This window comes from Cornus florida, unplaced genomic scaffold, assembly GCF_030987335.1.
Source record: "Cornus florida cultivar Cherokee Brave unplaced genomic scaffold, ASM3098733v1 CherokeeBrave_3.0.0_Hap2_Chr07, whole genome shotgun sequence".
NCBI lineage: Eukaryota > Viridiplantae > Streptophyta > Magnoliopsida > Cornales > Cornaceae > Cornus > Cornus florida.
Genome location: NW_026775577.1, coordinates 4,549,630 through 4,612,453, shown reverse-complemented (window position 1 = coordinate 4,612,453; position 62,824 = coordinate 4,549,630). Strand labels below are relative to the sequence as shown.

The following is a 62,824-nucleotide window of genomic DNA, read 5'->3' as shown; positions in this document are numbered from 1 at the left end:
AATACGTATTTGATATTGTCACAGCAACTCTAGATAATTATATTTTGCTTTTGTTTTGACCTGAAACAGAATATCGAAACAATGTTTATGTTTTAGAAGCAAAAAAAATAAAAATAACACATTGCAAATTTAAAAAATAAAATGATTAGTTAAACATATCAAAGCAATATTTTTTTTTTGTACTTTTCATTGTTATAATGTTTTTGGCGACAATTTGAAAGTAATCATAAACATTAATTCGTTGCTTTTGATTTTAGTTTTTTTTTAAAAAATATTTTGATAATAATTTAAATAGTAACAAACTTTATCAAATATAAAAGTTGCAAGAAAAAAACACAAAATCAAAGTAGATGTAAAATAGGCGTTTACAGTAATAGAGTTTTTTTTATTATTTTTTTATTTTTTATTTATTTATTTTTGATAACCCAGAACCCTCCGAGACATGACCCTTACGGACCCCACCCTGAAACACCAAACTAGGGATACGGCAGCCTGCCCCACAGCTGCAATATCGAGTAAGTAGACGAAACTAGAAGCTTGGTAGAACAAGAAACTTCACCTTTTATTGCATTGTTTTTGAGAGGTACCTTTCTTCTAAAGTTTGATTTTCAGTTATAATATTCCGACTTCTTACAATCATTCGTAAGTTCTTGGCGTTTAGTTTAACATTTGTTACATTAATAAAAATTAAAAAAAAAATTACTGTATTAATTGCTTCAAAAACATAACATGAAAGGAAGAATTTAAGAACTTGAAAATAATTTTATTTTATTTGTTTGAGCGTAAAAAAAAAATATTAAAATTTAACAAAAATAATTTATTCATTAATTTTTTATAAACTATTTTACGTGATCCAATGGATTCGACATTAACCTCAACTTAGACCTTTCTAAATACCTAAAAATAAAAATTAAAAAAAATATTCTACCTAAAAAAGAAAAAAAAAATTTGAAAAATATATTTTATATTGAAATAAACAGAGAGTAGAAAAAATAATTGGAAAGAGTAAGTGATTTTTCAACTCGGCAGTTGGGCTCACTTATTTAAATGCTTCTCTTTTGGGACCTACTAATTTTGATTATGACTTTTTAAGTAAGATCATTAAGAATAAATAAATATAAAAATGTAGGTCACGAGAGTCATAAAAGTTTGATAATAAGTAGCTGTCAATGATGAAACTGAACTTCACACCAGCATGCTTCATTTCTTTATTTTTGAGCCTTAATTGTCTGCACTAGAGTTCACCATAAACTCAACTCTGCTTATTCATTTATATTAAATATATATATATGAAAATTATGATTTACAATTTGTATTTATAAATTATAATCTGTCATGTTCCGTTGACATACGAGTATTATGTTAAATAGGTCAATCCAAATATGATCCTGTTTAATAATTATGTCAATTTTTTTTTAAATGAACATTACTTATTTATTAAATGAATTACCTACCTAACACGTTTTATTTGAATTATTCATGTTGCCCATTTATTAATTAAAACATAAAAAATAAAAATACAATGAAAATTTTGAAATAATAGAAAACAAAATTCATAAAAATGAGTATAATTTTAGACAATACAATTAGAAAAAAGTCCAAATACAATAGTTATATTGAATTTATATGAAAATAATAAAAATGTCCATATTAACTGAATTAAAACAAGTTACGGGTTAATCAAATTAACCTAATACAATTATAACATAATTATTTAAATGAATTTAATCAAGTAAAACGAGTTGACCGGCAAAAACATGAACACGCCACAAAACGGGTTAAACGAGTTAACACAATTTTAAACACATAAACTTCATGTTATTTTCAAATTATGTTGGCTAATCATATCACATTTTAGTATCCTAAAAAGAATGAATGCATTTATTATCTCGTTTTTGTTATATTACATTTTTCAAATCACAGGCTCATAAAACTTAATATTTCAACTAGTGTGTTCATAAACATATTTATTATATTTTATTACTCTCAATATTAATAAATAGGTATATATATTTTAAAATGAAAAAACATTATTGATATAGTTTACCATCACTCTTTAAAAATGACCATTTGTTTAATGAATGGTTCCAAGATTGTGCAAAATTTAATAAATGAATAAATCAAGCTTTAATGATCCTAATACATTCACATTTGTGCATTGCATTAATCATGCCATTAAATCACTCTATGCATTAATCATACCATTAAATCCACTCTACTTAAAAGCCATATATATATATATATAGGGTACACATGTATCAATAATGTTTTCCGTTTGAATATATATATTTATATATTATTGATACATGTGTACCCAACCTATCATTCTTTGGACATGACTATTTGTTTAATGAATGGTTCAAAGATTGTCCAAATTTGAATAAATAGATAAACTAAGCCTTTCCCGAAAAACAAAAATACTTAATATGAACCTAACACACATGAGCATGTATTGAATCACTCTACTTAAATAATAATTATTTATTTATTTCATTAGTCAAGAGCTCGGTTTTTGAACACAATCCCGTCAGACACGTACACTTGATCCAAAGGCCAACATGAAAACACCATTTTCACCGAACTGCACCACCTGTGTTTTGTAGAGAGAGAGAGAGAGAAAGCCCAAACTCACCCACCATTTGAACAAATTTTCTTCAGTCTCCCTCTCATTTTCTCTTCTCCTCACAGACCCAGATCAGTTCTCTCTCACTCAACTCGAAGCTCACACTTATTCGGTTAACTCTCTCTCTAGACATATATATATATATACACACATAACCTATATATATAGAGAGAGATTTTGATGCAATGAAAAGATTGAAGAACTACTACCTGCAACTAAGACCACCCCAAACAATGGAACGCAAATGGATCTTCCCACTAGCCATTGGCTCCATTGTCTCTCTCTTCCTCCTCTTCCTCTCAACCCTAACTTCGCCGGACGGCACACCTCTCCTCCCTCTCTACCGCTACGCCACCGGCTACACCGACTACTCCATCTTCGTCGAATCCAAGCTCAAGCCACTATCCATCTCCTACCTCCCTCCGCCGCCCCGCTTCGCCTACCTCATCTCCGGCTCCGCCGGCGACGGCAGAATGCTCAAGCGCACTCTCCTAGCCCTATATCACCCCAACAACCGCTACGTCGTCCATCTCGATGCCGAATCTTCTGCACAAGAGAGGTTAGATCTGCAAAACTTTGTCAACAATCATCCCACATTGAGCAAATTTGGGAATGTGGTGATGATCACAAAGGCGAATCTTGTTACCTACCGTGGGCCGACAATGGTGGCCAATACGCTGCACGCGGCGGCGATCTTGTTGAAGGACGGTGGGGATTGGGATTGGTTTATCAATCTTAGCGCCTCGGATTATCCTCTTGTCACTCAAGATGGTGGGTGGGTCCGAAATTGATTCCTCTGTTTTGGAATTTCAGATTTATGGGTTTGATTTGATTTGATTGTTTTATGCTTTATGGTTGATGAATTGATTGATTTGGTTATTGGGTTTTCGTTGATTAGATCTGCTTCACGCGTTCTCGTATTTGCCGCGCGATCTTAATTTCATTGACCATACCAGTGATATTGGGTGGAAAGAGTAAGTGATTTTTCTCATATTCAAACTTTCTTTATTCTATTTTTGGGTTGGAGAGTTATCTATATATATATATATATATATATATATTGATTGTATGCTTCTATTTATGTAGGTTTCAGAGGGCGAAACCAATTATAATCGATCCTGGGTTGTATATGACCAAGAAGTCTGATGTTTTCTGGATTACACAGCGAAGAAGTGTGCCAACTGCCTTCAAACTCTTTACAGGTTCAATTTGGCATTAAGTTACTTATTTATTTATTGCTTTGGGCTTTAAAGATGTCCCCTTTTCATTCAGGTGAAAAAAGAACAGAAAAAGAAAGATGTCATTTTCCACTCTGTAGGATTGATTTTAGGCATTGGGTTGTTTGTGCGAGCATGTCATTTATGGTATATGTGCTCTGCTCAAATGGCTTCTGTTATTAAGATATGATTTTATCATCCCATGATTTTTTTTTTTTTTAGATAATTCGGTTTAGTTGTCTTAAAAGGCAATTGGACATCTTTTTTTTTTTTTTTTTGTTTGGACTTGGCATGGTTAGTGGGGTTAGGGAGTTAGAGGTTAAAGGGGGAGGGGAAAGATGCTGGTGGGTTTCAAACACAGGCCAAAGGCCCCAAACAATACATGCCCTACCGCTGGACTAGCACCACACCTGCAAGGCAGTTGGACATCTCACGGAAGTGAAATTTACTTCCATGGTGTCTTGTAGCTTTGATAAGGACTTCAATATATTTCTCCATACCAACTTTGCCCCTACATGGACTTCAACCTTCCATTGGGAGGTGGAGGAGAAACCATTGGGCTACAACCTTTACTGATAAGTAATATTAAGTGAGGTGAGATGTGCTAGAAATAACAAGAAAGTCAAATTGGTGGGTCATCAATAAAGTTTCCTTTCGAATAGGGCACTGGAAAGCTCAAGTATAAAAAGGCACAGAAGCCAGAAAATGTCTATTTAACTTGGGCTTCCGTGTGTAGGACTAGTTCTTGTCTACTAGATTATTGAAGGGTGAAATAATAAATTTGTCATATTTATACCCTCTCTGTATTGGCACATCTCGAGCTATAGATAGCTCTAAATGAAATAAACAAAGAATCCAAATTATCTTTGGTTTTATTTGAAGAACCAAGTCCCTAAGTTGTAGTGGCAAATGAAACTATTGGTATTTGAACTCTATTGGTTGAGCCACCCAAAGCCAGATCCTGCTCAGAATTTTCAAACTCACATTACATGAATTTCACATGATATATAGATTATAGAAAATAGTTCTTGTTATGGGATTACTACAACTCAATCCTAAAAAGAACTGCCTTTACAATTAAAGAGCTTGAGGACAATTAGAAGTCAAGTAATTGAAGCCTTGTCCCCAGCTTTTTGGAGTTGGCTGTATAAATGTTATCCCGTTGATCTGCTTTACCCGGGGCCATCTTTTCCAAAATATCATTGAATAACATGTTCTTTTTCATTACATCAATTCCTTTCTCACTGATTAAATGTCTTGTCCTTACATCTACCGAAAATTTTTCAGTCATGACTGAATTATTCATCTTCACATTCACGTTTAAATAATTAAATTCCTGTTTTGTCATGTTCTCATAGTTGGTCCTGCCTTCAACTTCAACTTATAAGAAATGCATTTGTTGGGTATTTCACTATCCATCTCAGAATCGATTATCCTCCTATATTCCTTTTATGAACACTTTGTTTTAAAATTTCCAAACACTATCCCTTGAAGCATTTTCAGTCCTATAGTTGCATAACAATATAGAGACAGTTGTCAACTCTGGCTGATTCCATACTCAATTCGGATGGATATAACAATTTGCAGCTACCTTCTTGGGGAGGAAGAAACCGACCAGATCAGGGCTGATAAGACTCGCCTTACCAACCAATTCCTTTCCTATCGTAATCATATCTGTCAATCTTCGATACAAGGGGCAAGATAACTTGATGAATCCGTCATAGAGGGTCTAGGTTAAGGGACAGATTAAAGGATGGAACGGACTCTTCTAAAAGAGAATGTCATAATTTTTCTAATTTAAAACAATTTCTTGACGCATATGCTGATTAATTCCACCTTCCTTTGGATGAAAATGGTTCTTGTTGGCATCTCCTTATGTTACATTGATATTTAAAAATCACCCCATTTTGAGAGGAATGGCTGTAAGATGTGTTGGACATGTACTTAACAGGCCTGTTTGACAAACGGAAGATATGGAAGTTTTTGTTTGGGAGAATTTCCCTTCAATTCTTCTTCTTTCTTTTTAACCTTTTGTTGCATGCGTACGTAAGTTAAAATATGTTTAGCTTCTGGATGGGACATGACAAATTATACAAACACTTCACATCATCTCAGGATGTAGTAAAAGAAAATTGAATTTTGTTGATGTCTGACCCATATCCTAACAATAAGAGGTTACAAATTAGACACCGATGTATTTTTTGGCACCCAGCATATGTTACCAAATTCATCTAACACACCTCTTACAACTGATGCAAATCAGGGTTTGAAATTTGTTCTTTTAACAACAAGAAATTCTTTCTAGGTAAGAAATTAGAGTTTGTTGTTCATATCCAGCTAGTACTGTTAGCATTGTTACTATTTATTTGGTTTTGATGTTTTCACCGCTGATAATTGAAGTCTACTCAAAAGAAAATTCCTGAGATGAGGATGGATCTGAAGGCACTGAATGCTTTTACCTAATAAGAAAAGGGCATGATGCCATAGCTAGATTATATGCCATACATGTGAACTGCATTTTCGTCATGGCAACCATATATATTCCTGGAGTTGTTGGTTTCAGTTAGTTCTGTGATCGTACGAAGTGGTCTATACATGTGTGTGGTAACTGCATTATTGTCATGGCATGATATATATTATTAAAGGGAAGGGTCATTGGTTTCAATTACTCCTGTGTCGACTGTGTAAAGTGGTTTTTTTTTGTCATCATATGTTGGAATAGGTGGTCACAATATTTATCATCAGTGGCCAGAGATGAAATGAAAGCTTCTTGCAGACAGGATGTGCTTGCTGGAAGGAAGTATTGAGGGGATTTTATTCAATATATTAGTCAAATAAATGAGGAAGGGAGGAATGATTTCTCTCCTAAGTTATACATAGGACACTGACTCTGTAAAATATATTCTAAATCTACATGGGATAAAATATTGATTAGAAACAAATATGCAAAAGATAAATATATAAATGCAGGGGTATTGCTATGCTTTAATACTTTTGTTGCATGCCTTTGCGCCCAATTACACAATGATTGATCACTTGTCTTCAAGGTTGTATGGTAGAATAGCTGCAAATTTTTATCTCACTATTTTCTGTCATTAAGGTCATTTTGTTGCAGCTCTCTCTCTCTCTCTCCACCCTCTTTACCGTGCCTGATGCTTAAATTCTTAATTCAAATTCCTTTGATTTACACTCATCAAAAAAAAAAAAAAAAAAAAAAAAAAAATTCCTTTGATTTACATAATCAATCCAAACAGTGAAATGCTTGTTATGCAGACGTCAAGATTGCGCAATTGGAAAGTTGACTTAACCAAATGCAACCTAAATGATTCTAAGATTACAGTATACCTCTCATCCTCTGTACTGCTGTATTGATGATTCTGGTAAATTTGTCAATTCTATTGAAAGACCTTTTACGTAACCAATTAATAAACGTCCATCTGTTTTTAAGCAAGTGCTTTGCTTTGATGTTAGTGACTGCAACATGAACTAATTTCACCTTAAATAATTGTTTTTTTTTTTTTTTTAATCTTATTTTCATGTTGGAACAAGGAATTAAGGGTGGAATAAAAGAGGATTCACTTCCCCTCTCTGATAATTCTCTCTCTTGCTAGGTTAATTAAGGACTTATACAAGAGAAACTTTCTGGTATCATCACATAAATTTTTGTAATCATAGAGTACTTTGAGATAATTTCTGATTGACACTTCCCCTTGATTTTTTATGATTCATTGCTCAACTATTTTTTCATCTCACCTTTAAAAAAAAAACTATTTTTTCATCTCTCTGGGTGCTATGCATGAGTTTATTTATAATATTGTGTTTTATGTACAATGCCAATAATAGTTCTTGTGCTGAATGACATTTGAAAAGCTCGTGCAAACAATATGTATATATATATCATGTATTGGCTTGAGGGGTTAAATACCAAGCACTCTTGAAATGCATTGGGCATGATATTATAGATTATTGAAACCAAATTTCTGCCTTATTTTATAGGATCTGCTTGGATGGTTCTTTCTCGGCAGTTCATTGATTTCTGCATATGGGGATGGGACAACTTGCCACGAACGGTCCTCATGTACTATGCCAATTTCATCTCTTCACCAGAAGGCTATTTTCATACTGTCATGTGTAATTCTAGAGAGTTCAGTAATACCACTGTGAACAGCGATCTCCACTTCATATCTTGGGATAATCCTCCCAAGCAGCATCCCCACTACCTCACCATTGATGACATGTCAAAGATGGTTGACAGTAATGCCCCATTTGCGAGGAAGTTCCACCAAGATGATCCAGTTCTCGACCAGATTGATTCTGAACTCTTGTTTAGAGGTCAAGACATGGTTGTTCCCGGTGGGTGGTGCACAGGAAGCATGGAAAACGGGACCGACCCATGCGCTCTTGTGGGTGACATCACAGTCCTCCGGCCTACAGCTGGTGCAAAAAGGCTGGAAATTTTGATCGGCTCTCTCTTATCATTTTATAATTTCCGGCCAAGGCAGTGCAAATAGCAGAAATATGTTTCAGAAGGCAATTTCTCTTGCCAAAGTCGGGATTAGGTTAATTCTTTTTGTTAGGAAAAGAGCAATGAGGACTTGCATGATCTCCCATTTGCGGCAATGAGATGGATTTGGCAGAGATAGAAATGAAACACAGAACTGGGAGATTTGCTGCTGCAATAACATGTGATACGTGCTGCTGATTTAAGTTGTGTGCCTGTAGCCCTTGTTACACTTACCTTTTACTGTGTATCCGCCAGGACTCGCCATTCCTCATTTGGCGTCAAAGCTCGTCGTGGACAGGTGCTGATGAAAGAACACGCTGGTTGGGTGAAAGTTAGGGAAAGAGGAAAACCGGAGGAAATTTATACCTAATGTTTGGTGATAGTTTCATTTAATGTGGTATAAATGATTATGTTTATGTTTTCCAATATGCATATAACGCAGGTGTATATTATTCAAAGCACATCTGTACTGGTCTGGTCATTTTATCATATTGTATTTTCTGTGGGCAATCTAAATTAAATTTCCATACTTGCTGTGAGTGACATAACATCTGGCTAAGTTGCTGAATCGTATTTTCTTGGCAAAAGTGTAAAAAAATTCCTGAGATATTCACTTTGTTGCAAATTCCTTCCTAAACTACAAAAGGTTGCAAATAAACCCTTGAGATTCCTTCCTAAACTACAAAAGGTTGCAAATAAACCCTTGAGACTCACCGGATTAGTTTTCCGGCTTCTGTTGATTTGAAATGACAAAATAACATTACTTATTAAATTATATTAAAAAAAAAACTAATTGTGAAATACCAATTTTACCCTAACTAACTTAAGTTGTATTAAATTCAGAATTTGTTAATTAATCAGGGAGAGGCGGGGTTACAATAACCCAATGAACAATGATCGATCCACATGAATAATGAATAATCCATATCTATCACTTTCTCTTTCTAAAATCATCTCTGATTACACTGCTTTGTTCTGTAAATCAAATCGTCTCAAAAACGCTCTTCTGACAATTTCTCAACCAGTGCTCATGTTATAATAATTCAAAAACTAAAAACAGATGCGTGTATACATACCCTCAATTATACATATATCTGTTTGTGTATGCAAATATTGTTCATTCTATGAAAGGAATTAAAGCTTGAGGGAAAGACACATTCGTGTATATTTTCTTTTATGTATCAAATAAATTTCAGTTTGAGAGAGCAACAAACATCTAATATTTATATGATAAACAAGCATTCATTCAAATTAGGAAGATAAAAAGACGGATAAGTAATTATTCAAAATTCAAACCCTAGAACCCGCAGATGAAGCAAATACACAATACTAACATAATCACATGAATCAAATATACAAATATTTATGTAAATGCCACAATATTTATTTATATCTCCCCATTTTTTTTTGTTGTTAATCTCTCTCATAAATTTCGTACTCAACCTTTTCTCTCTACTACATATATTGATGAGCATGTTGGTGGAGAAGACGATGCAGAGGGGTTCCGTCTGGATCACGGCGTGCCGGAGGGTCCTGGAGTTGGGTTCGCCGCATTGTGGTCGGAGGAGTCGGTGACGACGTAGATCCGGCCACCCTTGCCGCCGAGCCCGCCCTTTCCGAACCCTATCGTGCTGATGAATCACCAGTTGACATGTAAGCAAATGTGTTCTAGTGTTTTGCATGCTCCTACTGATATATAAGTCTGCGAGATTACCTACCAATATGTGTGTGTGTGTTTAACAGATACAAAAATTCAGGCCGCACTTATAGCTAAGAATATGATCTTAAAAGCGCAAAGTAATTCGTATTAAGTGGAAGTTAAAAGACTTCATGCTAGCTCATTTTAAGGTCATAATTTTGTAAATGAAGTTGAGCTGGGGAAGACAAAGACATGTTTGAACATTATATGTGTGTGTATGTATTGTGCTGTAAGAATATACATTGAGAATGATTACTGGATGGACGGAACTGAATTTGGTAATTAGTTCATGCAAGATCACTAGAATTGTTAACTCTTCTCACTGATGTTAAATTCATCGGCTATTGAAGAGTTGTGAGGAATAGTTAGTAAGGAAGGATATGATGGTCCGTGGATGAACTAATGTAAACATAGGATTCATGGCGGGAATGGAAACACAGGATATATTCATATAGCCTATTTATAGTTGGAAAAAAGACTTATCGTTGTTGTTAGTAGGTAGTGCAACTTCAGTAGGCAACGAATAATTCTGTGATTCAGATTCTGTTATGTGATCGGAAGATAGAAGTAGAAGAGATGTGTCATATGCAAGTGTTCCAAATTTTTCCCCCTTTCTTGTAGAATCTATGACATTTACAGCCAATAAGACCATTCAATCAACCAAAGTAATTTATAGCAAAAAAATTGTGAGTTTGGAAGGACAAAATTAAGGCTAAGATGAAATGGTTTTTTAAATTATAAAGTAGGTGAAGTTAAGCCATCGAAAATTGGAAATGCTTACCTCTTCACGGTATTGGAGTCTGGATCCTCTAATATTGTAATGCATTCGATGGTTCACATCACTCACACGAGAATTTATGATATTTAGAGCCAATAAGACCGTTCAATCAACCAAAGTAATTTATAGCCAAAAAGTTGTGAGTTTGGAAGGACAAAAGGCTAAGATGAAATGGTTTTTTTTAAAAATAAAGTAGGTGAAGTTAAGCCATTGAAAATTGGAAATGCTTACCTCTTCACGACAATGGAGTCTGGATCCTCTAATATTGTACTGCATCCGATGATTCACATCACTCACACGTGTAACCAGCACCTGATCCACTCACCACGGCAATGAAAACACTGAAGTCTCCGGAGAAATTGAAGAGGTTTCTGTCTAGGAGAGATGATGCCAAAATGCTCGAGTGTTACATAAAACCATAGCAATTGGCACCATCTCTCCTGCGACAGAAGTCCCTTATATTTCTTTGTATCTGCCATTGCATTTCTGTGAGAGAAGTGCTTTTCTCTCTCTATATAAATATTACACCTTGATCTTGTCATCACTTCAACTTGTTTATACACACACACACACAGAAAAGTAGATAGATATATAGAAGTAGATAGATATATAGAAGTATGTGAATGGCATGAAGCAAATTGAACGGCCGATTCTTCGCTTCTTTAATTATATGGAATTGTAGTGCACATGATTGTCTCCAAACAAACCAGATCAATAAATTCTTTTATTATATACAACCTAAATAAACCATATCAATAAATTCTTTTGTCAGCTCTAAACTATATAAGTATTTTCCTTGCTAAAAAACCCTAATATATATATATATATATATATATATATATATATATATATATATAATATTTTGTTTATATATATAGGTTGTCAGTGCAAATACAGCTGGTGAGAACCTTTTAATCTATTATAATTAAAGTCTTTGATCTAGTCCTCCTATGTCATTCATTGACATCATGCAGATGAAATGAACTTGATAATTAATGAGATTAAAAAAAATTAATTAATAATAATAAAATATGGAATTACATATAACCAATCATATATATTATATACTAGTCATCAGATGGTAGTGCTACATTGGACTTTCAATTATTCAAGTTAATTAGCATTGAGAACGAGGCACCTTGACAGTGCTATAGCAATTGACTGTTTGAAATAGACATGCCCTTGACTAAGTCAATGAATTGTAAACAATTTCCTAGTTGATGAAATAATGTTCTGTCACCATATATATACGCATATAAACAAAAATAAATGTATAAGCATGTATACAAATGAATATAATGCTGCGAAGATGGAAAACACATAAATAAAAATGCAATTATGTGTGTGTGTGCGCACACGCACGCAAAAGTAAAGAAATTGCTCCATTGTAATATTGAAAACGAGTTTGAAATAGAAACAATCTTACCTGTAGAAGATTACGTACAACTGACGCTCTTCAATTTCGTAATAATAAAAATTTTAAATACTAAATTAATTATTTATATAAGCAAAGAAATTGTAGGGAATCTTGTCACAGGATATGGCACTTTGCTTCATGTTTTGAAACAACAGCAAGTGCCATCTCTCATGCGACAAGAGTCCCTCAACTTCTCACTTCTTTCCTCCTCGTCTTCTGATGACTATCCCAGCACCTTGTTCCTATATTTTATAGGGCCATCTCTCTCTCTCGTTCATGCTGATTATTCTAAGATGAAGCAAGTCAACATAGAAGAGTCATAGGAGTGAATGATGACTAGTCTAAGATGAAGCAAGTCTACATAGAATAGTCATAGGACCAAGTCCTCTTGTTCAACATGGATGACAAAGTTCATTTCACACATGAAACGTCTAATTCTTAGAAAGACCAGCTTGGAAGCATAATTTAAAGAACAAGAGAAATGGACCTACTTGCTTAATTTTCTTAGGTTGGTGAGTATAGAGACAATATGTATGTATGTCTGTATTAAGGTATATATATAATTGATAACTGAACCAACCAGCTGGTGGAATAAAGGCTACTGACCGACCTACTGAGCATTTAATTAGGGTTGCTAGTTGTTACCTCATTATTTTACCTGATTAAGGATTAATAGTCAGGTAATTAAAACTTTTATTTATTTATTTCGACGAAATAATTCATTAGGTGCAGACTTTTACTTTTCATTTCATTTTTCGCGTGGGTTAAAATTTCAGCGCAAACACAGGTTCATAAGTTAGAAATTTATTCATTATAATATAACACGTGTAACATTATAAAGAATCAATATATTATATTCTGTTTATATATTATAATTTGTATGAAAATTAACGGTAAAGCATTATTCAGTAATCGAATTAATCTCTGTTTAACTTTCCGAATATATATTATATTCTGTTTATATATTATAATTTGTATGAAAATTAACGGTAAAGCATTATTCAGTAATCGAATTAATCTCTGTTTAACTTTCCGAATATGTGTTTGATTTTTCTCACTTACTTTGCCAGATATTTTTTATTTTTATTTTTTTAATAAAAGAAAGGTCAACTGTCTCCTAAGCTAGAAGAAGGGCCATCTTTTCAATTCGCAGCTGGCATCACAAATGGCAATTATCGTACTTAAATTTGAATAAAAAAAAGTCACTCCAAGTCATATCAACTTGAATTCACATGAAATTCACGTGAAAGCCTCCACCATAAAAGCCAAAAGTCCATCAGTATGGACCGATTCTATGGGAAAATTATTGAATACCCCATGGTACATACCTCCGGGACATACCAATTCGTGGATGTGGTGATGGTTCCCACCACATTCATAATTCAATGACCCTCGCTATATCGGGTATTATATTTTCGGGGTATTCAATAACTGCTTGATTCTATGATAGTCATTGTTATTTAATTTTTAAGTAGTTTATTATATGTTTTATTATTGTACGAAACAAAATAGACCTATGTTAATTATGTTATCAAAACTTAGGTATTGGTCCATGTATTGTCACCTGTTGTTTAGGATTAATTGAGGCAAGTGCAGTGAATCAAATGGTTTAGAAATTAACCTTAGAGCATCTCCAATACTAAAATTTATTTTCGCATGCTAAATTTATATTTTGACAGGTGTTACAGTGCCAAAATGCTACATTTTAGCAATTCTGCTCTAATGATATATTTCACGCAAAATAATATTTTTTAACACAACCACTATTTTTTTTCAACCACCATTCCCACCATTCATATTTGCATTAGTAATATTAATATTATGCACATTCCAAGTCAAGTTGTAGACATTAGGAAGGAAACTAAAATTAAAAAGTACTAATCTAAAATACCTGGTCAAAAAAAAAAAAAACACAAATTTTTTATAATTTTTTTACCAATATTTGTTAATTAATTTTTTTATATAATTTTTTTTTGAAAATTTATATATATTATATATAATATATATGTATATTATATATATAATATACATATATATAATATGTATCTGCTCCTCATCCTTTTGACCTCACTGGAACAAAAATATATTTCTAATGCAAATTATTTCAGCCTCCCCAATCGCCTCCATCTCTATTCTCTTTCTTAACTCTGAAATTGGCCCCCTCCCCCCCCCCCCCCCCTCTCTCTCTCTCTGTGCAACTGCAAACCCCCCTTTTCTCTCTCTCTCTCTCTGTGCAACTGCAAACTACAAAATCAACAAGAATCAGAAGTTCAAAACCCATATTGCAAATATTTTGAGGGCAAATTATTTCAGCCTCCCCAATTGCTTCCATCTCTATTCTCGTTCTCAACCCCCCCCCTCGGGGCGCAACTGCAAATTACAAAATCAACAAGAAACTTCTCGTTCAAAACCCATATTGCAACAGACAAGGAGAGAGAGAGAGATGCGAGTGGGTGATAACTGGTGAGAAACGACACCGTTTTGGAAAATGAGAGACTTGCCAAAAAAAATTGACAACGGCCATATATGAGAAGAAATTTGAGAAATCTTAAATTTTGAGAGCTCAAATAAGAGCCCATTAGAGAGACCCTTTTTTATTCAATTCTCATATTTTGAGTTTAAGAGGCTCAAACAAGAGGGCATTAGAGTTGCTCTTATGTTGTCAAAAATTAGGAAATAGTCCATGTATTCATTTGACACGTTTGTTTATGATTTAGGATGCAAGTTCAGTGAATCAAATGGTTTAGGTACCACGCACTTTGACTTTATTGCAACATTAGGCACTTTCGGATTAGAGTCAATGATACCAGTCATTTTGTGTTTTATTGTCTTTGTGATAAAAAGTCATGCAACTCTCTAAAATTTATTCACGTTCACACACGTTTTTGTTAATTGAAAACACACTTGTATCATTTGATAAGTAAAAAATTATACTTGCAAGTATTGAATTTGCTGTGTCCCAAACGCAACATTAATTGGGCGGTAATTTTTGACCATGGAAGGTTCTAAACAACAACCTAGAATTAATTGGGCGTAATTTTTGACCCGGAGTTACTGCTTACTAATGTCTTCCCATTCCCAATGAAATCACTGTGACCCATTATCTGTTCGCGCCAACCAACATTGATTTTTCATGTTTAAAGGTAGAAATAGCAGGGAACATTAATTTGTTTGGTCTTAGATTGTGATCTGGCTACTTAAAACCACACACATATCATGAGCTCAGACCCAACTTAAATTTTGACCTGAAAACTAGGAAGGCCCAATTTAGACACTCAATTTTTGGCAGCTAAAAATTTGGGGGCAACCAGACAGTTAAGTAGCCTACTAACCCAATTGATGGTCCACTGACCACATATCATGAGCTCAGAACCAACTCTAATTTCGGCCTGAAACTAGTAAGGTCCACCTAGGACACTCGATTTTAGCCCATATCAAGATTTTGGGCCAACCATACATTCAACTAGCCGACTAGCCCAATTGATTTTGGGCCAACCATACATTCAAGATATTGGGGCATCCAGATTTTTGGCTATACAGATTTAATTACCATTCATAATACAGTACTTATTTTGGGACTCCGCCTCTCAGGTTCAGAACATCAACATTCATGAAAGGCTAATTTCAAATGTGTATATATAAAAATATACTCCGTATATATGAATGTAAGATATGCAAGCCCATAAATGGGAAATGGTCCAAAGGCAAGATTGTTACAAGTAACACCAACACCCAAAGTTCAACCCAACCCAAGAAAGAAACCTATAAATTGTTCTTCAAATTACACGACCGTTAGTCAGCAGCAACTAGCAATTCAGAGACATTCAGCAGACGAACAGAGGAGGCCATACGTGACTTCCCTTGCATGACTCTCCGATTTTTTTTCGTTCAAAATATTTTAGACCACCGATAAGGCGAAGCAGAGTTTGGAAATGGTTGTTCTGCGATTGGTTGATTCGGCACACTTATGAACCGATGCCATTTCAGACCATGATGAAGGCAAATTTGTAGAACCCACAACGTGTTTGAATAAATGACCAAATGGGACAAACGAAGGAGCACTGGAAAAAAAAGATGGTCGTGTGGTTCCGGCGTATCAGAGCAGAGTTTACACAGGTTAGGTTATCTTCTATGAGTCATTGGTTTCCTATCAAGATATGCATAATTGCCTATAAAGATAACATAGTGTTAAGAACTTGACATCAAAGTCCTAAATTTTTGCATAAGTCTATAATTTTATGATTCACTTGTTTTCTTGGGTTTATCTGATTTGGTGCAAGCAGCTAAATAAACTTGCTTTTGAGCAGTCAAGACTCAAAAGCTAGCACAACGTAATTTTGAGTGATTGTGAAATTAATAACTAAGTGACACTGATTCATAGCCATGGCCGATTCTTCACCATTTCCAAGTTCATTTCATATTTGGTAGCTAATGGTAACAGGACACCATAGTACGCATTAGTGCCCCTGAAGGACAAACACGTGAGACAGAAACAACAAAAACCTATTGATATGACAATCAATTTGATAGACTTTAAGAGTAGAGAGAGTTTATCTTATTTATTATTGACGTGCAATCTTTGTTGGACACTGCCCGTTAGAGCCGCACAAACATTTTATAGATATTGTCTTTGGAAACATTCTAAATCACTGCAACAAGCTGTTATTAATTTTTGCAACATAAGGTAAAATATACTAGGATCACACATTTTGTAATTTGAGAATTGAATATAAGGACCAATCCAAGTTGTCAAGCTCAAACTTTCTTTCTTAATAATCACACTAGAGTTCTTATAAAAAAGATGTACAAAATAAAACCCTAAAGCCATAAAACATAATTACAAGCACAATTTAGACATTAAACAACATAACATAGACTAATTAACATCAATGGGGTCCCAACAATCAAGTTGTTCAATCTTCAATGAAATCTATAATTCCTAATCCAAATTGGCTCAAGTAGTCATCACCCCATTTTCTTTCACTTCTTCAACTGAAGCTTTCTTCTCTTTCACTTCTTCAGTAGACTCTTTCTCTCTCTCTTTCTCTTCTCTCTCTTTCTGTTCCTTCTCAACTTTTAGTCTCTCTTCTTCCTCAGCTTTCAACCTTGCTTCCTCCTTTGCCTTCTCCAAAGCCTCAATCAATTTCTTCAGGCAAGTTTCCGCATCATCCTCAGAAGACTTGGGCATCAAATTCTCAGCAACGTCAGCCGGAGTAATATTGTTCTCCTCCAACAAATTTCCAATAGTTGCAAACAAATGGTGTGATTCGAGATCCAAGTAGTTCTTTGCAAGCAGTTTGAATGCTTCAAAGCAACAATAGGACAATTCAATGTGCTTGTCCATGCGTCCTCTCCTAATCAGAGCAGGATCAAGTTTTTCGACGAAATTAGTAGTAAACACAATGATTCTCTCACCACCACAAGCTGACCAAAGCCCATCAATGAAATTCAATAGCCCAGACAAAGTCACTTTACTTTCCTTCAGCTTCTCATCTTCAACACCTTTCGCCATTTTCTTAACTGGATCTTTTTCTTTGTCCTCATCATCCTCTTTCTCCTTCTCCTTCCTTTGGCCGGTAAGATCAAGTGAACAATCAATGTCCTCAATCACTATGATTGACTTCCCTGTTGTATCGATCAATAGCTTTCTCAGCTCCGTGTTGTCCTTCACCGAGGTCAACTCAAGATCGTAAATATCATACTCCAAAAGGTTAGCCATGGCAGCAATCATAGACGACTTACCTGTCCCGGGAGGACCATACAAAAGATACCCTCTTTTCCATGCCTTCCCAATTTTCTTATAGTAGTCCTTTGCCTTACTAAATGTAATGAGATCATTCATGATCTGTTTCTTCTTGTTGGGCTCGAGTGCTAGTGTGTCAAACGTTGCAGGGTGCTCGAAATGGACATGAGTCCACATAGTCCTCCTGTACCTGACCCAACTCTCACTCTTGTTGTTGGTGTAGAGCTTGCGTTGTCGCTTCTCCACTGCAATAGCCTTCCCCTTAGCCAAAACATGACTCAAGTAAGTGTCGGTGATGATATCGCGATACCTCTTGTGGAAGGTGAGCTTGTAATACCTCTTTTCATCCTGGCGAGGATAGATGGAGATTGATTGTGTTGATGGGCTGATTTTGTTCGATGTCCACCAGAGTTTGATGCCTTTGAATTCATCAGGGACCTCTTCATTGTCGTCCATACTGAGAACTAGAGATTCGCTATCTTTCATGACATCTGCTTTGAGTCTTTTGGCACCAGAAGAGGAATTTGCGCTTAGATAGGTTTGAATGTCAGTGTAGACTTTGCTACGCTGAAAGCCATCACCGGAATACTCATGGAAAATGATTTGGATATAAGGGTACACAAAAGTGACCAGTTTTTGGCTGTATATTTGGAAATAGGATCGGAATTCATGGGGGACGTATTGCTGAAACATAGCCCAAATGAACATCAACCCAGCTACCATGGACCCTAGTTGAGTCCACATCACTCCATTCATCATCATTTCTCTCTTCTCTCACAAAGCTCCACAACTAATTTGTTGGGTGTGTTTTGGTGTGGAATTTGTGTTGCAGAGTAATGCCCCTTATATATAGACAAGAAAAATAATGGAATGATATTTTTGTTCTTTTATTTATTTATTTTTTTGGAAGGTTGAGTGTTGTTTGTTGTTGTTCTTTTCTTGCTAACCAAGACAGTGTAGGTCATCCTAGTTAGTAAATTCGCGCGTACACAATAGACAGTACTGCTCTGCCTATCAGCTCCAAAAGTGTTGGTTCAATGTCACGATTCAGTGCGGTAATAGTATAGTGTTATACTACATCCCACAACTATAATTATTTACATGTGTAACAACCAAAATTATATACTGTGTGGTGGGCACCGCAAATTATCTCTCAATTGATTACCTATTAGGTTTTTTGTTTTGGTTAGTCGTTGGAGAAGTCAAATGCGTGCACCTTATTAAAAAAATAACAATATTTTTTCAACTTTTGAAAAAGACAATTGTGTATGCTCCTCGCTATATATGCATGTATGTATATGCTATCCTCTAAACAGGACAACGTTTGGGAAACATTAGAATTTTCTCCTCCACAAAACAGATGTGGTGAGGCCAGGTGACCAAAGGAAGGTGGTTAGCAATAACCTGGAATTAATTGGCCGGTCGTTTAAGTTTGGAAAATTCACATATATGAACGAAATCACAGGACCACCTATGAGAATACCTACTCCAAAAATAAAATATTATCTTGTTTTAGCAAATATGATATTTTTGTTCTTTTATTATTTTTTTTTTGGAAGTTAAGTGTTGCTTGTTTGTAGTTCTTTTTCTTGCTAACCAAGAAAGGTAGTGTAGGTCATCCTAGTTACACACTCACACAGTACTCCTCTGCCTATCAGCTCCAAAAGTGTTGTCATCCATATGTGGGACTCCGTTTCTACCAAGTTTCCAGTGGCATTAATTCTAAATTTTTTGTGCAAAGGAAATGGATGGGAACCATACCCTCCAGAAAATGTGGAGCAGCTTTCATGGGCTTGGTTCAATGCCACGATTCGGTATTGTAACAGTACAGTATTATACTATATAGAACGACTATAATGATTTACATGTGTAACAACCAAAATTATATGCTGTGGTGCACCGCGAAGGATCGTGGCTCTCAACTGATTACGTTTTTTTGTTTTGGAAAGTTGTTGGAGAAGTCAAATGCGTGCACCTTATTAAAAAAATAATAATAATATTTTAACTTTTGAGAAAGACAATTGTGTTTTTTATAAATTAAAAAAACCAAATGCATGTATGTATATGCTATCCTCTAAACAAGACAAGACAGCGTTTGGGGAAAATTTGATTTTTCTACACCACAAGACAGATCTGGTGACCAATAGGAAGGTGCTTAGGAATAACCTGGAATTAATTGGCCGGTCGTTTAATGTTGGCCTTGTCTATTGCTACGTACGCATGTCGTCACATTGGCAACGAAATCACAGCGATAACTATGAGAATACCTACTCCAAAAATAAAATATTATCAACTCTTGTTTTTGCGAATACTGAAATACCGTTTACTTTACTTGACTTTAAATGAAGAATTTAATAGTAAACACGCTCGTCTCATATTTTGAAGGTCGACCGATAATTTGTATCCTTTAAAAGTAATTTTTTTTTTGGTAGTAATTATTCAATATACATGAAATGAAAACATTACATGTACTCAATCAAGGGCGAATTCAGAAATTGTTAATAAGGGGGCTAATATTAAACAAGGAAGCATTGGGTATCGAAAGATTAAAAAGTTAAATTTTTTTTAAAGGATATAGGTTTAGACTTTAGAGGGAGAGAAGTAAGCTCTCTGACTTGTGAAAGATTAAGAATTTAGGAGTTTTCTGTGTTTTGGCTTAGTGATTGTTTAGGGCTTGTTCGGATTGGGCCTATTTGTTTGGACCTTTGTTTTAAAATTGTGACTTAAATATTGAACTTGTTTGAATGGGTTAAATTAGGGAACTAATACTACTATTAATTTTTTTTTTTTTTGGAAGGGGGTGGGCGCTCAAGCCCACCCAAGCCCCCCTTAGATCCGCCGCTGTACTCAATGACGAATCATATTTTACGAGAGTTCTAACATAATAAATAAAAAACTACTTTTTCCTTGACGCTTTCCAATTTCCAAACAAATTAAGATACACAAGAAAAGACAATAACCTGTATGCTCCAAGCCTCCATATGTTTGTTTATATATATATATATATATATATATATATGTGTGTGTGTATGATATCCTCTAAACAGGACCACGTTTGGGAAACATTAGATTTTTCTCCTCCACAGACATATCTGGTGAGGCCAGGTGACCAAAGGAAGGTGGTTAACAAAAACCTGGAATTAATTGGCGGGTGGTTTAATTTTGACCTTGACTATTGCTACGTACGCATTTCGTCGCATTGCCAACGAAATCACAGCGACCACCTATGAGAATACCTACTCCAAAAATAAAATATTATCAACTCTTTTTTTTGCAAATACGTTTATTTTACGTGATACGCTCATCTCATAGTTTGAAGATAGGAATTTTTTTTAGTAATTATTCACTATACATAAAATGAAAACATTACAAGTTCTCAAGATTTTAGGAGAGGTTTGAACGTACATAATAATAATAATTTTTTAATAAAAACTACTTTCGCCTTGACTCAAGTTTTTAAAGAATTGGGTATGGGTGGTAATATTTGACATGACACGCTAACATAACACGAACACGGTATGAGATTAGAAAGTTTAGATTTAAACCATCGTAATCGTGTCGAAACAGATTAACCTGTTAATTAAATGTTTTGTATTCGTATTTGACCTTAATAACACGATTAACTAAACGTGTCAAATAAACTTGTCGGTTTCGTGTTAAAATTGATTTAAACTTATGTTTCCGTGTTATTTCGTATCGTGTCAAATTTTGATCCATTTATCAAACGATTTATGAATATCCTACCGTGCTATACATATAATAATCGTGTGGTTTTTATATCAACTTTGACACGATTAATCATGTGTTGTAATAGTCACCATCAACTACACAAAAGTCAGTATCTTTCCAATTCCCAAACAAATTAAGATACACAAGAAAAGAAAAAAGTGAAAAGCACAACATCTCAAAGCATCCTCCACTTGGACGGTCTCCATCAAGACAATATTCATTAATTTTCATGAGTTATGAAATAAAATTTTATATTGTCATTGGGGGACCCAAAAGTCTCACCATAGCTGCTGAGTTAGGGTTCGAGATCATGGTTGAGTTGGATTCAGGTTAAGCTCATGCTTATCTCAAAATTTTACTACAGTTTAAGCTCGACTGACATTGACAATTCAAACCAACCATATTCAGGTATTAGGTTAGAGAACAGAACACAATTTGGATTCTATGTTATGCTTGGTGTCACTCATGTGGAATAAGCGACTGCATGTGTTAGTAGTGAAGTATGAAACGCTTTAAGAGGTCTAACGGTACCATGATTGACCAAAAAAAAATTGTCCCACCAAGCAGGATTGATTTTTGACGATGTTTAACTGTTGCAGTACCAAGAAACATTTGTTCGGTCTTAGATTGTGATCTAACCGCATATCATGATGACCTCTGACCCAACTCTAATTTGGGCCTGAAAACTAGTCAGGCCCAGCTAAGAGTCTAAGACACCCAAATTTTCGCAGCTAAAAATTTTGTGGCAACCAGACAGTTAAGTAGCCTACTAAACCAATTGACGATCCAGTGATCACATACCATGAGCTCAGACCCAACTCTTATTCGTGTGAATCAAACCCACTCAGACAAATTAGGCCTCAAACTACATTCGGGCGAATCAAACCCACTCAGACAAATTGGGCCTCAAACAAGGTTCATGTGAATGAAACCCACTTAGAAAAATTGGGCCTCGAGTTAAGTTCATGTTAATCAAACCCACTCCGAAAATTCTGATTCAATTACACTTCGAATCCAACCCATATTTAGCGCCAACAGAACGTAAGCCATGGTTTGGAGAAAAATATTTTGGTTGAAGAATTGGAGGCCCAACATTCTACAGCAACCAAACAAATTCTTAGGAAAAAATGTTTTTTTTTTTGGAAGTTAAAGAAAACACACACGGAATATGTTGATTGAGGGATTGAAATGTAATTGTGTAATTTTTTTTTTTTTAATTAAAAAAGAATTAATTGATCGGGAGATGTTTTAGACTCTACAAAATTCAACCATTGTAACTTTAGAGCTGTGCTTGGCCATTAATCTAAAACTACTATGCCTAACTCTTAATTTCTTCCTGCAGAGAGCTGTTCCCACACTTTTAACAGGGATTAATTTCCGGAACATTAATCACAATGACATCAAAATGCATCAGTTAAGTTGATTGGAAACTATTGTTTTTTTAGTAGATGGAACCGATTCCCATAACAAATGCATTTTGATTGGGTGAGATGATGTAGCATGCCCCGTGGATTAAGACACCCAATTTTAGGCAGCTAAAAATTTTGGGGCAACCAGACAGTTAAGAAGCCTACTAACCCAATTGATGATCCACCGACCCCATATCATGAGCTCAGAACCAACTCTAATTTGGACCTGAAACTAGTAAGGCCCAACTAGGACACTCAATTTTAGCCCTGATCAAGATTTTGGGCCACCATACATTCAAGTAGCCTACTAGACAATCTATTTTGGGCCAACCACACATTCAAGATTTTGTGGCATCCAGATTTTTGGCTATAAACATTTAATACCATTCATGATTAAATAATTTTTATTTATTTTTTGTTTGTGTTAGAATTTTTTCACACAAGACCATAAATGGGAAATGGCCCAAAGACAAAGATTGTTACAAGTAACACCATGCCCAAAAGTTCAGTCCAACCCAACCCAAGAAAGAAACCTATAAATTGTTCTTCAAATTACGTGACTGTTAGTCAACGGCAACTAGCAATTCAGGGACATTCAGCAGACCATGATGAAGGCAAATGCGTAGAACCCACAACGTGTTTGAATAAATGACCAAATGGGACGACGAAGGAGCACTGGAAGAAAAGATTGTCGTGTGGTTCCGGCGTATCAGAGCAGAGTTTACACAGGTTAGGTTATCTTCTATGAGTCATTGGTTTCCTATCAAGATATGCATAATTGCCTATAAAGATAACATAGTGTTAAGAACTTGACATCAAAGTCCTAAATTTTTGCATGAGTCTATAATTTTATGATTCACTTGTTTTCTTGGGTTTATCTGATTTGGTGCAAGCAGCTAAATAAACTTGCTTTTGAGCAGTCAAGACTCAAAAGCTAGCACAACGTAATTTTGAGTGATTGTGAAATTAATAACTAAGTGACACTGATTCATAGCCATGGCCGATTCTTCACCATTTCCAAGTTCATTTCATATTTGGTAGCTAATGGTAACAGTACACCATAGTACGCATTAGTGCCCCGAAGGACAAACATGTGAGACAGAAACAACAAAAACCTATTGATATGACAATCAATTTGATAGACTTTAAGAGTAGAGAGAGTTTCTCTTATTTATTATTGACGTGCAGTCTTTGTTAGACACTGCCGCGTTAGAGTCGCACAAACATTTTATAGATATTGTCTTTGGAAACATTCTTAATCACCCCAACAAGCTGTTATTAATTTTTGCAACATAAGGTAAAATATACTAGGATCACACATTTCGTAATTTGAGAATTGAATACAAGGACCAATCCAAGTTGTCAAGCTCTAAGCTTTCTTTCATAATAATCACACTAGAGTTCTTATTAAAAAGATGTACAGAATAAAACCCTAAAGCCATAAAACATAATTACCAGCACAATTTAGACATTAAAAACATAACACAGACTAATTAACATCAATGGGGTCACAATAATGAATTTGTTCTATCTTCACTGAAATCTATAATTCTTAATCCAAATTGGCTCAAGTAGTCATCACCCCATTTTCTTTCACTTCTTCAACTGAAGCTTTCTTCTCTTTCACTTCTTCAGTAGACTCTTTCTCTTTCTCTTTCTCTTTCTCTTTCTCTTCTCTCTCTTTCTGTTCCTTCTCAACTTTTAGTCTCTCTTCTTCCTCAGCTTTCAACCTTGCTTCCTCCTTTGCCTTCTCCAAAGCCTCAATCAATTTCTTCAGGCAAGTTTCCGCATCATCCTCAGAAGACTTGGGCATCAAATTCTCAGCAACGTCAGCCGGAGTAATATTGTTCTCCTCCAACAAATTTCCAATAGTTGCAAACAAATGGTGTGATTCGAGATCCAAGTAGTTCTTTGCAAGCAGTTTGAATGCTTCAAAGCAACAATAGGACAATTCAATGTGCTTGTCCATGCGACCTCTCCTAATCAGAGCAGGATCAAGTTTTTCGACGAAATTAGTAGTAAACACAATGATTCTCTCACCACCAGCAGCTGACCAAAGCCCATCAATGAAATTCAATAGCCCAGACAAAGTCACTTTGCTATCCTCATCTTCAACACCTTTTGCCTTTTCCTTAACTGGACCTTTTCCTTTGTCGTCATCATCCTTTTTTTCCTTCTTCTTCTTCCTTTGGCCGGTAAGATCAAGTGAACAATCAATGTCCTCAATCACTATGATTGACTTCCCCGTGGTATCGATCAATAGCTTTCTCAGCTCCGTGTTGTCCTTCACCGATGTCAACTCAAGATCGTAAATATCATACTCCAAAAGGTTAGCCATGGCAGCAATCATAGATGACTTACCTGTCCCAGGAGGACCGTACAAAAGATACCCTCTTTTCCATGGCTTCCCAATTTTCTTGTAGTAGTCCTTCGCCTTAGTAAATGTAATGAGATCATTCATGATCTGTTTCTTCTTGTTGGGCTCGAGTGCTAGTGTGTCAAACGTTGCAGGGTGCTCGAAATGGACATGAGTCCACATAGTCCTCCTGTAATTGACCCACTTCTCATTCTTGTTGTTGGTGTAGAGCTTGCGTTGTCGCTTCTCCACCGCAATTGCCTTCCCCCTAGCCAAAACATGCCTCAAGTAAGTGTCAGTGATGATATCGCGATACCTCTTGTGGAAGGTGAGCTTGTAATACCTCTTTTCATCCTCGCGAGGATAAAAGGAGATCGATTGTGTTAATGGTCTGATTTTGTTCGATCTCCACCAGAGTTTGATGCCTTTGAATTCATCAGTGACCTCTTCATTGTCATCCATACTGAGAACTAGAGATTCACTATCTCTCATGACATCTGCTTTGAGTCTTTTGGCGCTAGAAGAGGAATTTGCGCTTAGATAGCTTTCAATGTCAGTATAGACTTTGCTACGCTGAAAGCCATTACCGGAATACTCATGGAAAGTGATTTGGATATAAGGGTACACAAAAGTGACTAGTTTTTGGGTGTATTTTTGGAAATAGTATCGGAATTCACGGGGGATGTATTGCTGAAACATAGCCCAAATGAACATTACCCCAGCTACCATGGACCCTAGTTGAGTCCACATCTCTCCATTCATCATCATTTCTCTCTTCTTTCACAGAGCTCAGCTCAACAACTAATTTGTTGGGTGTGTTTTGGTGTGGAATTGTGTTGCAGAGTAATGCCACTTATATAGACGAGAAAATTAAAGGAATGATATTCTTGTTCTTTTATTATTATTTTTATTTTTGGAAGTTAAGTGTTGTTTGTCGTTGTTCTTTTTCTTGGCTAACCAAGAAAGATAGTGTAGGTCATCCTAGTTCGTAAATTCGCGCGTACACACTGCACACTTACACAGTACTCCTCTGCCTATCAGCTCCAAAAGCGTTGTCATCCATATGTGGGACTCTGTTTCTACCAAGTTTCCAGTGGCCCTAATTCTAATGTGGTACAGCGTGCTAATTTTTTTCTGCCAAGGAAATGGATGGGAACCATACCCTTGAGAAAATGTGGGCTTGGTTCAATGCCACGATTCGGTATGGTAACAGTACAGTATTAATGTAACAACCAAAATTATATGCTGTGTGGTGCACGGCAAAGGATGGTGGCTCTCAATTGATTACCTATTAGGCTTTTTGTTTTGGAAAGTTGTTGGAGAAGTCAAATGCGTGCACCTTATTAAAAATTAATAATAATATTTTAACTTTTGAAAAAGACAATTGTGTTTTTTATAAATTAAAAAAACCAAATGAAGTGCATGCTCCACGCTATATATGCATGTATGTATATGCTATCAAACGAGACAACGTTTGGGAAACATTTGATTTTTCTATACCACAAAACAGATCTGGTGACCAATAGGAAGGTGCTTAGCAATAACCTGGAATTAATTGGCCGGTCATTTAATTTTGGCCTTGTCTATTGCTACGTACGCATGTCGTCACATTGCCAACGAAATCACATCGACCAGCTATGAAAATACCTACTCCAAAAATAAAATATTATCAACTCTTGTTTTTGCAAATACCCATATACCGTTTACTTTACTTGACTTTAAAAGAACAATTTAACAGTAAACACGCTTGTCTCATATTTTGAAGGTCGATTGCTAATTTGAATCCTTTAAAATTGTCTATACGAATGTTTTCATTTTTTAAGTAAAATGTAAATATCACATGTACTCAATGGAACGTATTTTAGGAGAGTTATGAACATAATAAATAAAAAACTACTTTTGCCTTAAAATCTAGTTTCTAAAGAATTGGGTACACAAAAGTTTCCAATTTCCAAACAAATTCAGATACGCAAGAAAAGATAATAACCTGTATGATCCAAGCCTCCATATGTTTGTTTGTTTATATATATATATATATATATATAGATGATATCATACATATATATATATATATTATATGTATGATATCATCTAAACAGGACCACGTTTGGGAAACATTAGATTTTTCTCCTCCACAAAACAGACCTGGTGAGACCTGGTGACCAAAGGAAGGTGGTTAGCAATAACCTGGAATTAATTGGCGGGTCGTTTAATTTTGACCTTTGACTATTGCTACGTACGCATGTCGTCACATTGCCAACGAAGTCACAGTGACCACCTATGAGAATACCTACTCCAAAAATAAAATACGGAGTATAATCAACTCTTGTTTTTGCAAATACGTTTGCTTTACGTGACTTCAAATAAAGAATTATATAGTAAACACGCTAGTCTCATATTTTGAAGGTGGGTTAGTAATTTGAATCCTTTAAAATTATCTATACAAATTTTTTTATAGTAATTATTCCATATACAAAAATGAAAACATTACATGTACATGGTATTTTAGGAGAGGTCTGAACATAATAATAATAAATAAATAAATAAATAAAACTTCTTTTGCCTAGACTCTAGTTTCTAAAGAATTAGATAGGGGTGACAATATTTGACATGACACGCTAATACAACACGAGATAAAAGAGTTTGTGTTTGAATTAATAGTAACCGTGTCGATACGAATTGACCGTTAAATAAATGTGTCGTGTTCGTGTTTAATTTTACTAATAAGATTATGACACGATTAATTTGATTAACTAAACGTATCAGAAAAATGTATCGTATTTGTATCAAAAATAATTTAAACATATTTTTTGTATTGTGTCAAGTCTTCATCCATTATTAAATAAGTTACGCATGTTATATTATACGTATAATATTCTTATCAAATGATTTTAAATACGTATTGACTCGAACATGTTCATGCTGTAATCTTGGCGGTCACGTACACAAAAGTCGATTTCAGCTTTCGAATTCCCAATCAAATAAAAGACAAAAGTGAAAAGGGCAACGTCTCAAAGCATGCTCCTCTTGGATGGTGGGTCTCCATCAAGATAATATTCATTAATTTTCATGAGTTAGGAATTAAAATTTTATATTGTCATTACGGACCCAAAAGTCTCCCCGTAGCTGCTGAGTTAGGGTTGGAGATCATGGTTGAGTTGGATTCAGGTTAAGCACATGCTTATCTCAAAATTTTACTATAGCCCTGACATTGACAACTCAAACTATATTCAGGTATTAGGTTAGAGAACACAAGTTGCATTCTATGTTCTGCTTGGTATCACTCATGTGAAATAACTAACGACATATGTGAAGTAGTGATTATGAGATGTTTTAAGAGGTCTAATATTATTGTCATTGACAATAAAACAAAAAAAAAAATTGTCCCACCATGCATGATTGATTTTTCATGATGTTTTAATTGTTGCAGTGCCAAGAAACATTTGTTTGGTCCTAGATTGTGATCTAACCACATATCATGACCTCTGACCCAACTCTGATTTGGGCCTGAAAACTAGTCAGGCCCAGCGAAGAGTCTGAGACACCCAAATTTAGGCAGCTAAAAACTTTGTGGCAACCAGAGAGTTAAGTAGCCTACTAACCCAATTGACGATCCACTGATCCCATACCATGAGCTCAGACCCAACTCTTATTTGGGCCTGAAAACTTGAACGGCCCAACTAGGACACCCAATTTTAGGCAGCCCAAATTTTTGGAGAGATGGTGAATGGTGATGGTGGTGCAGTGGGCGACAGGGTGATGGTGCAGCAGTGGTGGTGACGAGGGGTTGCGGCAGTATCGATGCTGGTAGTGACGTGGTCACGAGGGATTGCGGCAGTGTTGATGCTGGTTGCAAGAGGAATGATGACAGATTGATGATGGATTTAGTTTTGTGTCATTTTTTATCCTTTCAAAAAAATGATATGGCCGTGCATGATTTTTGCAACTTCGAAAATCGTTTTCAAAAATAGTTTTCAGAGTATATATAAAAAAAAGAACAGTTTTTAATTTTTTTAATTTGAAAATGTGTTTGGTTGGAAAAATTACAAAAACAATTTTCAAAAAATAAAAACTCATAAATATACTTGGTTGTCTATATTGAAAATAGCTTCAAGAAAACTAAAGAGTATTGTATATCACTCTTTTATTTATTTTTAAAATTTATTATAGTGCATTATTCTTTAATTAACAATAATTGTAATAATTTTATTGAAGTTCTTACAAACTATAAAAATGTATTCTTAACTCATGAAGTGTATGGAACACAGGGCTTGAAAAAAAAATTAAACAAACATCCTCACATTTTGTTTTCACAACATTGTCAAAAAAAGATGGAAAAAAAAAAAAAAAAACATGGATTGCACTAGTAAAAAAATATCGAGACGTTCTTACAAATTTAAACTGTACACAACAACATTCTTTTTTTTTTTTTATTTTTTTTTTATTTTTTTATTTGCCAATTTATTTACTTACCAAAAATAATAAATATTCTCGGGTCAAATAAAAAAAAAAAGGATTTGTACAAGTGACCATGATTAGCTAGTTTCCAAAAGATCATTATTAGCCAGAGGAATCGCATTAGTAAAATATTTTACTAACTACAAATTTTTTTGCTACCCTTAAAAAAAATCTTTGTTTTTTAACCAACTGGAAATTTTATTGGGTAAAATAAGTTTATTTGTATTTGGGGAAAGCGAATCTCAGAGAAAGAAGAATCGTCAAAGATGTAGATTTGCTGCAACTGAAGAAGTTTTTTAAGATTGATCTGCAAAACAACATAGATGCACGTTTAAGAGAGAGAGAGGCGTGGCGACATGGCAGAAGAGGAAGAGTTCAGCAGAGAGAAAAAGGGGGAAAGGAGAGAATGATACAAAGGAGGAAGAGCAATGCCACAAAAGACGAACAGGGAAGTTCCTGGCACCATGTTCGGTCCGGAGGTCTCGGAGGCGGGCTGATGACAGAATTTGTAATTGGTTGATTTGGCACCGAAGACACCAAAAGTGACCCGGGCTTGGTATGATTCATATTGCTAAGAGTGGGTCGGATGGGGGCAACCAAGATAGAGCAAGTCCTCAATGAATGGGCCCAGGTCCAAGAAGTCAGTAAGGAAGGCCACATTGTGATGAAAGGAATTGGGCCTAAGCAAAAGGAAAGAAGATAGGTCCAGCCCAAGAGTGATTGTAATCGTCTATAAATAGACGGAAATAAGAGGAAAAAGGGGTTAGAAAAAATTGTTTGAAGTGCACCATTTCTCTTTCTAGATTGGGAAATTTCTGTATTTCTTCAATTGGCGCCGTCTGTGGGAAGAACAGCGAGGATTGATTGGTGTTGATCCAAATCGATTCGATTCAGAGCACTTTGCGAAGAAGGCACTTGATCTCTGAAAGCTGAATCAAGATTGATGGAATTGTGATCTGTCTTGATGAATCTCGGTTCCAATTGATTTCGAGAGGTTGGCGTCCGATTAACGCAGATCTGATTTGTGCTTGTTCCGGCGAGCTGCGCAGTTGCGACTTGTTGAGATTGTCGAATTCGGCAAGCTCGTAGCTGTAGTAATTCAAATCCGGCCAGTAATGAACGAAATTCAACAAGTTTGAGTCCAGATCTGGTGCGTTTGCATTAGCAAGGCTCAAATCTGATCAAGAAATCCGCAGTTAATGACTTTGCTCCGATCAGGAATGATGATCGGAGAAGAGAGCTCAAATCCCTTGGAGAATGGCCAGTAGTCGAAGCTCGATGAGTTGATGAACATGATTGAAGCCCTGAGAAAAGAAAATGAAGAATTGCAAGCTGGAATGGAGCATCGTGAAGCTCCTACTATTCCGAGGCCACCTCTGGTAGGAGAGGGAGTCTTACCGTTCAATGCAGTTCATCAAGGTGATCCAGAGGGTGTCAATCGCGTGGATCCTCGTCGTGATGAAGTTTTAGTAGGCGATCTACCTCCAAATGTCCGTCAAGTAGAGGATCGAGAGGGATCTATTCATTTGGTTCCACACCGCGAATGGATCATGCAAGAGGAAGCGCCGGTGTACGATCATAGGGCTACATCGCCGTGGCAAAGTGAGTTTGCAGAAGACAGATCGTTTGATCCACCCTATCGACCTTCAATGGCAACATTTGATTACCGCAGTTTAGAAAGGAGATCTACCGATCATGGAGTTCCATCACGGTTATTAAGGGAGAACAAAGCACTGCGCTCATCAGCAAGGACGGTTGCATCTCCGTTTACTGATGAAATCCTAAACGCTCCAAATCCGAAGAAGTTTTCCATGCCGATTTTCATTCTGTTTAATAGAACAACCGACCCGGTCGACCACATCTACCACATTTAGTTGAAAATGGCTTTGAATACTACAATGATCCTTTGATGTGCAAATGCTTCCTACAAGTTTGGCTGGGCCAACCCTCAATTGGTTTAAGAATTTGGCTTCAGGCTCAAGTGCTAGTTTCCAGGACTTGCGTGACAAGTTCATAAGCCAGTACTATAGGAATAAACGCCCGGCCAAGGATGTTTCAAGCCTTTATACAATGAAGCAGCACGAAGATGAACGATTCCAAGCTTTCCTCACCCGGTTCAACCTTGTCAAAAGCATAGTAATGGAATGTCATCCATCCACAGCAGTCCAAGCGTTTAAACTTGCAATGAACCGAAGGACACCATACCACACAAGCCTGGTGGTGAATACGCCGAAGACCATAGACGAGCTGAACGAAAAAGCTGACGGTTTCGTGCGTCTGGAAGAAGAAGAGGCAGCTAATGCAAGGAAGACATCAATTATTTCAACATAAGAGAAGTCCAAAGCCAAGATCCGGCAAAAACAAGTTCAGCCACAACGCCAGACCTCCTGGAAGGCAGAGAAAAGGCCCAGATAGGAGGAATTGGTTACTCCACTCAGAGTTACCTGGCAAGGCTGTATCAAGAGAACAAAGATAAGTTTTGTCCTCCTTTACCAATCAGACAACCTCTTGAACAGAGGGATCAATCTAAACACTGTGCTTTTCATAGTGACTTTGGACATCAGACTAATGAATGCAGGAACCTAAGGAGGTAAATGGAGATGCTGATCGCAAAGGGGGAATTTGCAGGTTATGTTCAAGGTCCGGCACAAGAGCAAAACCGACGGGCTGAGCAGATCAAGAGAAATCAGAAGCCAAATCACCACAACACTCAGCCCATTCGAATTATAAATGCAATTCATGGCCGACCTGAACAGACAGCGGAGTCAGAGGAGCTGCTCAGAACGCGATTACGCCAGGCCCAATTGAAGAGAAAGATTGACAGTGTACATGCTTTGCATCAGCAGAACGCATTGGCACAGATAAAGTTTGACAGAACAGACCTGCTACGCGTTTAGGTTCCTCATGAAGATCCACTGGTCATCAGTTTGACAGTTGCAGAATGCCTGGTTCGAAGAGTTTTGATTAATCCAGGAAGTAGTGCAAATGTCATGCCCAGAATAACGTTCGACCGGCTCGAGATCGAACCCGAGAAACTTAAACCCACATGAAATCCACTGCTAGGATTTGATGGGAAGTGGGTGGAGCCCATTGGTATGGTAGAATTAACAGTACAAGCTACTAAGAGAGTTCTCACTGAGAGTTTTGTGGTCGTAGAAATTCATCCATCTTACAACCTCCTGATGGGAAAAGGGTGGATTCACAGAGTTCAGGGTGTCCCATCAACCCTATATTAAGTGATGCGATGCTTGGGTCCAGATGGGACCAAGGTGATTGACATTCATAGGGACCAGGTTATAGCTAAAGAGTGTTATTCAGTGACTTTGAAATCTGCTGGAAAGGGGAAAATTCCCATCGGTTCTGCAAGTCCAAGATAGCAATTACAGGAACCTCCACCCAACAAAAGTGGGGAAGAGCCGCCAGTTCTGACCGCAGAACCTCTTCTTGATGTGTAGATCGACCATAAGAAGCCGGACCGAACAACGAGGGTGGGATCTAGACTTACTGAAGAGGATAAATAAGGGTTGATTGATTTCTTGACTCAAAAAGCAGATGTGTTCGCGTAGAGCCATTCAGACATGCCAAAAATTAGTCCTTCTGTGTCCTGTCATTCCTTCAATGTAGATCCGAACGCAAAGCTTGTGAAACAGAAGCAGGGAAGATTTGCTCCAGAACGCAATCGAATCATAGCTGAGGAGATTGATCGGTTGCTCGAGGCAGGATTCATTAGAGAGGTTCAATACCCGGCCTGGCTCCCTAATGTCGTTGTTGTGCAGAAAAAGAATAGGAAATGGAGAGTATGTATTGACTTCACTAATCTGAACAAAGTTTGCCCAAATGACAGCTTTCCATTGCCAAGGATTGATCAAATGATGGATGCCACTACTGGGTACGAGCGATTAACCTTCCTAGATGCTTGTTCAGGTTATAATCAGATCCCCATGGACCCGATTGATGAAGAAAAAACTTCTTTTGTTACCGAACGTGGGACCTACTACTACAAAGTCACGCCGTTTGGATTAAAGAATGTTGGAGCTACTTATTAGAGGCTAATCAGCAAGATTTTCAAAACTCAAATGGGGAGAACTGTGGAGGCTTACATTGATGATATGGTGGTAAAGAGTAAGAAGAAAGATGATCACTTGGAGCATTTACAAGATGTGTTAGGTGTGTCGAGGAAGTATGGAATGAAGCTTAATCCAACCAAATGCTTATTCGGCGTAAGCTCTGGCCAATTCTTGGGACATGTGGTCAATCATAGAGGAATTGAGGCTAGCCCAGCCCAAGCGGAAGCTCTGATCAGAAATGCAAAACCAAAGACAATTAAAGAAGTGCAAGCACTCACAGGTCGAATAGCTGCACTAAGCCGATTTATTTCTAAGCTCTCAGATCGTTGTAAACCGTTTTTTAACACGATACGAGGCCGTGGAAGACAAGCCTGGGGGGATGAACAACGACAGACATTGACTAGCCTGAAAGATTACATGCGAAACCTTCCAGTTCTATCTGCTCCCGAGCCAAATGAAAAGCTCTTTGTATACCTTGGGGTATCCAGGATCGCGACAAGTGCCGTTCTGATCCGTTGCAAAAACGGAAAATAATTCCCAGTGTTTTATATCAGCAAAACAATGGCTGAGCTGGAAAGAAGATACTCAAAGGCCGAACGGATGATCTTGTCGTTGGTGGACGCGAAAAGGAAGCTCGGGCATTATATCGAATCCCATCAAATTGTCGTCTTAACTACTTTTCCTATAAGGATGATCTTGTACAAGCCAGACCTATCAGGAAGAATGACAAAATGGGCCATTGAATTGAGCTCATTTAATATTACATATGAACCCAGAACGGTAATCAAAGGTCAAAGCGGTGGCTGATTTCCTACTTGAGTGTGATGTTGAAGACTTGGAGGAAGGTTATAGTTGTTTCTTATGGAAGCTCTTTGTTGATGGCTCTTTAAATCAAATGGGGGTAGGAATTGGAATCAAATTGCAAACACCAGAGGGCACCACGCTGAGCCAAATGATCATACTTGAGTTCAAAGCAACCAACAACGAGGCTGAATACGAGGCATTGTTAGCTGGGCTGAAGTTGGCTAAAGAGCTGAAGATCAAGATTCTAATTGCTTATAGCGATTCATAGCTAATCGTTCGGCAATTAATTGGAGAATACGGAACCAAAGATGAGACTATGGAAGCATACTGAACCGCAGTTCTGTGTGAGGCAAAAGACTTCGATCAAATTAAGTTCATTCAGTTGCCGAGAGAGTATAATGAAGATGCCAATCGCTTAGCCTGTAGTGCATCCAGTTCTGGAGAAACACTGGTTAGGGTCATCCCGGTTGACGTGTTGATCCAGCCGTCCATTTTTGATGAACTGCTCGATCCGGGCGCTCAGCAAGTTAATGTTATACCATATGAGCCGAGCTGGATTGATTCGATCATGGCTTTCGTACGTGATGATGTGCTGCCCGAACAGAAAGATGAAGCAAGAAAATTAGGTCCAATGCCGCGAAGTATGCTATTATGCGTGATCAGTTGTATAGACGGTCCTTTTCGGGTCCATACTTGAAGTGTGTTACACCAACAGAGGCTAGACAGATCATGTGAACCATTTATGAAGGTGTATGCAGAAATCATTCGGGAGGAAGATCTTTGGCACACAAAGCAATGACACAAGGGTATTTTTGGCCAAACATGGCATGAGATGCAGAAGAATTCTCTAGAAGATGCGATAAATACCAAAGGGTCGGACCATTGATCCACCAACCACCTGAAGACTTACACGTAATGGCCATGCCATGGCCTTTCGCACAATGGGGGATGGATGTGGTTGGCCCTCTGCCGACTGTAAGATCGCAGAACAAGTACGTTCTGCTAGCAACAAATTACTTCACCAAGTGGGTAGAGGCAGAGCCATACCCTAGTGTTACCCAAACTCAAGTAAGACGCTTCATCTGGAATAATATTATCTGTCGTTTTGGCATACCAAGGTCAATTGTTATGGACAATAGGATCAATCTCGATAGCAAGTAAGTGAAGGAACTACTGGAAAAATATGGAATTAATCAAAAGTTGGCAACAGTCAACCATCCCCAGGCTAATGGTCAAGTTGAGATCACGAACAGGACAATATTTGTTTGCATCAAGAAGAAGCTCGAAGATGAAAAAGAAAAATGGTTAGACGAGTTTCCGAACGTCTTGTGGGCTTACAGAACAACCCCAAGACGGCCGACCGAGGAGAGCCCATTCGCTATGGCGTACGGTACCAAGGCAATGATACCAATTGAGCACTTAGTTCCAACCGTTAGAAGCTTGGCGTGGAATCAAGAGCAGAATGATAGAATGTTAAGGTTTAATCTTGATCTGCTGAAGGAGAAAAGGGACGTAGCTACAATAAGGCTTGTTTCTTATCAGCAGACCCTTGTAAATAGCCATTACAAGAGGGTGAAGCACAGAGACTTCGCCCTTGGCGATCTGGTTCTGAAAAGGAAGGTGGGGATAGTCAAAAAGATGTTTTCGCTATGGGAAGGTCCATACAGGATTACAAAAGTCATAGGGAAGGGGCATACGTCCTGGAGACCATGGCAGGGAGGTTGGTCAGTAAACCATGGAATGCCATGTCTCTGAAAAGGTATTACCAGTAGATGTAGAATTTAATTCGGAATAGTATACTCGTTTTGACTTGCATACTTGCAAGTGTATGAAATTCTCAAGTTTTATAAAAAAAAGTTTATTTTGCTTAAAATTAATTGGCATTCTTCCCATTTAGCAAAGTAAGTGATGATTAGCAAAGTCAACCAAACGTACAAAAATAAATAGATGCCGAGTGGCAAGTGGCATTCTAGCCGAGCGCTGGGCACATAGCAGAGCAAGTGGCAACTGGCATTACGAGCCAAACGCCAAACTCTTGCATAAAAATAAATATATGCCAAGTGGCAAGGGGCATTCTAGTCAATCGCCAGGCACATAGTAGAGCTAGTGGCAACTGACACTACGAGCCGAACGCCAAACTCATGCATAAAAATAAATATATGCCAAGTGGCAAGGGGCATTCTAGCCAAGCGCTGGGCACATAGCAGAGCAAGAGTACTGGCATTATGAGCCGAACGCCAAACTCTAGCATAAAAATAAATATATGCCAAGTGGCAAGGAGCATTCTAGCCGAGCGCCAGGCACATAGCAGAGCAAGTGACAACTGGCACTACGAGCCGAACGCCAAACTCTTATATAAAAATAAATATATGCCAAGTGGCAAGGGGCATTCTAGCCGAGCGCCAGACACATAACAAAGCAAGTGGCAACTGGCACTATGAGCCTAACGCCAAACTCTTGCATAAAAATAAATATATGCCAAGTGGCAAGAAGCATTCTAGCTGAGCGCCAGACACATAGCAAAGTAAGTGACAGCTAGCACTATAAGCTGAACGCCAAACACTTGCTCAAAAATAAACTTATGCCGAGTGGCAAGTGGAATTCTAGCCGAGTGCCAAGCACTTAGCAAAGTCAGTGGCAGCTGGCACTACAAGCCGAACGCCAAATACTTATGAAAAGTGAAATTTAAAAATTGAAATTTGAAAATTGAAACTTAAAATTAAAGAAAAAGGTCAGGTATCAAGATATCATATCATCTAGAGTTGAAGAATGGAAGTTTTGCCAAAAAATAGGTATTATTATTCCATGTTCCTTCATTACAAAACGATCTTGAGGTACATGGCTTGATGTTCTAAGGATACATGAAGATACATTAAAAAAAAAAAAAACTGTTACAAGAGATTGCAAAGTGCTAGTTGGCACGATCTTCTCCAAGCTATGACTCATTGTTTCCCCCATCATTGCCCTCTGGCCCATTGTAGCCTTCTCCGTTTTTAGCTGTACCATCATCCTTGGAGGGAGAGTCAAAATGAATCACCCCCTCAGTTAGCACGAGTCTGTCAGAAGCAACTAATGTGGAAGGGATTATAATAGTAATAGGAGGAACGTTGAAAGGATGGAAGGATGGAACAACCCCTGAGGCTGCAACCTCTCTACATTCAATAAAGATATTCTCAGCAGGGTCGCAGGGTGGATTTTGGTAGTTGCTTGGTGGATGGATGTCCAAAGAGGTGTCCAGCTCATCCAGACCAGCACATGAGCTAGATTCACCCTCAGGGGGAGAACAGTCAATAAAGCCATCTCTATACCCTTCAGCATACTTGAGAGCACTGGTTCTAGTGAAGCGGGCAAGGAGAGCTTTCATGCCACCCTCAACTTTACCAATCATATTCAGCAAAGAAGAATGTTCATTTAAAAGCTTTTCCTTTGAGTTGGCATAGGTCAACCGTTCAGCAATAAGTGTACGCTAAAGGTCTCCCTTCTCAGCCTCAGTGAGTCCCTTTCAGTCAGGGCGACGTTCTTCTCAGTCTTCAGGACATCAACTTCATCCTGAAGAGAGTCCCGTTCAGCCTTAAGGGCCTCCCATTCAGCCTTAAGGGCCTCCCATTCAGCTTTCAAGGCGTCCCTCTCATTTGCCAGAGCATCTTTCTCAATTTTCAAGGCAGTAATTTCTTTCTCTGACTCGTTCAGCTTAGACACAAGCTCAGCGTTTTTGGCCTCCAGCCGGTTTTCCGCTTCAACGGATCTTTTAAGGCCAACAGAGAGAGACTTGAGCTTCTTGTTCAGAACCTTAATGGTCTTCTGAAAGGTGAACATTCCTGTAATGACTCGGTCTTTTTCCTCCATTTCTTTTTTTTGGCGATTTTTTTTTTTTTTTTGTCTTTTCCCTATTTCGTCTTTTTTCTGTTTATCATTTTTTCTTACATAACCTCACTTTTTGTGCTCAGATTTGATTCCGGTTTTGCATGCGTTCATGATATTTGATTTCTATGACATTTGTATTTTTACTTTTATAGAAAATATATTCTAGTTGCTTACTTTTTTCAAAAAGGGCATGGATGCATACTTTATTGTAATTATTCTTTATTTTTAGGGTTTTTGTGTAATTACATAAAGTAATTATTTTTCGTCTTGGGGACCATTTTGTAAATTATTTTGGAAGATATTTTTAAAAAGGACCTTTTTATAATTTTCAAAAAATGTGACAAGTGTCACATTCTCATGGTGCCACTTGTTGACAATGGGGTAAAATGACTTGGATGTATAATCTCTTGGCATTTGGAGGGTAGAGATACAACCACTTGTTGGCCTAGGATTTGAGCACTTGTTGGCTTAGATGGTTGACAAGTGTAGGCTTAGGATTAAGCCTAGGGAGGAGCCTTGGATTTGTGACAAGTGTAGGATCACAATTAAGTCTTACATTGTGCGTGTGAGAGAGGTGGTATAAGAACACATAGTGAGTGGAGGAATACTAGATTCTCCACTCACCATTTTCACTTTATCCCTTTCATTTTCACTTATTTTCTAAGAACCCTAACCTAGCCACCATTGGAGAAAAGCTTGGTTAATAGCTTTGACTTCATTTTTGGCCTCCTTCCATTCACCCTAAACTTGAAACCTTAGAACACAAAAGTTTCCCCTCACTCTCCTCTTCATTAACCCTAAACTTGTTTTCCATTTTGAGCTTGGTTGCTTGAATTATAGAGATTCAATTCTCTATTGAGGTAGGGGTGATAGTATGTTCATATTTTAAGTGTTTTATAATCCTTGGGGTTTAATATATATTGTATACATGCTTTTAATATGATAGTTTTGCATATTATAGGAAACCCTCACTTCTTGACTTAGGGGTTTATTGATTTAAGCATGTATGATATGTATAAACCATGTGTAGGAGGATTATATAATTTAGTAATATGCTAAATTCTAGTATTTTCACATGTATAGTAATATAGAACTCTAGTAGAATTATTAATGTCATATACAATTCTTATTGACTTGAATTGCTATATTTATGGTGGTGATAATTCTATGATCTTGTTGATGACAATTGTGATTATTTTAGAAGCTTAATACTATAATGTTGAAATCTAGTATATATAGCTTATTGTTGAGGCATGCTTTAAATTGATAGGTTGGTGGTATTATATTGTACAAAATATCATGATGAGGACTTGTCATTTGGCATGCCATTTTAGACTTGGAACCCTAAGACATGGTTTGTGTGGTTTCAAAATACTTGTGCATGGAAGGTGGTTTATATGCCTTAATTATAGTGTTTGAGTTTTGAACTTGATTGTGATTTTGGATTATCTTGGGACATTGTTACAAGTGATATATGGCTAGAGTTTGGCTCTAGTGCGGGAGGTATGAGTTTTCCCCAATTGAGATAGTGCGCACAAGGGTGGTCTTCCCAGTGGATTAATGCCCGGAATAACCATTTTGATCTTGGTTTAGTCCGAGATGTGATGTCCAAGTATTCCACTAATTGATTTCGCATTAAATTCCAAGTTGACAACCAATACTTAATTATAACTTGTGATTTTTTTTATTGGCGAATTGATGTTGTTAAGTACATTGATATTGATATGTGTTGCTAAGGAATATTTAAGTTAGCTTAAGATGATCCCTTAGAACACCTTGAACATAGGCGTTAAGTGGAATGCTCCCTTGTATTTGTCTATATTGATCTTGCAATGATATTGAAACTTTAGGGTATACGCATATGCTTCTTCCTATGAGTAACTTGATTACTCACTCTAGTAGTTTGTGTTGTTTTTTAGGTAAGAAGACTATGTTCTTGGATGCTCATCATCTTTAAAGGCTTATAAGCAATTTGAAACATTTTTGTATATTGACATGCAAGTGTTTAGCATGCTTTACTTTTGAAGTTATATTTTTCTATACCATGGATGTATGGTATTTTTTTGAGGCTAATGTAGCTACCTTGATGTGTAATGATACCCAAGTACTTACTCTTGATATTAGAAACATGTATGTATGGAGGCCAAGGGCCAAACATGTTTATATTAGTACTTGTATCCATTTGGTACCAACTTTTGCTATAAAAATGTACTTTTACCAATTTTGGAGGTTTAGTGTATAAAAATCTTGTAATGAATATGTATGAGGCTAGGAGCCATTGTTTTACATTCGAATATGCATATGAAGCTTGTTGACATGTTCACATATTCAAATCTCATTGAAAATCACATTTAAACTTTCATTTTGAACCAACTCATGAAGAGATTCAAAGTATGAGTTGAACCTTAACACCTTAGGCATATAGCAGGCTTTACAGCAGCATTTCGAGGTATTTCAGTCGACTGAAACTCTATTTCGGTCGACCGATGGCAATTGGAAACTTCATTGCACAGTAAAAACCCATTTCTAGTAGCCATTTTCACTATTTTGGCCTATTTCGGTTGACCGATGGCCTATTTCGGTCGACCGATGCTTCAATTCGGTCTACTGAACCAACCAAAACTTAAAAATATGTTTTCAAAAAACATTCTGTCCAGTTCGGTCGACCGAAATAGCTTGAACTTGCACATAGCTTCCAGCTTCAAAATGCCATAACTTCTTTGTTTCTAATCCAAATGGGGTGATTCTTGAGCCTAAACTCAAGGATTTTGAGTCAGCCTTCCAATGGTACCAATCCGATCCTCAAATTCAAAACACAATGAGAGATATTCATATTTTAGTGAGGTAGGGTTAGTTTTCACTTAAACCAGGAAAGGGCAATTTGTGGGATTCTTGGCCAATGTTCCTAGAACCTCTTGGAATGTTGTGAAATGATTAGATTAGGTTGTATCCACCTTGTTTGACTTGTTTAGAGTCAAGTTTCTCTCTTTAATTATGAATTGACCGTTTTTCCCCTTGGTTAACGAATTTTGCCCATTTTGACCTTTGTTTCCACTTTTGCTTTTTTTAAGTTCTGTGACCTCATGGAAGGTCACATTGGTGTCTTATGGGTGACTCCTATCCCTAGAGGCCTTGGTTCACCTTTTGCTTTCACATTTATGGCCTGTTACCGGGTCAACTTTCGATTCATCACTGACGCACCAGGTTGAAAAACTTGGGCCGTCACAAGTGGTATCAGAGCTCCTTGGTTTGAATACCTTAGGATGACGGGTTTTGGGTGCATATCATGTTTTTGTTCATGTACTTTGATATGTTCATATGCTTTCGATAACATATTTTGTCTTATAACATGTTTATGTGTTTCTTGATAACACTTTTGGTATTATGACAAGTCTTTACGCCTATATGCTTATATGTTTAAAAGCATCTTTGTTTGACATGTATGCTTCATTGCTTAAGTGCTTAATTATTTACACAGCTTTCTTTGATTGCTTTAGCATGACTGTATGTTGCATACCATGTCTTGCTTTGTGTTTCGTGCATTCATAGTGTGAGTTGCACTCGGTCATAATAACTTGTGTTATTGTTGACCTCTTTCCTTGTGTACGTTTAGCACCATGGTTGTCACATGTGGAGAGTCCTCACGTCAGGGCACTGAGGAACAGGTGGCTGGCACCAAGTTCACGAGGGGTCCGGGGAGTCCCAGGATTCCAGTTCGTGGAGTGGATGCTAATCCGCCATGGGCACCGACTTACGAAGAGCAGGTTGCTCAGGGAATCAATCAGGGGATCGCTGAATCCTTACAGGAGTTGATATGCAGGCAGGTGGCAGGGATACAGTTTCCTGCACCGGTACCGATAGTCAATGAGGCACTAGAGTACTTTATGCGACTACAGAGGGTCAAGATTGATCCATTTGCAGGGAGTTCAGATCTGCTAGTCTCAGAAGCTTGGTTGGACATTATGGTTCGCAAGTTGGACAGTATGGCGGTACTTACAGACAGGTTAGGGATTTCTTTGACAGCCTCTATGTTTATGGAAGATGCAGATATTTGGTGGAGGTCTATGACCAATGTCCACAATGTTGAGTTGATGACTTGGAACGAGTTTAGAGATTTGTTCTTTGAGCGCTTCTTTCCTAGGGCTATGAGGTGGGAGATGAGGACACAGTTCACAGGTCTCTATAAGGGCACTATGAGTGTCATTGAGTATGAGACACGATTTACTTCTCTCTCTCGTTATGCCGAAGATATGGTAGCAACAGACGAGGCCAGGGCAATGAAGTTTCAGGATGGGCTACATCTTGACATCAGGCCACGGGTCTCAATTCTTGATTTGAGGACTTACAGAGAAGTGGTCTAGAGGGCTATGCTAGCTGAAGCAGAAGAATGGGATTAGTTACGAATCAGGGGTTCACATAAACAGCCTCGCGGAGATAATCTATTATCTTCCGGGAGTCAGTGGAAGAAGGCCAGGGTAGGGAACAATACTCACTCGTAGGGGGCATCGCAACAGAATCGTTCTGCACCCACGGTTCCTGTATCTTCGGGACCAACCTAGGGAGTGGTTTGTTACCATTGTCAGCAGCCGGGGTGTAATACCCTTAGTTTTAAAAGGGATATAATTGGAATTTTATTATTTATTTTATTGTTTTCATTATTTCTTTTATTATTTTTAGGTGCTTACGTGGCTATGTGTTTTGATGGTTTCTTGTTTTATGTGAATTTGAATTACGTGTTGTGTGAATTGATTCGTTGGTTTTAACTTAATTATATGTTTAATTTTACTTAATTGTTTAATGGTAATTTTTAGATAAAGTAAATGTGTATTTTATTTTCTTTTATTTTTAGTTTAAAAGGATGAGCTTGGACAATAGTGGTGAACCAACCGTTTGGGTCTCATGGACTACTCGGATAGGAGGGTAATGGGTACAGTTAATACCCATGGATGATTATATATATATTTTTGGGTATATGTGTATATAAGGTAAATCTAATTAATATGATTTTAGGATTTTTTTGTAAGTATGAAATCTGTAGCCGACTTATATATTATATATTATATATTATATATTATATTTTATTTTATTATTAGCCGACTTAGTTATTGGATTGGAGTTAGGGTTGTATTTAACTTATATAAATATACACGATTGTCTGCAATAGGGTTTTGGAAAAACCCTTATAGTAAAGAGAGAAGAAGCTGGGGTTTTGGCCAATGGTTGAAAGGCTGGACCAAGGAGGAATGTAGAGTATCTATTTGTGGAGGAGAACTAGAGTAGAGGAGTTCTTGACGACAATCAGAGGAAACTGGGAAATCTAGACAGAGGATGGTTAAAGGTTTCAATTCGAAACCTAGAGGCAAGTCTCTATTCTGTCTCTTTCCCTTAAACCTGTGTTCTGTGCATGCCTAGGTAGATTCCAGGGGTTTTTTGACTGTTAAAACAAGTCATTTATGCATGTTTTAACCTTATGTAATTTTGTTAAATTAAACTGGATTGCACGTTCTTACAGTTCGGTTAGTTAATGTATGTTTTGTTTGAGTTTAAGCTTACTTTAAATAATGTCGTTGATGCATGTCGATTCTTTACAACTATTCTGGGACATTGATTAAACACTGGAACATGTATTAAAAGAATTACAGAGGCCTGGGTAAACTGAAATTGCTCTGTTGAATTAAAAAAGTTCTTAAACCGTTTAATTGTATCCTTTTGTATATGTTGCCAAACCTTGTTTAACTGAGTTTGTTGATGCTTGTTGATGTCTTTAAAATAAATTGAGACACTGAATGAACATTAGAACAAGGGTTTGAAAGATTACATAGGGCTTAGGAATCGCCGGAAGTGAGGAAGACGAAGCAGATGGGCGGAACGGCTTCAGGGATGGAGAGAGCAGGCTCCCAAAAAGAGGGAGCCAGCTCCCTCATCAATGGAGCCAGCTCTAAGGGGCATGGAGTCGGCTCCTAGGTGCTTAGAGCCTACTCCCGAAGTTAGGGAGCTGGCTCTCAATTGTTTGGAGCCTACTCTCACCCAGTTTTGCATACAGATGGTTTTAGGGTGTTGTTTAGACTGTGCAGGGTAATTCTAGTTCATTTAAATTGCTTGGAATGTTGTTTATGATTGTTATAAACTTGTAAAAATATAGGGGAACAATAAATTATAAATGGATTAGGGATTGGATAGTGTAAAATTAGGGAAAAAATCCTACACGTTGCACTTTGAATTGCTAATCAGCTTACACATTGGAACTTGGAGAATTGTTTATATGTGATTCAATATTTATTAATCATATTTAATCAGGGTTATAAGTATCATGGATTACTTGAAATTAATCATGCTTGTGTTGGAACAAACTGATAGTTACCTTGTTTTTAATTGTATCAGTTTATGGATGGTTTGGAGAATGTAAATGCTTAGATTTATTTTAGCAGTTTACATTATTAGAATATGATTTTTAGGCTTTATAATGAATGCCTAATGTTGATATATATGTATTAATTTATATTGATGCATATTTTGGTGAATGGTTGAATGAATATATAATGCTGTTTTATCAATTGTGCTAATTAGAGGATGGTATGCACCTGTATGGGACGGTGGTGTACTAGGGATGGATTAGTTAAAATTACTAAGTCCTACCAATCTGGAAATAAGTTGGATTAACTATAAAAGTTAAGTCCTACTTATATATGTGTATATGCACTGGTTTGAGACGATGGCATATCAGGGATGACTTGGTTCAAAACACTAAGACCTACCTATTCTGGGGATGGATTAGTTCAAACACTAAGTCCTACCTATTCTGGATGGAAGTATGGATTAACCATAATGGTTAAGTCCTACTCATATTAAATTCATGTCAATAAAATTATTGAATGACCTACGGGATAGATTGTTATACATATATCAAACCACTATACCAGATGGATGATATTTTGTATTAGGAGTATACGGACTTTATATATTTATGTTATGGTGCCATGGTATGAGGTTGAGTCTTAGGACCATGGTTAGGGTGCGTATATCGCCTAGGATGGATAACTGAACATAGGTGTTGTTCCCTGGTAGGTCTAGGTACACATAACCACATTATATACGATTTGCATGGTATCTCTACTCAGGCTGAGACAGACCTATTGGACTAGTGAGCGTCCTATAGTGTGTACTTATACATATATGGACTACTCTAGATATTGTTGAGCTATCTAAGATGTATCTACGTATCGATTTTCTGTATGGATCGTAGTAGAATAGGACTTGCATGTGGGCTTGACCCACTCTCTTATTTTTCAGGTGCTCCTCAATTCTAGGGTTAGAGCTTGGTCGTGCAGAGCAGATAAAAACACTCATTCCTCCGACTACGTAGGACTACTTTCCATGTTTAGCTTGAGATTTTGTTTCAGTTGTTTTAGTTTCGGTTTGGAATATTATTAGGAGTCCACATGATGGATTCCCGAGTTGTATTTGTATTGGAAATTTAGATGTACCAGAATGGTTCTTATTTGTAAAATTTATTCTCAGGTTTCCTTTTTGGATTATCTTCTTAGTTTCTTTTCGGCAGTTTTATTTATTCATGTTTATCTTAATTGTATTCTGTGTTCGTTTATTGCTAATTGGTTTAATATCCTCAAGTAATCGGGCGTGGGCCTAGCCAACCCGCATCCGAAAATCTGGGGGTATCATAGTTGGTATCAGAGCACTCCAGGTTCTAGTATCCTTAGGAGTGTCTTTCGTTATAGGACTTCCGTGTTGCGTCTCGAAAAAAAAAAACTTAGAGCCATATTAGGATTCGTTGTACTCTTTTTACGGTTCATTAGGAGTAGCTGATGTCAATTATATTCCATAGTTCTGGAATGGTTGGCATTAAGAGGAGGATGGGGTCTAAGGCGAAAGCAATAAAGACCTAAATGAGTAAAGGAGTATGTTATCAAGTTTTTTGCCAGCAGTAGAACTTGGGATCGAAGGTTTAGTTCTGAGGTTGGCATTACTTAGAAAGCATACGCCACGGAAAGAATAAGGTGTAGGTGTTAGGTCACCGTATGTCAGGGCCAACACAACTTCAGTTGTTCTCAAAAAGGAGATAAGCGAAGAGTAGGAGCCCGAAGAGGATCCTAAGGGAGGAGATTTCAGCGTATCCAAGAAAGGGGATATTGAAGCTTGAAGATGAAGGATTATACGAAGGTGCTCTTACTCACCAGTAGTATAGTGAATGATACTAGTAGAGTTGGTGTGAACCAATCTACATATAGTTCAATTTTCGTATCATCTCTCCGAGAGTTATTTACGAAGTATTCTTCGGAAGGGTCGGAATTTGATGGAGTTCTTATCAGAACGAAGACATGATTTTATATCATATTTTGGAGCGTATGAGGAGTAGGTTGTGACGTTCTAAGTTGCTTTGTAAAGCCGCGATAGACGGTTTGCATTCTGCGTATAAGGAGGATGAGGGTTAAGCCTTTGGGTATTTGTTTAGGCAAATGATTGTGCAATTAAGCTATGTTTAAAAGATATGTTTCGCGGTTGGATGAGTACCTACGAAACTGTAGAAGGAACTTTTATGAAGTACTTTTGCAAGTCATTTTTAAAGGAGGATTTCTTTTCTAGAATGGACAATGTCTTAAGTAAAATTATATTTTGTTTTATTTTTGTTCTTACGTGTTTTATTTTTGTTCTTACGTGTTTTATTTTCGTTAACTGTTTAGGATTGGGAATATGGTTTAGTTGGGGACACAAGTATGTAATCAGCCAACTACTGTGTTTTTAATAACATGGAGTAATAGCACTATTTGCGCTAAGATTGTGAGCTTGTCGTCATAGGATTTGGTAGAAATAGATAATTCTAGCCAATTTATTGGAACTAGACATGCATTGGTATGGTATACTATTTGGGATGGGATAGTTCGATTATCAATACGAGTCAAATAATCTAAAATGATTAGTTTGATATGCTCTATGTTAGGTAGGGATTCATTTTTACAACGCCCTAAAAATGGTGGATGTTGATGTGGCGGTATTTGTAAGGTGGTGGTAGATAAAGATCACTGTAATGCCATTATGGTTCATCAAGGGTGTCGGAGGTGCAGAACATCTTCTTGAAAATTTCAAAAGTGGTCACCAAGACGGAGGGAGGATTTCGTATTGGTAGGTACTTATTAGAATGATGCTGAGAGAGGATAGTGGATTGATTCAATTTTTATCAGTCTATTCGTAACAAAGACACTATTCACGAGAGTGTCATTTGGAGGGGTTGCTGGTGTTGCATTTGGAGACGGAACCAAAGATTCTACACTGTATAAAATGTGGATTTTTTATTTTTAAAGGGTCATAATTCGCAACAATTAGTTGTTGCTACGACATTGATGACTATATAAAGGATGGAAAATTTTCTATATTCAATTGAAACGAGACAAGGAGTCAAATTAACACTTACCTATATTAGAAAAGTAGGGTGTATCAAGGACAAGGAGGTGAGACCCAACACCTATATAAGGAAGCGGTGCACGTTGTGTATGAAAAAGTTATAGTGAGTTGACTTTCAATGAATGGAATTACCGGTTGATTTTATTATCGGTAAGTTTATCACTAACTGGTGATGTATAGATTCAGTGCAGGGTTAACTTTTGACGATGCTCCAATTTAAACAATGGGTGCAGACGAAAGCTGGTGGTACCAGACTAACAGTGTTTTCTGTAGCCAAATTAAAAAAAGGATATAAGGACTGAGGTTTACACCTCTTAGTTCTTTAATTGTTTTCTGGTGAAAACATGATGCTTCACGATATAAAACAGATGTTTGGAGGATAGGCCAAAGGAGGGACATAATGATTGGGTATCCCAAGTCTAATATTTATTAGATAATTGGGATGGACCATCAGAGGTCACTAAATCCTTGCAGTCATTTTCTATACTGAGGTAAAAATGATAGAGCATCTTCACGGATTTAGTTGAGGGATAGTTGACTTTGCAAAGAGGGTTAGGAATCTGAATGGGATATTGGTTGGTTTCTATATTAAATCAGCTTAATTCTGGTTTATTTCGAACTGGTGGGACATCAGTTCATATGGATAGAAGGGATTACAAGACGACTTAGATGCATCAACGTGGTGATTCACACCTTGCATTAAGTTCTGTCTGGTGGAAGGGAATAGGGAAGTAGACGCTCTCAACAACCGATCGGATATTCATATCTTTCGTTTCGTTGTTGAGTTCGCAGTGGAAGTTTTAGCCTCGATAATAAAGACACTGGCTGTTATCACGGAAATTAAGAAAGTCAACTGCAAGTTTTGGGGTTGATCTTCGTGGAGGTGTTACTTTACTCAACTAGAGCTTAAGGTACTAACAGAGGATTAGTAGTTTTTGTTAGTGTTGTCAGGATGAATGCGATTTAAAAATCGGCACTTCTTCTCAATGCACTCGGACGATTTTAAGGTACATCAGGACATCGAATGTCTGGTCAAGTGAACCGGATGATGTAAGACATGCTTAATTTGTCTATCTGGATTGATTGGTTTTAAATTAATGTTATGAGTATGCTATGTATGCTAGGACTATGTGTGATTTAGTTCATCGTTAAGTTTAAAATCGGTATATGGTTGAATTAGGGCATGGTTGATTTACCAAAGTCTAACTAAATAGACTTAAGGTGGCATGGTTGATTTGCCAAAGACATGGTTGAATTGTCGGTATGGTTGATTTGCCAAAGTATACATAACTATACTTAAGGAGGCATGGTTTAGTTGCCTAGTTATGAATCAATATATTCGTACTGATAGAGCTAGGTCCACATAAGACCGGAAATGAATTTTAAAAGTAAATAAATCAGAGTTTCATGAATTTCGAGGATGGAATTCCGTTTGTTAGGGGGGAAGAATGTACTAACCCTAGTTTTAAAAGGGATATAATTGGAATTTTATTATTTATTTTATTGTTTTCATTATTTCTTTTATTATTTTTAGGTGTTTACGTGGCTATGTGTTTTGATGGTTTCTTGTTTTATGTGAATTTGAATTACGTGTTGTGTGAATTGATTTGTTGGTTTTAATTTAATTATATGTTTAATTTTACTTAATTGTTGAATGGTAATTTTTAGATAAAGTAAATGTGTATTTTATTTTCTTTTATTTTTAGTTTAAAAGGATGGGCTTGGACAGTAGTGGTGGACCAACCGTTTGGGTCTCATAGACTACTCGGATAGGAGGGTAATGGGTACAGTTAATACCCATGGATGATTATACATATATTTTTGGGTATATGTGTATATAAGGTAAATCTAATTAATATGATTTTAGGGTTTTTTTATAAGTATGAAATCCGTAGCCGACTTATATATTATATATTTTATTTTATTATTAGCCGACTTAGTTATTGGATTGGAGTTAGGGTTGTATATAACTTATATAAATATACACGATAGTCTGCAATAGGGTTTTGGAAAAACCCTTATAGCAGCAGTTGGGGACGGGAGAATACAGAGAGGTTTTTGAGAGAAACTGAGAGAGAAGAAGCTGGGGTTTTTGTAACAACCCAGCTCCTCATGGATCCGGATCATTAAACGGGTCATAACCCGACCCAAAAACATCCGAGGGTAATATGGTCATTTCACGTTACATTTAAATATCAAAGTCTGAAGAGGGCAAAATGGTAATTTACCACAATTCAATAAATGTAGACTCAAGGGTACAACGGTAACTTGTATCACATAGTAAATGAAATAAGGTTCGGGGCAATATAGTCCTTTCGGGGGTTAAAAATATAATTATGGCATTTTATTGGGTCATAAAATAATTACGTGAAACCTCACTTAGGTGCCAAAGTGCAATTTGGGAAACTAAACACATATTACTTAAGAGACAGAAACCAGTCGACGTATCCACACCATACGTCGACTGGTTTGGGTATGAACAGTGGGAAAACCCACAGCCAAGATGTTTGGGACATGATACCGGTCGACATATAGGATGCCATACGTCGACTAGTTTGGAACGTATGCAACATTCACCCACACTGTGAAGATACCGGTCGATGTATGGGAAGCTATACGTCGACCGGTTCTGGGAAATCTTCACTTCCACTTCCCACTGTCCAGTGATAACCTAGATACACCAACATTGGTAATTCAAACACCCACGCCACTACACTTATGTGTAATTTTAATACATTTCAACAATAAATTCAATAATAACAACCACGTTATTAACATAATTTACCACACGTCACTAAAATACACTAGAGAATTTAGTGTAATTAAAAGTTAATTACATTTTCTCAATGGCCATGAATGCAAAATTATTTACATTCCTAAAATTACAATTTACACATGAAATAGCCAAAATACAAAATAGCAAAAAAAATCTTCTAACAACTTTCAAGCTTGCGGAGGAATCTCATCCGCTATTTCTTTGCCATGACCTGAAAAAAATATAAGTATGGTGGGGTGAGCAATTTGCTCAGTAGGTGACGCCTACGACGCACCTCATGAGACCCCGTGAATCCAAAACAAATAATAGGCCAATAGGAGTTGGGGTCATTCAACATAGGAAAAGAAAAAAATACAACATGGTTATCATTCTCAACACAAATAATAAGATGCAATGGAGATGCAATGCATGCCGATGCCGCTCCCCATTTTCACAATCAGGATCATCGCCTTCAAACTATTAATGTAACCCCCTTTGGTGACTCCGCAGCACTGAGAGAAGGATTGGCTACTGTCCCTGACCTTTGGTGACTCTGCAACGTCGTTATGGGGCCCAAATAACTCAACCACGTTAGGGCAATCTCCCTAATTCCCCCTAGGTTACATTAATCTACCGGCCCGTTGGTGACTCCGCAGCGACCGGGTTTTCCAAAACACTTTCATCAAAATATTCTTTCCCAAAACTCCCCATTTTCATTTCAAAAACAATTTCTTCCCTTCATGCAACCCAATGGTGTACATGCATGTCTCATGATCTCAATATTATGAAAATGAGGAATTTGACACAACACAAGTAAGCATGTTCTCATATTTTTAATATTTAAATAATAATGGATTATCACAAAATACAATAGGGCATGCTTTCATACGCCATTCATAGCATGAGAACAATATAATAGGCATAAAACTCATTATATAAGCATGTTTCTCATATAGCACAATCAAGACAAGTCTTCACATATTCACATATATACAATTAAGACATTTTAGACTACAATTAACACCAATAAGCATGCTATAACACAATTCAAGTAGAATAACTCACAAAGGTGCATGAATAATGTGAATTAGGAAGCCCCTACCTCAAATTGAGCAAAACCCTTAAAATGATCAAGAATTTCGAAATCCACGGGAAGCACCTAAGCTGAAATTGCTTACACTAGTGCGTAGAGCTCGTCGTGCTCTACTTTTCACCTCAAACGTCACTCGAAAACTCCAAGAATTGAAGAAGTTATCAAGTCTCAAAGATTTGAAGCAAAGAAGAAGGAAAAATGGAGTGAAGGTAGAGAGAGGGAAGAGGTAGCGGGGAGAGAGAGTGTGGAGACCAAAAATGGTCTCTAACCAATTTGTTTTAATGGTGGGTCCCACCACTAATTCTTTTCTTTTCCCTTTTTCTTTTTAATTTCAATTTACACCACATACATAAAAATGCACCACTTAATCCACATAAATTAAAATATATGAAATGCAAATGGATCCAATCACAATCCCGTACACATAACGTGAAAAGACAAAAATGCCCCTATGACAATGAAAATTTCGAAAAAATGAAAAACGCTGAAAAATCGGAAACGTCACAATCTACCCTCCTTAAAGAGATTTCGTCCTCGAAGTCTACCCTCCTTAAAGAAAAGGCACAACAGTCACATACTCTCCAAGAACACCTTACAAAACTCCGAGACTATGAATCCATTGACATTATTGCCTTTGACACTGGACATCAACAGGCAATCACAATTTGTCGCCAGAAAACTTAATGATCACCACCCTATGAATATACTCCTCACTCACAACATTATACACAAAACCCATTGAATTTCATACTCAACTTAAAACCAACACTGGTCCTCTTTATACAACTATAGAAGGCTCGAAAGAAAAATGGTTACAAAACCCCTGAACATGACAACATCCTATCTCAACCGTCCCTTTATAGAACAAACTAGACCCCAACGAGGATCAGACTTAACCTTAGATCAACGCATCTCTGTCAAACCAATACTTGTCATCCAGCATACAGTTATACAACCACATGATCCTATAACGAACACCAATTGCACCAACCGACAATCATCGTACTGATCAACCTCAAGATAACTAAATGATGAATCTCCCAACAATCATACAATCGTGAGTCACCAAACTAATAAAATGTACTACCCTGCATTCTGAACACAAATCCTCAAAATGAGATTCTCAAAAATCAATGATCGTACCACTAACCTGCTATCAAACACCTAATACCATTTAACACCTTTCGTCACTCAAGATAAATCATGTAAGTCCACATTGTTACCATACTCTCACTATCACTAACAAGTCGGAGCAATCATTGACCTTTGACTCGACATCGTGCCAAAGAGGGATTGATTCAGGAGAAATGGTTGGCCAAGCCATCCTCATCCTCAATCCAATCTCGACACAGACGTCATTCTTGTCCTCAGTTCTAAACCTCAAACACAACCCTATACCATCCGCAAAACAACCAGGAGATCTACTCTCTAATCAATCTATCACTCTACGTAACCTCATCCGCCATACAGTCACATATCAGCTCTAAAATCCCAATCGCACTTTAATTACACAACCCTTAACAAGCCGAAAACAAAACGACACCAAACATCACAATCACCAACTAGTATAAAAGATCTCTATCTCCTCGTAACATCCACACTAGGTAAATGACTCCAAGTCACCATTCGTTTTGATCCTTACCTCTTCAAAATGTTTAATACGATCGTCGCATATTTGAAACCTCAAAATCAAGGTCAATCACTCCTACAGTTCTTCATCGGAACCCCACAATCACGCTTTAGCTGCAAAATATTTAAACAATACCAACATTTGTCCTCAAGACACTACTAGAATCAATCACTTCTAAAATCATCCAAATACATGAGTCATATCACCTAATTATCCTCAAACTACAATTCACGACACATTTCCTAGCCATCACCGCTAGCACTAATCATCAGAAACATAACCCTCATTTGGTAACCCGTACCACATATCCCACCAATCAAAACCATCCTCAAAACAAATTCCACCAAAAACCAAGGACTATACATTCCTCCGTGGAAGTAAGTCGACCCTTTCAATCAAAATCTCAATCGATGAACTCTAACGGCGCTGAAGATGCAAGAAACTCCTTCTATTCTTTCTCTCTCTAGAATTCTTACACCTCAACCCGAATCAAGATCCCCCTCCTCTTCATTCCAACTCCTATTTATAGATATTTACAAGATATTTACAAGATATTTACTAATTGCTGGACCTGGGCCTATTCCTCAGTAAGCCCTGGTCACTCTTGATGGGCTTACTCCCGCTCGGCCCATATGGCAGTGTCTTTTTATGGGCTGACCCAGCTGTTCGGACTGAAGGTTGTGTTTTGCGAGTCGGACCTGGCCCATGTCATCCAGGGCCTCCTCAACTGCCCCCATAATTGCCCCTTATTTAATAAGGGGTAATTATTGATGGCGTCTCATCATGACGCTGACGGCTCGAGATAACCACGTGGGGGAGCGAACGGTCAGATCCAGAATCAATGTTCCGGGGTTCGAGGGATTTCTTGCCTTCCCGACGCTTCGGCCCTCGGGCCCCCTTGCCTATATAATGCTCTCGAATTCCACTTCACTTCCCTTTACCGTCTCCATCATCAGTCAAATCTCCCTCTTTCTAGAACTGTGCTAAGCCTTTTCCGGTGAAATCCTTCGAGAGTCATTCTCCCAGCGATCTTGCAGTCCTCCGAGGTTAGTTTCGTTCTTTTTACTTTCGGCAGGCTTCCATTTTCCCTCTTTTAGATTCTTCTTGCACTTCCACCATGGTTGTAGATCTGGGTGTCCTTCGTATGAGACTTAGGCTTCCTGACAACATCGTAGTTAGGGTTTGCCCCCAAGACGTTAATATTACGACCGGCGCCGGCCTCCTGCCCGGCGAAGTCTTATTCACAAACCTTCAACTGAATGTTGTTAGGTTCCCTCTGCACCCTTTCTTTAGTTACGTCTTCAACAGATTGGGGATATCCCCTCTGCAGGTCAACCCCAACTTCTTTAGGATCATATCTGTTATGCTCTTATTGATGCGTGACAGAAATCTGGACCTTGACCTCATAGACCTCCTTCTGTGCTATAAGGTCAGTAAGATCCGTACTAACGAGCCCTTCTACCACCTCTACCCGTTCGAGAAGATGTCCATATGCACTGACACAATAAAATCTGAAAAGGGTTGGAGGGATAGCATAGTGGGTATTAGTGGGGCTTGGTCTTCGCCGGCTGCAGAGGATTACCCTATCCCGAGCGCCTTTGGTGTCTGCTCTGTCTCCTCCTATAAAAAATTCAAATCCCATAAACACGACTGCCCCTGTGAAACATGCGTTCCTCGTTTTTGCACTTACTTATGCCGCTCCTTGGGAATACCTTGTGATGACTTGAGCTACAGTGTTTGCAGGGATAGGACCAACTACTTGAAGAGATACGTTCTGAACGATATTCCTTCCTGCTCAGATCTCCTCACTTCAGACAACCTCTTCGCGCTCTCATCACTCGGCTACAATATGAGCAGACTGCAGATTCCCTCTTTTGGCAGGAGGAAAAATACTCCCCCAGTCATTCCTGCTGCTGGGGCGACCTCCTCTCCAGCGTCGGCTTCTTCTTCAGCCACCATATCTGACACTGCCCCGAGCGCAGTGGCTACTAACCCTGCTGCCAGCGCCCCTGCGGCCAACCAGAACGCGCCCTCCCCAGCTACCATAGCTCCTGCTGCTGCGGGGGGCGGTCGGGACAAAGAGCGAGGCAAAAGGCCTCATCCTGACAGTGAAATCGACCCTGAGGAGGAGCCTCTTATTAGAAGGACCCGAGTCTCTGGGCCGGGTACTCTCTTGCACCGAGCGATCAGAGCTCCTTCTCACTCTGGGCCTCCTGCAGCTGGTGGCTCTGCTTCTGCTTCAGGCCCCCCTTCTATCCCCAGCTTGCCGCCATGGGCCCCTCGGTACACTCGAACGGATGGGACGTTCGTGAAACCGAACGAGACCATGCTGAAGGATGGCCAGACCGCTATGGCCTACTACAGGAGCATGTGGACTCCGAAGGACATTGAGGCGGCAAAGGGCCTTTCCCAGAAGGACGTGTTCAGTCGCTTTCCCCAATCTGCTATGGAGGTGACTTTTATTTTCTAACTCATGAATTCTCTTATATTACTTGGTCTTGCCTTCTCCCGTTCTGACTATCGGTTTAACCGTTCTTATTGTGTACCTATGCAGACATTGTTTGGGATGATGGCCATGCAGAAGCAGGTGGAAATGGGGAACGCCAGGGCCCGAAAGTATTCTGACAGCCTGGAGGTGGCTAATAAAGAGAACGACCTCCTTGCCATGAAGAATACCGAGGCGCTGGTTCGGCTTGACAAAGCCGAGCAAGAGAGAGATGTCCTGAAAAAGGAGAATGATTCCCTTCAGGATGAGAAGGACGCCCTCCAGCTCGAGAAGAGCGTCTGGCAGACTGAGCAGGAATCACTCAGAGAAGAGAAGGCAGAACTCCAACGTCTTCTAGCTGATGAACAGTCTGCTCGGATGGCTTTTGAAAAAAGAGCTCTGGACGAGCGTACCGCTCTGATCGACGTTATCAGCAGAGTGGGTGGTGGGATGCTGGCCCTTCATGCTCGGTTCTCCAGGGTCGGTGCTCTTCGGTATGCTCAAGGATTCCGGGAAGGCTTCGCCGACCGGGTTCCGGATGAGGGACAGACCAGCTCCACTCCGGATGAGGTAGACAAGGATCTGGGGATCGAGCCTCTGGGGGTTTATGTCGACCCAGAACCCACCGAAGCGGAGCGTATATTTGATGAGTGCCAGGACATCGCATCCTCAAGGATCATCACAGCTCCTCCTGCCACTCTGCCACTGACCGCTCCCCAATCGTCGACCGTGGCTCCCTCTGTAGCCACTGCTGACGCTGAACCCCAGCCGAACGACTCAGTTATTCACCTGGATTCCCCACCTCATGAAGGTGAGGCGGCTGATGGGGCCGAGGAGGCGAGTCGGCAGGACCAGGATGCTGTTGGTACTGAGGCGTCTAGCTAGGGCTCCTTCGAATTCTTCCAGTTCATATCTTCTTGTAATGATGGACACCTCTCTTTTGTAAACTAAATGTTCAATATTAATGAAATGGCCGAACTCTTTTTCTCTATGTGGTGTGCTCTGTTCAACTTATCTTCAGTACATATATATCTTTTCTCTCTTTTTCTTTTTATATTAGTTTTGCTGTGTGTTTGTACGGCAAGTGCCTGGCGCTCGGCTAGAATGCCACTTGCCACTTGGCTTTAAATTTTTAGCAAGTGTCTGGCGTTCGGCTTATAGTGCCAGCTGCCACTTATCTTGCTTAAGTGCCTGGCGCTCGGCTAGAATGCCACTTGCCACTTGGCTTTCAATTTTTAGCAAGTGTCTGGCGTTCGGCTTATAGTGCCAGCTGCCACTTATCTTGCTTAAGTGCCTGGCGCTCGGCTAGAATGCCACTTGCCACTTGGCTTTCAATTTTTAGCAAGTGTCTGGCGTTCGGCTTATAGTGCCAGCTGCCACTTATCTTGCTTAAGTGCCTGGCGCTCGGCTAGAATGCCACTTGCCACTTGGCTTTCAATTTTTAGCAAGTGTCTGGCGTTCGGCTTATAGTGCCAGCTGCCACTTATCTTGCTTAAGTGCCTGGCGCTCGGCTAGAATGCCACTTGCCACTTGGCTTTCAATTTTTATAGTAGACCATTGGAAAAGAAAATTCTTCTCTTCTTTTTTTTGTAAACTCCGGTAACTTGCTCATTCATATGTATTTGATTAACAACAAATAACATCCAATTAAAACCAGAACTTAGCTTCTATTGATAGTACCTCTTCAGAGACGTGGCGTTCCAGGGCTTGTTGACCAACTTTCCCGCCATGGTTTCCAACGTATATGCCCCTTTGCCAATGACTTCTGCAATTCTGTACGGGCCTTCCCAGGGTGGCATCATTTTTTTGACCATCCCCACCTTTCTTTTCAGAACCAGATCGCCCGGGGCAAAATCCCTGTGTTTTACTCTCTTATTGTGACTATTCGCCAGCACTTGCTGATACGATGCTAGCCTTATAGCCGCTGCGTCCCTCCTTTCGTCTATCATGTCGAGGTTCAATCTTAACATCTTGTCGTTCTGATCTCGACTCCATGCTAAGCTTCTGATAGTGGGGACTAAATGCTCAACCGGTATAACTGCTTCGGTACCATACGCCATCGCGAACGGGCTCTCCCCAGTCGGCCGCCTTGGGGTGGTTCTGTAAGCCCATAGAACGTTCGGGAGTTCATCCAACCACTTCCCCTTATGATCTTCCAGCTTCTTCTTAATGCAGGCGAAAATGGTTCTGTTTGTGATTTCTGCTTGTCCGTTAGCCTGAGGATGACTTACTGCAGCCAACTTCTGGTTGATTCCATACTCCTCCAGCAGCTTTCTTACTTGCCTGCTGTCGAGGTTTGTGCCATTGTCCATGACTATTGTTCTGGGAACACCGAAGCGGCAGATAATGTTGTTCCAGATAAATCGTCTCACCTGAGTCTGAGTCACGCTAGGATACGGTTCTGCCTCCACCCATTTAGTGAAATAATCCGTGGCCAGTAACACATACTTGTTCTGAGCTCTTGCAGTTGGCAGAGGACCGACCACATCCATCCCCCATTGCGCGAAAGGCCACGGCGAGGCCATTACGTGCAATTCTTCAGGTGGTTGGTGGATCATTGGTCCATATCGTTGGCACTTATCGCACCTTCGAGAGAACTCCTCCGCATCTCTTGACATGTTTGGCCAAAAATACCCTTGTGTCATTGCTTTATGCGCTAACGATCTTCCCCCAGAATGATTGCCACACACACCCTCATGAATAGCTCGCAATACCTGCTGCGATTCCGCGGGGGTGACACATTTCAAGTATGGGCCAGAATAGGACCTTCTGTACAGCTGGTTCCGCACGATGGCGTACTTGGCAGCATTCTTTTTGAGTTTCCTAGCTTCATCCCTTTGCATAGGCAAAACGCCATCTCGAATATAGGTAATGATTGGGTCAATCCAACTCGGTTCATACGGTATGACGTTGACTTGCCAAGGGTCCGAGACCATCGGTTCTTCGAAAATGGACGGCTGGGTCACTATTCCCACTGGAATCACCCTCGCCAATGTTTCACCACAACTTGAAGCACTGCATGCTAAACGGTCTGCATCTGCATTCTGTTCCCTCGGCAACTGTATGAATTCAATCTTTGCAAAGTCCTTGGCTCTACGCAGAACGGCAGAACGGTATGCCCCCATCATGTCATCCTTGGTTGCGTACTCACCATTTACCTGCCGAACAATCAGCTGCGAGTCACTATACACTGTCAAACTTTTGATCTGTAGCTCTTTGGCCAACTTTAATCCATTTAGCAACGCCTCGTATTCCGCTTCATTATTGGTGGCTCGGAACTCAAGTCTGAGTGCTTGGCTCAAGGAAGTACCTTCTGGGGTTTGCAGTTTGATCCCAATCCCAGCCCCCGTCGGGTTAGAGGAGCCATCCACAAAAAGTTTCCAAGAGCCGCTTCTAAGGTCCTCTTCCGTATCTTCGGCATCACATTCTAGTAGGAAATCGGCCACCGCTTGCCCTTTAATAGCTGTTCTCGGCTCGTACGTTATGTCAAATGAACTCAACTCTATGGCCCACTTTGTCATTCTGCCCGAGAGCTCTGGCTTGTGCATGAGCGTTCTGATTGGGAAAGTTGTTAGAACAGCTATGGGGTGGGATTCAAAATAATGCCTTAACTTTCTTTTTGCATTTACAAGTGCAAGTACCACCCGTTCGGCCTTTGAGTATCTTTTTTCTGCCTCCATCAGTGTCTTGCTTACATAAAATACTGGGTATTGCACCCCTTCCTTGCAACGAATCAGAACGGCACTCGTCGCGACACCAGATACTCCAAGATATAGAAATAACTTTTCTTCCGGTTCTGGGGCTGACAGGACTGGCGGATTCTGCATATATTGCTTCAAATGAGTCAATGCCTGTCGTTGCTCATCCCCCCAGACCTGCCTTCCATGGCTCCGAATCGTGTCAAAGAATGGTTTGCAGTGGTCTGACAACTTTGAAATAAATCGACTTAATGCAGCTATTCGTCCTGTTAGGGCTTGCACCTCTCTGATCGTCTTTGGCTCGGCATTCTTAATCAAAGCCTCTGCTTGAGCGGGGCTAACTTCGATGCCCCTGCGGTTGACCACGTGTCCCAGAAACTGCCCGGAACTCACACCGAACGAGCACTTGGTCGGATTGAGCCTCATCCCATATCGCTTTAGTACATCAAATACCTCTTGCAGATGCTTCAGATGATCATCCTTTTTCCTACTTTTCACCACCATGTCATCAATATAGGCTTCGACAATCTTACCCATTTGATTCTTAAAAACTTTGCTGACAAGTCGTTGATAAGTTGCTCCCGCATTCTTTAATCCAAAAGGCATAACCTTGTAGCAGTACGTTCCTCGCTCGGTGACAAAAGAAGTTTTTTCTTCATCTGCGGGGTCCATAGGAATCTGATTATAACCTGAATATGCGTCCAGAAAGGTTAAACGCTCATACCCCGTGGTGGCATCCACCATTTGATCAATCTTAGGCAACGGGAAACTGTCCTTCGGGCAGGCTTTGTTTAAATTGGTGAAATCAATGCATACGCGCCATTTCCCATTTTTCTTCTGCACCACAACGACGTTGGACAACCACTCAGGGTAGTGCACCTCTCTGATAAATCCCGCATCAAGCAGCCTATCAACTTCTTCCGTTATGATCTGATTACGTTCTGGAGCAAATCTTCGCTGCTTCTGTTTCACTGGTTTGAAATTAGGATTGACATTCAGGGAATGACAGGAGACGGAAGGACTAATTCCAGGCATGTCGAGATGACTCCATGCAAATACGTCGACATTGTGGGATAAGAAATCCACTAGCTCTTGCTGCTCTTCTCTGGTCAATCTTATACCCACTCTGGTAGTTCGTTCTGGCCTGGACTGATCGATCTGCACATCCAGAAGGGGCTCCTCGGTCAAGTCGGCTGACTCCTCCACCCTATTCTGCTCGAGTGGAGGTTCCTGTAATTGCTATCTGGGGCTTGTCGACCGGACGGGCGCCTTTCCCTTCCCTGCATGCTTTAGTGTGACGGAATAACACTCTTTGGCTGCGACCTGATCCCCCCGAATGTCTATCACTTTATCTCCATCGGGCCCGAGGCACCTCATGACCTGATGCAGAGTTGAGGGTACACCTCGGACTCTGTGAATCCATCCTCTTCCCATCAGGAGATTATACGAGGGGTGAATTTCCACAACCACAAAAGTTTCCATAAGAGCTCGCTCTGCAGCTTGAACTTCTACTTCCACCATCCCGACGGGTTCCACCCTCTTCCCATCGAACCCTAACAAGGGATTTCCGGTGGGCTTGAGCCTCTCTGGTTTAATGTCGAGCCTGTCAAATGTGTCCCTTGGCATAACATTCGCACTGCTCCCAGGATCGATCAGAACTCTGCGCACCAAGCACTCTGCCACTGTCAAACTGACTACCAACGGGTCGTCATGAGGCAGTTGGACACGCTGCAGGTCTGTCCAGTCGAACTTTATCTGCATTGACGGGCTCTGTTGGTGTAGAGTGGTCACATTGCCGACCCTTTTCTTCATCTGTGCCTGCCGCAGGCGCACCCGTAGCAGCTCATCTGGCTCTTCACTAGGCTCGGGTCGACCATGGATAGCATTGATTATACGAACTGGTTGCGAATTGTGGGAGCTCTGTTTATGACTCCTTTTTATTTGTTCCACTGGTCGATTCTGCTCCATCGCCGAGCCTTGAACATAACTCGCAAACTCCCCTCTAGCTATCAACATCTCCACTTGCCTCCTCAGGTTCCTGCATTCGTTAGTCTGATGTCCGAAATCAGAATGAAAAGCACAATGTTTAGTTTGATCCCTCTGTTCGAGGGGTTGTCTAATTGGCAGTGGTGGATGAAACTTGTCCTTGTTCTCCTGATATAACCTCGCCAGAATGACCTTCAGCGGAGTAATCAACTCTTCCTCCCTGGACCTTTTTTCGGCCTTCCAAGTGGTCTGACGTTGCGGCTGAGCCTGCTTCTGCCTGATCTTTGCCTTGGACTTTTCCTCGGTCGACACAAGCGACGTTGTCCGAGCATTAGCTGCCTCCTCTTCTTCGAGGCGCACAAAGCCATCGGCTCTCTCATTGAGTTCGTCCATGGTAGCTGGCGTATTCACTACCAGACTGGTGTGAAACGGAGTTCCGCGTGTCATGGCTAACTTGAAGGCTTGAACTGCCGTAGTAGGATGGCATTCGATTACCATACTCTTAGTGAGATTAAACCTGGTAAGAAAGGCCTGGAGCCGTTCATCCTTGTGTTGCCGCATCGTGAACAGGCTCGAGATGTCCTTCGGCGGGCGTTTGTTCCCATAGTACTGGCTTATGAACCGATCGCACAGGTCCCTGAAACTGCCAATGGAGCTCCTAGGCAAGTTTTTGAACCAGCTGAGCGCCGGTCCGGCCAAACTTGTAGGGAAGCATTTGCACATTAAAGAGTCGTTTTCCGTGTTCAGGGCCATTTTCAACTGGATATGATACACATGATCGATCGGATCGGTTGTTCCGTCAAACAGAATAAAGACTGGCATAGCAAACTTCCTTGGATGCGGCGCATTCAAGATCTCGTCGGTGAATGGTGAATCCACCGTCCGAGCTGCGGATCGGAGAGCTTCATTCTCTCTCTGGAGTCCGGCGGTAGCTCTGTGAGTTACGGTTCTGCCCTCCGAACCGCGATGAGTGACAGTAACCATGGAGGGCCGGTAAGACGGATCGAACGACCGTTCCTCTATGAACTCTCTCTGCCAAGGCGACGCTACTCGACGGCGATCTACCTCCATCACTTCCTCTCGGTCAAACCT

General features: G+C 38.8%; 5 protein-coding genes across 5 annotated transcripts; 3 read left to right on the top strand and 2 right to left on the bottom strand.

Annotated features, from left to right (window-relative positions):
* Nucleotides 1-2,553: 2,553 nt before the first annotated feature.
* Nucleotides 2,554-8,802, top strand: LOC132315861 (beta-glucuronosyltransferase GlcAT14B-like). Its single transcript, XM_059814276.1, has 4 exons — nt 2,554-3,394; nt 3,522-3,597; nt 3,710-3,825; nt 7,837-8,802. Exons 1-4 carry the CDS (start codon nt 2,809-2,811, stop codon nt 8,349-8,351), a joined length of 1,293 nt encoding a protein of 430 aa, XP_059670259.1. The 5' UTR covers nt 2,554-2,808; the 3' UTR covers nt 8,352-8,802.
* An 8,169-nt stretch (nt 8,803-16,971) lies between these two features.
* On the bottom strand, nt 16,972-18,834 carry LOC132315860 (AAA-ATPase ASD, mitochondrial-like). The gene has a single exon (XM_059814274.1). The coding sequence runs from the start codon at nt 18,741-18,743 to the stop codon at nt 17,193-17,195; it is 1,551 nt and encodes a 516-aa protein (XP_059670257.1). The 5' UTR covers nt 18,744-18,834; the 3' UTR covers nt 16,972-17,192.
* Nucleotides 18,835-24,385: 5,551 nt separating this feature from the next.
* LOC132315859 (AAA-ATPase ASD, mitochondrial-like) lies at nt 24,386-26,339 on the bottom strand. Its single transcript, XM_059814273.1, has one exon. The coding sequence runs from the start codon at nt 26,241-26,243 to the stop codon at nt 24,687-24,689; it is 1,557 nt and encodes a 518-aa protein (XP_059670256.1). The 5' UTR covers nt 26,244-26,339; the 3' UTR covers nt 24,386-24,686.
* Nucleotides 26,340-31,850: 5,511 nt separating this feature from the next.
* On the top strand, nt 31,851-32,264 carry LOC132316123 (uncharacterized). Its single transcript, XM_059814630.1, has one exon. It carries the CDS (start codon nt 31,851-31,853, stop codon nt 32,262-32,264), a length of 414 nt encoding a protein of 137 aa, XP_059670613.1.
* Nucleotides 32,265-53,995: 21,731 nt separating this feature from the next.
* On the top strand, nt 53,996-57,221 carry LOC132315858 (uncharacterized). Its single transcript, XM_059814272.1, has 2 exons — nt 53,996-56,015; nt 56,118-57,221. Exons 1-2 carry the CDS (start codon nt 54,681-54,683, stop codon nt 56,931-56,933), a joined length of 2,151 nt encoding a protein of 716 aa, XP_059670255.1. The 5' UTR covers nt 53,996-54,680; the 3' UTR covers nt 56,934-57,221.
* Nucleotides 57,222-62,824: the final 5,603 nt, after the last annotated feature.

Bases quoted from the DNA above. Each gene is read 5' to 3' on its own strand.
- LOC132315861 (XM_059814276.1), top strand. From the start codon at position 2,809: ATGAAAAGATTGAAGAACTACTACCTGCAACTAAGACCACCCCAAACA. The intron at 3,395-3,521 runs GTGGGTGGGTCC...TTCGTTGATTAG, and splicing joins TCCTCTTGTCACTCAAGATG to ATCTGCTTCACGCGTTCTCG. The intron at 3,826-7,836 runs GTTCAATTTGGC...CTTATTTTATAG, and splicing joins TGCCTTCAAACTCTTTACAG to GATCTGCTTGGATGGTTCTT.
- LOC132315860 (XM_059814274.1), bottom strand. From the start codon at position 18,743: ATGATGATGAATGGAGTGATGTGGACTCAACTAGGGTCCATGGTAGCT.
- LOC132315859 (XM_059814273.1), bottom strand. From the start codon at position 26,243: ATGATGATGAATGGAGAGATGTGGACTCAACTAGGGTCCATGGTAGCT.
- LOC132316123 (XM_059814630.1), top strand. From the start codon at position 31,851: ATGCTTCCTACAAGTTTGGCTGGGCCAACCCTCAATTGGTTTAAGAAT.
- LOC132315858 (XM_059814272.1), top strand. From the start codon at position 54,681: ATGGTTGTAGATCTGGGTGTCCTTCGTATGAGACTTAGGCTTCCTGAC. The intron at 56,016-56,117 runs GTGACTTTTATT...GTACCTATGCAG, and splicing joins TTCCCCAATCTGCTATGGAG to ACATTGTTTGGGATGATGGC.